Source organism: Bos mutus, chromosome 18 (genome assembly GCF_027580195.1).
Source record: "Bos mutus isolate GX-2022 chromosome 18, NWIPB_WYAK_1.1, whole genome shotgun sequence".
NCBI classification, from domain to species: domain Eukaryota; kingdom Metazoa; phylum Chordata; class Mammalia; order Artiodactyla; family Bovidae; genus Bos; species Bos mutus.
In genome coordinates, this window is record NC_091634.1 from 47,716,146 (window position 1) to 47,788,234 (window position 72,089).

The following is a 72,089-nucleotide window of genomic DNA, read 5'->3' on the forward strand; positions in this document are numbered from 1 at the left end:
TTTACCAGTTCCTCAACTGGTTAAACATAGTCACAATAAGATTGAGCAATTCCACTCTTAAGTATGTACTCAAGAGAAATGAAAATATGCTACTACTAAGTCACCTCAGTCGTGTCCGACTCTGCGCAACCCCAGAAACGGCAGCCTACCAGGCTCCCCCGTCCCTGGGATTCTCCAGGCAAGAACACTGGAGTGGGTTGCCATTTCCTTCTCCAATGCAGGAAAGTGAAAAGTGAAAGTGAAGTCGCTCAGTCGTGTCCGACTCTTCGAGACCCCATGGACTGCAGCCTACCAGGCTCCTCCATCCATGGGATTTTCTAGGCAAAAGTACTGGAGGGGGTGCCATAAAGCTTGTAGTACATGAATATTCATAGCAGCATTATTCATAATAGCAAAAAATGTAAAAAATCAGAAGTTTATCAATTGATGAACAGATAAACAAAATGTGATATATTATTATAAGAGAGTATTACTCAGCCATAAAAAGCACTGAAGTACTGTTATATACTACAGCATGAATGAGCCTTGAAAACATGCTAAGTGAAAAAAGCCAGTCACAAACGAGCACAGACAGTATGATTAATTTTATATGAAATGCCCAGAATAGGCAAACCTATAGAGGCAGAAGGTAGATTAGTGGTTTCTTATGACTGTGGAAGATGGGTTGGGGTTTAGGGAGTAATGGTCAGCAGATGCAGAGCTCCTTTTTGAAGTAGTGATTTTTTTCTAAACTTGACTGGGGTGATGATGAATAACACTGTTCATATACTAGAAGTCACTAGACTGTACACTTTAAATGGGTGAATTGTGTGACATGTGAGTGATATCTCAATAAAGTTGCTAAAAATACCAAAGACTGGGGACTTTCCTGGGTAGGACTGTGCACTTCCACTGCAGGGGGCATGGGTTCAATCCCTGGTCAGGGAACTAAGATCCTGCAAGCTGCACAGTGCAGCCAAAAAAAAAAAAAAAATTGACAAAAGACAGCAAGTAGCTCACAAAAGAAGATATACAAATAGTAAAGTACAAGATATCATGTTCAACATAATTAATTATCAAGGGATACAAATTTAAGGCATGATGAGATAGCACTATATACTTACTAAAGTGTCCAAAATTTAACTAAATGAAAACAAGTGTTAGTGAGGATGTGGAACAACTGAAACTCTTGTTTAGAAGTAATGGAAAATGGCATAGCTACTTGTAATAGAGTTCTGTAGAAAAACTGAAATACAAACAGATCCTAAGATCTGCAGGATGAGTCAGCAAGCTGCTGACCAAGAGCTTATGGTAGTTTCACAGTCTGACTCTAGAGGCCTGCATACCAGGAGAGCCGATGGTATAGTTTCAGCCCAAAGGCCAGCAGGCTTGAAACTCAGGAAGAGCCAATGTTTCAGTTCCAGTATAAAGGTAGGAGAATAAAGTTCAAGTATAAAAGGCTTCCCAGGTGGATCTAGTGGTAAAGAACCTACCTGCCAATGCAGGAGATGTAAAAGATGCTGGTTCAATCCCTAAGTCAGGAAGATCCCCTGGAAGAGGGCATGGCAATCCACCCCAGTATTCTTGCCTGGAGAATACCAAGGACAGAGGAGCCTGGTGGGTTATGGTTCATAGGGTCACAAAGAGTTGGACACAACTGAAGTGACTTAGCATGAACACATACAGGTAGGAAAAAGCTGTTATCCCAATTTGAAGGTGGTCAGGTAGAAGGAATTTTTCTCTTACTGGGAGTAGAGTCAGTCTTTTTGTTCTCCAGCCTTCAACTGATCAGATGAGGCTCTCCCACATTAAAGAGGACAATCTGCTTTACTTTACTTCAGTTCAGTTCAGTTCAGTTGCTCAGTTATGTCGACTCTTTGCTACCCCATGAACCGCAGCATGCCAGGCCTCCCTGTCCACCACCAACTCCTGGAGTTCACCCAAACTCTTGTCCATTGAGTCAATGATGCCATCCAACCATCTCATCCTCTGTCGTCCCCTTCTCCTCCTGCCCTCAATCTTTCCCAGCATCAGGGTCTTTTCAAATGAGTCATCTCTTCGCATCAGGTAGCCAAAGTATTAGAGTTTCAGCTTCAGCATCAGTCCTTCCAATGAATATTCAGGACTGATTTCCTTTAGGATGGACTGGTTGGATCTCCTTGCAGTCCAAGGGACTCTCAAGAGTCTTCTCCAACACCACAGTTCAAAAGCATCAATTCTTCTGCACTCAGCTTTCTTTATAGTCCAACTCTCACATCCAAAAAAAAAACGTAGCCTTGACTAAGATGGACCTTTGTTGACAAAGTAATGTCTCTGCTTTTTAATTTGCTGTCTAGGTTGGTCATAACTTTCCTTCCAAGGAGTAAGCATCTTTTAATCTCATGGCTGCAGTCACCATCTACAGTGGTTTTGGAGCCCCCAAAAATAGTCAGCCACTGTTTCCACTGTTTCCCCATCTATTTGCCATGAAGTGATGGGACCAGATGCCATGATCTTAGTTTTCTGAATGTTGAGCTTTAAGCCAACTTTTTCACTCTCCTCTTTCACTTTCATCAAGACTAACTTTACTTAGTCCACCAATTTAAATGTTAATCTCAACCTAAATATCAACTACCTCAGATATGCAGATGATACCACTCTAAAGGCAAAAAGTAAAGAGGAATGAATAAGCCTCTTGATGAGGGTGAAAGAGGAAAGTGACAAAGCTTACTTGAAACTCAACATTCAAAAAACTAAGATCATGGCATCTGGTCCCATAACTTCATGGCAAATAGAAGGAGGAAAATTGAAAGCAGATTTTATTTTCTTAGGCTCCAAAATCACTGTGGATGGTGACTGCAGCCATGAAATTAAAAGATGCTTGCTCCTTGAAAAGAAAACTATGACAAATCTAGGCAGTGTATTAAAAAGCAGAGACATCATTTTGCCAACAAAGATATGTACAGTCAAACCAATGGTTTTTCTAGTAGTCATATATGGATGGGAGAGTTGGACCATAAAGAGGGCTGAGTGCTGAAGAACTGATGCTTTCCAAGTGTGGTTCTGGAGAAGACTTTAGAAAGTCCCTTGGACTACAAGGAGATCCAACCAGTCCATCCTAAAGGAAATTAACCCTGAATATTCACTGGAAGGACTGATGCTGAAGCTGAATCTCCAATACTTTGGCCACTGGATGCTGACTCTTTGAAAAAGACCCTGATGCTGGGAAAGATTGAAAGCCAAAGGAGAAGAGGGTGGCTGAGGATGAGAGGGTTAGGTAGCATCACCAACATGATGAACATGAATTGGAGCAAACTCTGAGAAATAGTGGAGAAGAGAGGAGCCTAACATGCTACAGTCCATGGGGTCACAAAGAACTGGACACAACTTAGCGACTAAACAACAACAACAAAAAACACTCTCAAAGAAACACTGAGAATAATGTTTGACCAAACGTCTGGATGCTCCATGGCCCAGTAAAATTGACACAAAATCAACCATCATACTACTTACGGAAACAATTTTGCCATTTCTTCAAAAGTTAAGTATATACTTATATGACTCAGAAATTCTGTTCCCAGGCATTTACTTTGGAAAGATGAAAACATATGATCACAAAATAATTTGTACTCAAATACTCATAAAAATCTAATTCATAAGGGTCAAAAATTGAACCAACATAAATATCCACCAATAGTGAATGATTAAATAAATTGTGTGGGAAAACTACATACTGGGAGTAAAAATAATGAACTACTATTACATGCAATAATATGAGTGAATTAAAAAAAAACATTATTCTAAGTGAAAGAAGTCAAACACAAAAAAAGTACACACTGTATAATTCTATTTATATGAAACCTAGAAAAGACAAAGCTATACTGACAGCAGATCAGTCGTTACCAGGGGCTGGAAGCAGCAGTTTTGGGGGTAGTTGACTGGGAAGAAGCATAAGAAAACCTTTTGGGGCAATGAAGAACTTCTATATCTTTGCTGTGGAGGTGATTATACAACTATGCTGCTGCTGCTGCTAAGTCCCTTAAGTCGTGTCCGACTCTATGCGACCCCATGGACTGCAGCCACCAGGCTTCTCCGTCCATGGGATTCTCCAGGCAAGAACACTGGAGTGGGTTGCCATTTCCTTCTCCAATGCATGAAAGTGAAAAATGAAAGTGAAGTCGCTCAGTTGTGTCCAACTCTTGCGACCCCATGGACTGCAGCCTACCAGGCTCCTCTGTCCGTGGGATTTTCCAGGCAAGAGTACTGGAGTGGGAACTTCTAGAAGTGTATACTTTATTTATTTATTTATTTATTTTTGCAAGTCTCTATGTGTTTTTATTATTTAAAAAAATTTTAAGTAGTTCGTAAAATAGCAAATGGGAAATTAAAAAAAACACAAGTCATTCAATTTGCCACCACTCAAAAATACCCAACAAGAAAAAGACAGGCTGCTGCTGCTGCTGCTGCTAAGTCGCTTCAGTTGTGTCTGACTCTGTTCGACCCCATTAGAAGTGTATACTTTAAAAGGGTATATTTTTATTTATGTAATTTATTCTTAACAATAATATTGGTGTGAACAAAGAAATGAATACTCTGGTTTCTCCTCAGGTTGAATAAATACATTGCCCTGTTTTCTCCACTGGGGCTTCCCTGGTGGCTCAGAGGTTAAAGCGTCTGCCCGCAACGTGGGAGACCAGGGTTTTCTCCAATAGTAACATTTCCAGGAGTTGGTGATGGACATGGAGGCCTGGCGTGCTGCAGTTCATGGGGTCGCATAAAGTGTCCACATGACTGAGCGACTGAACTGAACTGAACTGAACAGTTTCAAAGCTATAATATAATATAGAATATAGAATACCAGGGACACTGATACAATTCACTGACCTTAATCAGATTTCCATAGTTTTACTTGGGCTCATCATGTGTGTATGTGTGTGTGTATTAAATTCTATACAATTTTATCACCTGTGTAGGTTGATATATCCAACATCACAGTTAAGATGCTTTTTCTGTTTCTGGAACATGCCAAACTTTCTTCTGTCTCAAGGCTTCTAGAACTGGGGGTCTTGTCTTCCTGAGTCACCCCACTTTCCTTCCTGAATTTGCACTTCTTCCTGAGTCCCCCTCCACCTCCCACCAATGGCTGCTTCTGTCTTATCCTGAAGTACCCAGTACCCCTCAAAGAGGGCCCTGCCTAAGATTCTGTCTCCTTCGTGCCGTTTATCCCAGGTCTGACTATATTCACCAGGTATTCTTTTGCTTAATATGTCTCTCCCCTAAACAGACTGTGGGTTCTGTGAGGTAAGAAGTTAATTGGTTCCCTTCTAATCGCTGCAGCTTTCCACAAGGCCCAGAGGCTCCAGAAGAAACGCTGAAAGGACTTCTCAATGCTCTGCTGCTGCTGCTGCTAACTCGCATCAGTCATGTCCGACTCTGTGCGACCCCATAGACGGCAGCCCACCAGGCTCCTCCGTCCCTGCTCTACCAAGTTGCTAAAGATTTCTTTTGAAAGTTTAAGCTGCCCTCTAGTGGAAAATACAAGCCAAAATTGGGGCCTGGTTTTGTTCTTCGTTTTTGTTTTTGTCAATGAGAGCCCCAGACTCTCAGATCAGAATAGCAGAGGCCTAGCACCTCTCCTCTCTCTGGATATCATGGGCTACCTGCCCACCCCAGGCCCACGTGGAGCTCCCCACAACTCCAGGTGGAGGGACCGGCCTCCCCCTGTAGCACCCCTCCCAGAATCTGGGCGCTTTCCCCACCCCTCTCTGATGATGTTCAGGATTGGCACCATGGGGCCTTCCTGGTGGCTTAGTGGTAAAGAATCCACTTGCCAATGTAGGAGACACCGGTTCCACCCTGATCTAGGAAGATCCCCCACGTCACTGAGCAACTAAGCCCAAGCACCACAACTACTGAGCCTCTGCTCTAGAGCCTGGGAGCAGCAACTGCTGAGCCCACGTGTCTAGAGCCTATGCTCTACAAGTGAAGCCACCACAGTGAGAAGCCCACGAACCACAACTAGAGAGTTGTCCCCATTCTCCACAGCTAGAGAAAAGCCCACACAGCAACGAAGACCCAGCACAGCCAAAAAAAATTTTTTTTCATTATGTGTCTTGGTCCTTGTCTGCACTCGGAAACCCATTCATATGGATGCGCGGACACATTCTAAAGTGGGGCAGTGGGGGGCTCTGCTGGGCTTCTGTCCCCCAGGAATCAAAGCCCTGAGCTGCACACTTCAGAGTGTTTCTGTCCTGGGGGAGCTGTTTGGGGACAGACGGCCCCTGATACAAGCAGCATTCGCTGACCCTGACTTAGGTAATGGTAGTAACGTTGAATCTGTGGTTCTGGGTAGGAAGTCTCTGGGCAGAAGCAGCAGAATTGGCCCAGAAATGGCTCTAAATCTGAGCCTTTGGCTAATGCCATAGTAATATTACACTATGCATGAAATATATATAAAAGGAGGAGTGTTAATTTAGTTTGTCCCTTTACTAAGTGAAGTTTAGTTGTAGGCACCAGCAATACAACAATGAATATGACATGGTACTTGCCTTCAAAGAATCACAGCCTCTGACGAAATGTCACAAGTAGACGAAGCCTCAGAAGTTGCAAACTGGTGGTCTGCAGATATGTTTTATTTGGCTGGCACAGTGTTTTAAGTTTTCAAAAATTAGTTGCCAACTTTTTAATATGGGAAATTTCTTATAAAAATCTAGACTTCTGGCTTCAATTGGATGACAAGCAACATGGGGTCCATACCCATCACATCCTATGGGACTGGCACCGGTGCCCCGTTCTCTCCTTTCTGTCACCTGTCTGGCCAGCCTGGCACTGTGTTGAGACATCTGCAGGGTCCTAGGGGCCCCCTGCTTCCCTAGGAGCAGTGAGAGGTGAGCAATTAACTCTGAAGCAGGTGAGAGGGTGAATGAGTCTTCTCAGATGTGATGGCTTCCCAAGTGCCATCTCGACAGCCTTCATGGGAGATGGTGATGGTCACAGGAGGCCGTGGCAGGGAGAGTGTGATGGGATTAGAGCCTAATACACTGGGATGGGCTGCTCTTGGCTTTGGAGCATAATGAACATGACTGTGAACAAGAATTCCAAGTCAAATTTTTCAGCAGGAAATGAAAACTGAAATAGCCACAGTAGAGAACTCAGGTTCGAAGATCTTTGTAGCAAATATGAATGGTGTTGCTCAAGGACTGGGGATCTTGCTGAAACACAGATTTCAATCTAGCAGATCTGGGGATAGGGGAGAAACTCTGCATTTCTAACAAGCTGCTGGTCCCTGGACTATACTTTGAGAACTTGGGGCTTAGAAGACAGATTGCAATCTAATGGGCTGTGGGCCAAATTTTGTCTAGGAAATAAGGTTTTTCAGGGTTGCATAGTGTCTACATTTTAAAAAGTTGTGGGACTTCCCTGGCGGTCCAGTGATTAAGACTTCACCTTCCAAAGCAGGGGGTGCAGGTTCAATCCCTGGTCGGGGAGCTAAGATTGAACATGCCTCACAGCCGAAAAACCAAAAATCATAAAATGGAAACAATATTGTAACAAATTCAAAAAAGACTTTAAAAATGGTCCACATTAAAAAAAAAAAACCTTAATTTTTTTTTTTTTTTAAGTTGCTAACCCACTCCAGTGTTCTTGCCTGGAGAATCCCAGGGACGGGGGAGCCTGGTGGGCTGCCGTCTATGGGGTCCCACAGAGTCAGACACGACTGAAGTGACTTAGTAGCAGCAGCAGCAGCAACAGCTTAAAATCAGGCATTTTCACATAAAATTCTGAATCTGTCTTCTCCATTCATCATTCTCTATCACATCACTGAATTTTATTAGTAGTATCTCTCATAATTGAATTTTTTTATTTGTTCATTGTGTATCTCCACCAGGCTGTGAACTCCACGCAGGCAGGACCTTGTCTGTCTGGTTTGCCCCTGCTCCCCTTGAGCCTAGATCAGTGTCTGGCACACAATCTATACTCTCTATATTTATTATTTGTCAAGTGAATTAGCACATGCGCTTTCCTATGAGCTTGAAGTGAGTGCTAGAGTCCACACATGGCCTTCTTCACTCACTTGAGTTACCCCCTGAGGAAGACAGACTCAGGATAGTGCCCTTGGGAGCCCCCTGTGTTCAGGGAATCTGAGGCGGAGGAAGAGGAATGAGGCAGAAAGGAGGACCAGAAGAGCGAGGGCCCCGAGGCCACCGGAGGAAGGACTATGGAGCGGGGGTGGTGGACGGTGAGTGCTGCTGCGGGCGGAGGCTGATGGGAGCGAGGGACCATGGGCCTCTGGGGGAAGCTACTGGCCATTAAGAAAGCAGGAGAGAAAATGCTCTACCCGGGGTGTTGCCAAAATCTTGGTTCCCTGTCTACTGATGCCAAATAGAAATATGGAGACAAGAGTTTGGAGGAAATAGGAAGGAGTAGCTTTATTATTTTTGCCAGGCAAAAGGGAAACACAGCAGGCTAGCGCCTCAAGAACTGTGCCCCTCTTCTCAGGAATAAGGAGAGGTTTATATCCTCCTGAAGTCTGTGATTTCTTTTTTTTCTTTCTTTCTTTTGTAAGGTTTCAAAATGGCCACAGTTGGCATCAGGCAACTCAACAACCAGGTCTGGTGACCCTGAAGTTATCCGCTTATGTCCTTCTTTTTGAAATGCAGAATGCTACAAGAGAGTGTAGGGGGACACGAATGCCAGATGCAAATATAATCTATATGGAGTCCGAGAGTAGTTTTCTTTGTGAAGGACAAGTCCAGCTACAAGCGTTTGTTGGTAGTAACAGCTAAAGACTAACCAAGATTGTTTAACTCTTGTAGGCCTGTTTGGCTGGTATGTGCCAAAGGCTGTTCACTCATTTCTATTTTGCTGCAACAGGAATGATTTAGTGCTATCCAGAAAGAAAGTATAGAGGTAGTATCTCAAGACTTCAGTTGGGCTTTGGAAGTTTCTAGGAGAAAGCAGTAAGTTTTGAGCCCCTGTGTAGACAGAGTCTAAGGACCTAGTGCCAAGAAAGAGACTGAAGATATAAAAAAGACTGGGAATAATGGGTTCCACCCCACCTAAGGCAGATGGAAGGCTGAGATGGGCTGCAGATAGAGACTGGAAAAAAAGAATTAAAAAACCCTTTCGTCTGGATAAGGGGGAGGGGGCAGGGAAAGCAAACCCCCAAGACATGTGTGCTCCTGAAAGGTCTCCATTTAGGGGAAAACTCTAAAAACCTTCCATATAATCCATGCAAGCATAGGTTGCACAGGAAATGTATCCAGTTTAATAAATTATTTGTCCTTTATGGAGTCTGCAGCAACACAGGTGTTTCATCTGACCCTGTGGCCACATGTTCATTTCCAAGATTTTTTCCAGAAGCAATATCTTGAGGGCTGGTGAAATATTCTATAATTGGACAAGGAGAGAACTATGTTGTCTCCAGCAGAGACAGGGGTGGGTGAGTAGAAATCCCTCCACTTGTGGGGTTTGTGGCAGTAGGTTAAAAGGAGACTTATGAGAAAGATAACTTAGTCTTCAAGGCCTGATGCTAGTCTTGATTTTATTGTTTTATGTGTTTTCCCCTTGTGGTGCTCAATAAATATCTGTTCAGTGAACAAATAAATGGAAGGTCAGACTCTGTACATGAGAGTCAAAGAAATCTTGTTTTCTGGAAAAGCTAGCTGAATTAAGTGCAGGTTTTTACAGTCACCTCTTCTGGTTCCATTTCATTTCAGCTGTGAGGAATCTGAGAGACTTTAGCCCAAGGTTTTCCTTAAAGGCAGTGAGTGGAAATGTCTTCACTGTAATAACACTGTCATGACCAGGCCCTTGTCCTTCTGTGGGTCTCACCCTTCCTGGTGTTCTAGTAACCCCTGCTCTTGCTGGCCATCTCAACTCTGACTAGTAATGATCTGGCAGAGCCATTAAAGGGTGGATTCAGGAATTTGACTGGTTGCTATACTGGCTTTGCTGGGTTAACTTGGGCACTGCTTATTTTCTTGATGACTCCACTTCCTCATCTGTGAAATGGGAATAGTAAAATTTCTTTTCTCATAGGATAGTTTTGAAGATTGAATAAGACACTGTAAAATATGCAGAAAGGTGTCTTGCACACAGTACTCAATAAATGTTAGCTCTTATCCTTGGAGGTTATATCTGTTGTTGATTAATAAATGTAGGTAAAACATACTTTTACATACTAAATATAATTTTATATTTTTTGAAAATATCCTCTATGTGTAGATAGTCAAAGAAAGAGAAGGGGAAAGAGAAAGCCAGAGAGCAACAGACTTTTGGTGGTGAAAGGTTTGGAACCATCTAGGTCAATATATAATTAGAATTGAAGATGCTTTTCTGAGAGGTGAAGTGGTAATAATGGAAAAAACAAGTCTAAATACTGTTTTTTGACTCTCAAGCCAGTGCCTTTTCCACTCTACCCCATTCCATGTATGGCTTGTTAGTTTTTCGGAAATTATCCCAAATTATGTTCTAATTTAACTTCATACAAGTTCACCCCAGTAAACAAAAAGAGCAAGATCTTGGACGAGAAGAGCAGTCCACCGGGCCAGTAGATAGAGCCCAGACACTCCCCTCCAGGGCGGGTGGAGGCTGAAGGGGGCGGGGCTCGTGCGGCTACCCGGGCCACGCCAGCCTTCCTTTAATTGGTCCGAGGGCCTCGGCCCACTATCCAATTAGAAGCGGCTGCGTCATCACATTACTGGGCAGGGAGGCCGCCCGCGGAAATTTGAAATGGCTGAGGGATTGCTGGCTGGTGGTGGCCTGGGGTCGGAAGCGATGGCGCCGGAGCCCGAGCTTCCTGGCTGGGCCACCGAGGAGGAGCTGGAGCGCCTGGAGAAAGGTGAGCACCCGCCGTGCGGGAGGAGCCGCCGTCTGCGACAGACCGTGTCGGCAGCGCTGGGGGCGTGGGGACTCTCCGAGGGCGCCTGGGCCGCAGGCGGTTGGCCTGGGTGGCGGCTGTGACTGGGCGAGGCCCCGACCCACTCTCCGGACGTCGAATCGGGAGGCACCCAGAACACCTCTCCTTCTCGCCCAATCTGGCCTCAGCTTCCCTGAGACTGGAGGGACTTGGGCTGGGTGGAGATCCCTACTCTTGCTGTCTGGGTGTCTCCCCACCCCGCGCCGCTCCGCCCTCACCCCCACCGCCCCGGTTTTGTGCGCGAGTTTGTGTGTTTAGAGTGGACGCATATTTTTTATTTGCGTCTCAAAGGAGACCACGTACCACTATCCCCTTTCCCGGAAGAAAAGAAGCTTGGACGCTTGGCCTAGATAGCAGTACTGAGCATTGAGAGCAGGTGACGTGCCCAAAGGTAGGGGAGCCAATTTGTGACACAGTGTAAAAAAATAGAAAGTGAAAGTGAAGTCGCTCAGTCATGTCCGACTTTTTGTGACCCCCATGGGCAGTAGCCTGCACCAGGCTTCTCCATCCATGGGATTTTCTAGGCAAGAGTACTGGAGTGGGTTGCCATTTCCTTCAGGGAATCTTCCTGACCCAGGGATCGAACCCAGGTCTCCTGCATTGTAGACAGACGCTTTTCCATCTGTCTACAATGAACCCAGGTCTAATTTATAGTTCTTTCTGTCTCTTCATGGAGACTCCGTTTTTCCCCCCTGATATTTTAAGGTGGTTCAGTCTTTAACATTTTCAGTTGTATTGTGTAGTGGAAAGAGTCCTGGAGAAGTGAGAAAACCTTAAGTGGGACTTAATTCCACTACTCACCCCTCTTTGTGATCTGGCAACAGTCAGGTGACTTCAGTTTTCTCATCTGCAAAACAGGTAGTAGTGCTGCTAAGTGTGAAGATTAAGTGAAATAATGTGTGAAAAGTATTTCAAATTGGCTCTGAACACACATAACATAAAACTTACCATCTTAACCATTTTAGATGTGGGTTCAATCCCTGGGTTGGGAAGATAACCTGGAATAAGAAATGGCAACCCACTCTTGTATTCTTGTCTGAAAAATCACATAGATAGAGCAACCTGGCAAGCTACAGACCATGGGGTGGCAGAGTTGGTTAACCACTGAGTACCTAACCAGTTTTAAGTGTACAGTTAAGTGGTATTAAACATATTCACATTGTTGTGTAGCCATCACCACCATCTGTTACTATGATTCTTTTCATCTTGTAAACTGAAACTCTATACCTATTGAATAACAACTCCCCATTCACCCCTCTCCCCAGCCCTTGGCAACTACCATTAAACTTTCTGCCTTTATGGTTTTGACTACTTTAAGTAACCTCATATCAGTGGAATTACACAGTATTTGTCTTTCTGTGACTGACTGGCTTATTTCACTCAGCCTAATGTTTATCCAGCATAATCATAAATTTCTTCCTTTTTTAAAGCTAAATAGTTTTAGCTGTGAACATGCATGTACAAATATCTCTTGGAGACCCTGCTTTAAATTGCTGGGTCATATGGTAATTCTATTTTTATTTTTGAAGAATCACCATAAGTTTTCCTTAGTGGCTATACCATTTTACATGCCTACCAACAGTCCACAAGGGTTCCTATTTCTCCACATCTTTGACAACACTTGTTTTCTTGGTAGCTTCTCATTGTTTTTTGAATAATAGTCACCTAATGGGTGTGAAATGATGTATTATTTCTTTAAAAAACATATCTATGTTATGTATGTGATGGACGGTGTGAAATAGTTTATTCTCGTAATTGAAGCTGGCATTCTAGTTTCATCTTCCCGAGGTTCAGAGAGATTTTCACGCATTTGATAAGGTATCTATGTCCTCTGAAGCTCAGGTGCATTGGTGTCTATGAGCAGGAAACCCTAGAGTACATCTTGGTTGTCTTGTTGCCAAGTCCAAACTCACTCCCTGCTCTCTGCACCACAGGCCCATAAATTGAGAGAGGAGTTGTTGGCACAAGGAATAGTGACTTTATTTGGAAAGCCAGCAGACCGAGAGGATGTGGACTAGTGTCCCAAAGAACCATCTTGCCAAAGTTAGAATTCAGCTTTCCTTTATACTGAAAGGGGAGAGGGTGTGGCTGGTTGTTGCACACTTCTTTGTTTCAGAAGCCTTTATTCTTGCAGCTGTTAAGGTAGGTCAAGTCATGATGTTTCTTTAAACCTTCAACAAAGCAAATGTTATTCTTTGTTCTGCAACATTTTATCTGTATATGAATGGGGGAAAGTTGTTTTACCTTTAAAGGTCAGAGCCTTGAGAATGGGCTATCCTGTCTATTACAGGCTATAGGCAACATTCTTAACTTGTATCAAAAGTAATAGAATACAAAGATTAAAGTACAAGAAACAGATCCAATATAGAGTCAGATTTGTTCTTCCCTATTACAGTCTGTGGGGTCGCATAATTCTGGTGCCCTAAACTGGGCAAAGAAGTGGAAGGGAGAAATATAAGGGATGGGGGAAGAGAAAGAGACTCCTGCTAAAAGTCTCAGATAACCTTCCTGAAACCACTGGAAAGGACTTAGCTGATCTAAATGCTATCCTCAGCATGTTTATTTATTATAGTGGTAATTTTGTCTATTAAAAACATCATATTACACAGAATTAGATATGCCACTGGCTCAATCATGCCTTGTGAAACATAATTACATACAGCCCAAACCTAATTCGATTAGCATTTTCTAATCCTTTCGTTAGACATAGGCACTGAAATTAATGAGGAAGAACTAGTAGCTTTGGTGAAGTAAGTGAAAGTGAAGTCAGTCACGTCTGACTCTTTGCGATGGACCCCATGGACTTTAGCCATGGACTGTAGCCTACCAGGCTCCTCCATCCATGGGATTTTGCAGGCAAGAATACTGGAGTGGGTTGCGATTTCCTTCTCCAGGAGATCTCCCTGACCAGGGATTGAACCTGGGTCTCCTGCATTGTAGGCAGACGCTTTACCATCTGAGCTACCAGGGGAGTCCATTGGCAAGTCGGTGTAAACCCCCTGCCATAAGCCCTATGAGGTCACCGGGGAACCGCAGAACAGGGCTCCTCACTTGATTCGTGCAGGGCGTGTCATTCATTCACACAAGCACACTGTAGAGTTAGTAAAGTATAGCAGAAAACATGGTCGCTAGGAGAACAAAGAACTAGAGCTCCAAGCATCCTTACCCTGTCCTAAAGAATCCCCGACGGGCCCCCAAGATGAAAGGTGTCTGCTGAACCACAAAAGACACCTGGATTCTTGGCCTCCAGAGGAGGAGAATTCAATCCAGGGCCAGTGACAAGGCTTGATTGCTCAGAGTCTTTGTGTAATAAAGTTTTATTAAAGTATAAAAGAGATAGATATGCATTATTAAGAATGCATATCCATGTTTATTGAATGGTATTGACAGGTGATATTGTAGAAATTAAAGGGAAGTTTCAACTTGTTTTGAGATGACATATTGGAAACCACCTCTACATTTAATACAGCTTTATGGAATTTTTTTTTTTTTAAATGACTGTAAGATATTTGACCATTATGAGTTGCTTTGCTGTTGTTGTTCAGTCGCTTAGTTGTGTCTGACTCTTTGCGACCTCATGGACTGCAGCACACCAGGCTTTCCTATCCTTCACCATCTCCCAGAGTTTGCTCAAACTCATGTCCATTGAGCCAGTGATGCCATCCAACCATCTCATCCTCCATCATCCCCTTCTCCTGCCTTCAATCTTCCCCAGCATCAGGGTGTTTTCCAGTGAGTCGGCTCTTCCCATCACGTGGCCAAAGTATTGGAGCTTCACCTTCAGCATCAGTCCTTCAATGAATATTCAGGGTTGATTTCCTTTAGAATCGGCTAGTTTGGTCTCCTTGCTGTCCAAGGGACTCTCAAGAGTCTTCTCAAGCGCCACAGTTCAGAGACATCAATTCTTCTGCACTCAGCCTTTTTTCTTGTCCAGCTCTCACATCCATACATGACTACTGAAAAAACCATTTGACTATATGGACCTGTGTAGGCAAGTAATGTATCCGCTTTTTAATCCACTGCCTAGGTTTGTCATTGTTTTTCTTCCTCTCTAGCTCTAGTAATAATCATAGCTATATCTTCTGAAGGAGAACCTGGGTAATTTCCACTGAATTAAAAAACAACCCTCTTTCTTTGCCTCACAGAACAGCAACAAAAACCTAACCCATGGAAGATTTTAAGTTCTTAACTGTTTTGAAGTAAAACTTGAGTTTTGAGATATTTTTAAATTTAGAAAAAAAATTTTTTGATAGTGATAGAGGTAAGTAAAGCATTATATCCAAATCTTTGTTTATATTTTATTTGAAATTTCTAAGCAAATATATGAAAATAGCAGTTGATAAGCATTTGAGGTATCTGGGATAGTTGCCTGACTGTTTTTGTTGCTCTCTTAGGTTTGTTTGAAAATGAAGATTCATGCAGCGATTGTAGTGATCGTGCTAAACCAGGTAGTAGCTTACAAAGCTTTGTGCCAGAAGGAAAAACTCATTTCCCAGAAATGTTCCAGACAAGTCAACTTTTGTTCTATGAGCGATTCAGAGCTTATCAAGATTACATTTTAGGTGAGTAGGTCCTTTTTTTTTTTGCTTCTTTTATCTTTTAATCTACAGGTAGATTGTCTCAGTTCCTCAGACTGCCATTGCTGGTTCTGAGAAAGTAGACTTACAAGGATTTATTTAACTTCTCTCTGCTTTATGCTGTCTCAATTCTTACTGTGTTTAATTTGTTTGTAGCTGACTGCAAGGCCTCTGAGGTAAAAGAATTCACAGCTGAGTTCTTAGAGAAGGTCCTTGAACCATCTGGATGGCGGGCAGTCTGGCAGACTAATGTGTTTGAGGTACTAGTTGAGGTAAATTTAATTCTGTTGTTAAGACATTTATCTCTACCTAAAAACACTTTCCCTCAGACTGTTATAACCAAAGTGCTTATTTTTAATTAAGATTTATGAGCTGATTGAAAAATGGCGTGTTTTTTCACATCTAATTGCTGTGGTGTAAGAAGTGTTCTGCAAATTTTAAAGGCAACTGAAGAGGGAATTGGGGTGGTTTAAGTTTCACCGTCCTTTAAAAGAGGAAAACGGACTAGAAACCTATGTAGTGGGGGAGGTACTTGAGACCATTTAAAAAATAAGATGCCTAATTATAAAATCAGTGGGGTTTGAATTAATTTTTTTTCTTCTTAGTTATAGCCCATTAAAGTAGCTCAAAACAAGTAGGCATTTTAAAACTAGCCTATTTTTTGCCTAACAGATTTGTAAGTATGTAGTTAACCTATTGATATTATCTTCCACTGCAGAAAGTGAAAACAGTCTTATTTTTCAACTGGCTGGGCCTTTTACATTAAATTTGCACTCTACTTACAGCTGTGAATTTTTCTCAGTGTTTGTTAACTGAACCACCAAAAAAAACCTATTAAACTAAAATGGTAAAGCAGGGGGTGTGAGTACAGCTTGAACCTGCAGCCCCTTTAGAAAATGACATCACATCCTACAGTGGCTCTATATGAGGCAGTGGTTTGCCTGCAGCTGCTGCTCATGGATGTTTAAATTTTGGATTATGGTAATACCTTTGGTTGCAGTTCAGGCCATTAAGTTGATCATGATAGTAACGCCCTGCCCTCGACATACCTCAGTTCTCTAAAAGCAGCCAAAATCATTATGTTAAAAGAGAAATGTGCCATTCCCCTGCATTCCTCTCATGCATCGCATATACTAGAGGTCTGGTTTTGGCTTTCTGGCCTCTCATTGTTAGATAACACGTAAAAGCCAAGTTCCTTCAGTGCCCTTCCTGTCCTCATCTTGCCTCTCCTGTCCCTTCCTGCTGCCCCTACCTCATTTCCTTCCTTTTGTTCCAGCAAGAAAAACTGCTTCTCTGCTCTTCCATCTGCCAACCTCATCTCTGCCTCAGGGCCTTTTCATCTTTCCTGCTCTTGAAACAGCTGCTTCCTTTTCATCCCAGCTCAAAAGTGACTTCCCCAACCCTCCCAGTAAAACCAGACCACCACCCCTGCTACTTATTCTTTGTCTCATACTTGTTGCCACCTTATTTGTTTGTCACTTCAATTACAATGTCAGCTCCATGTGGGTACAAGCCAGGTCTGTTCTGTTTGTCCTTATGGAAGAAGGCTCGCCACTCCCATTTCATGCTTTAAAAAAGAAATCAAGCTGAAGTAGTGTTTTAGATGCACCTTAATTCTGATTTGCGTATGTTAAGTCACATTTTAAATTTCAGGTCACAGACGTAGACTTCGCAGCTTTGAAGGCAGTGGTGCGGCTTGCCGATCCGTACCTCTGTGAATCGCAAGTGAGCGCTTTTACTTTGGAGTGTATGAAAGAGCTCCTTGATCTGAAGGAATACCGGTTGCCCCTGCAGGAGCTGTGGGTGGTGTTTGATGATTCTGGATTATTTGACCAGACAGCACTTGCAATTGAGCATGTCAGGTAGGAATAGAGGTTGATAAAAGTAACCTTGTGGCCAAAAACTTTGGATGAAATGCTGTAATTCTGGTCTGTATTATACCTAGATTTAAAGCTCAAACTGTAAACCTGGTCACTGCAATATTTTAAAATATTCAAAGATAGAGGGATCTTTTTTAAATTAAAGAATGATTTCAGTGTTTAAAATTTTCATTTTGAGCTAATTTCAGACTTACAGAAAAGTTGAGAAAAATAGTACTAGGGATTCCTGTATAGCCTTTTCTCAGTGTCCCCAAATATTAACAAAAGACAGGGGATTCTTAATTTGGTTTGTATATGTTTAGAAACTGCCTTAAAAATTCTGGATGCTAAGGCTATAGTTGATACACTTAAATATAAGGAAAGGAAAGAAGATGATATACCATCACCTGTGCACTGAGAAGACTAGCATACAGTGTTTTCAAGGATGTGTCTGGCCAAAGAAGATGTTTTCTCAGGCCACTTCTGGGATCCTTAGGGGCGATGTGCGTGCCTTTCAACCTTTTTTGGCTGAGTTGGTTTCCCCTTGTACAGGTGCATGCCTTGTCCCTTAAATGAGAAGGAAAACTCATACCTCATGTTTTCTTTAGTTTCAGATGACTTTTTTGTCAGATAGTTCCTGATACAGATAGTCTTTTTGAATCATCTTTTTATAAGTGTATTTACTAAGGAAGGCTTATTTTTGGCTATTTGAAAGTAGACTTATATTCCTCCATAAACTGGAAGACTGGATAATATAAAGGTCATGTTAATAATGTTGCTTGGTGTTTTGTAGTTCAAAAAGTAATTTCCAGTTTCTATACCATTCGTGAGTTAACCTGGTTTTGTTGAACTTAATTTGATACTCTACAAAGAAGCAGAGTGTCTTGCACCCTATCTCTGACACTTCATGGAAGATTTCTAATTGTATTCAAGGGCATTTAACCATAGGTATTCAATATTAGGCCAAACAAGATAAATCTAAAGAACTGGCTTATATCCAGAGCCAAAATAACTCCTTATGTTTCTCTCACTTAAAAAAGCTGTCAACGAGGCATTTGAAAGTAAAGGGATAATTGATGCATTTAGGAAATTAGAAATCAGGGAGTTAATCTCTTACGGGTATAGAAGTTGGTAGAAAGACAAGTATCTGGAATTAGTATTATTTGAAGGAGAACCTGGCTAAATTATTTTTCATTTTGAGGGCTCAGATTCTGATCACAGTCAAGAAAAAGTCAGATTATGAGAGTCTTCATTTGCTCATTTTATTCAGTAAGTATTTCAGTGCTGCATCTTAAGTTGAGGATGAGATTTGAGTGGTGCACAAAACAGACACAATCACCATCACCAGGGAGTTGGCAGTCTAATGTGGGAGATGAACCTTGATGAAATAATCACATAAAGATACGCATGTGATTGGAAGCTGCAGTGAGTGCTGTGAGGGATTAGAGTGTTCTAAGACTAGCTCAGGTTTCTGTAATATGGTTACTTCCTGAGGAAATGGTATTGGAACTTGGGTCTGAAGGGTTGGCTAGGTGAAAGTTGTTGCAGCAGGGTGGAGGAAGAAACATGTTGGGCAGCTCTGAATTTAAGGAGCCAAAAGGCCAGATTGGTTGGAACGTAGACAGTGATAGATGAGACTTAGGAAACCAGCTTAGAGGTTATCAGGGGTCAGAAGACGCAGGGATTTGTTAGCCAATGAATCATTTTTGTCTTCAAGTGCAGTGGGAAACCCGTGAAGGGTTTTCAATCAAGGGAGAATGTGATCAGCTTTTTATTTAAAAGTTTCGTTCTGGCTGCTGTGTAGAAAGTAAATGGAGGGGGAACAGGTAGAGAGACCAGTTAAGAGACAGAGTGGACTAGAGTGGAGATACAGCAAATACAGATTAGGCTTATTGAGAAAGTAGGATGGCTAAGACTTGATGGTGGAATGGATATGGGAGAAGGCAAGGATGACCAAGTTTCTGTCTCGAGAGGATAAACACTGGTGGAAGTGCAGATGTGAATGAAAGGTGATTGCCCAGTTCTGAGCTGGTGAGGATGATATTTGAGCTGGGTCATGAAGGGTAAATATAAGCTTGTGTGTTAGTCGCTCAGTCGTGTCTGACTCTCTGCAGCCCCATGGACTGTAGCTTGCCAGGCTCCTCTGCCCATAGAATTCTCCAGGCAAGAATACTGGAGTGGGTTGCCATTCCGTTCTCCAGGGAATCTTCCTGACCCAGGGGTTGAAACCAGGTCCCTTGCCTTGAAGGCAGATTCTTTTACCGTCTGAGCCACCAGGGAAGCCCAAATATAAGCTCACCAGGTGGAAAAAGTGGAAGGCAGCCTGACCAGCATGTCACAGCGGGTTTGAAAGAGCTTGGTGCTCTAGAAGTGGATTATAAGTCCATCTAATATCTCAGGAATTTGGACTTTGTTTTGAGGACAACAAGGAGCCAGCAGAGTTTTTTGGTTGAGTAAAGGCATGCTCAGGTTTCCCAGCTGGTGCTTGTGGTAAAGAACCCGCCAGCCAGTGCAGGAGACATAATAGATGTGGATTTGATTCCTGGGTCGGGAAGATCTCCTGGAGGAGAGCATGGCAACCCACTCCAGTATTCTCGCCTGGAGAATCCCATGGACAGAGGAACCTGGAAGGCTACAGTCCATAGCGTCACAAAGAGTCGGACACAACTGAAGCGACTTAGCGTGCACACACACAAAGGCACGCTCAGGTTTGTTTTATTTTTTTTGTTTGTTTTTAAGAGATGGACTCCAGAGGGTGAAGAGACTAGCAGTCCAATCTATAAGAATTCAAAGAATGGCTTCATTTAAAAAAAAATTATCTATTTTCTAATTGAAAGATAATTGCTTTATAGAACTTTGTTGTTTTCTGTCAAACATCAACATGAATCCAAAGATAGCTTCATTTTCACTGCTCCCTCCTTTTCAACTTTTTGACAGTTATATAGTCTGTACTTACTGGCTTTCCACTCACGCCTCTACTTCTACAGTATTGAAATTGTGCTTAAGGTCACCTATATTCTCATGTCTAGTCATCACTCCTCTGATCTCATCTTGCCTTGACCTCTTGGTCACATTCTAATTATTTGATCATTCTCATCTTCTTAATATCCTCTCCTCCCAGCTTCTGGGACACCACCTTATGATGGTATGTCACAGGCTTTTTTTTTTTTAGTAATCTTGGCCTGGCCGGTCCTTCCTCTCATACTCATTCCTGTCTACTCTTATCTCTCTCTAATCAGCTTTGGAAACACATTAGAATCTCCTGGGACTTTTCTTTATAGGAGTATTCCATCTGGCACATGAAGAAAGAATGATGAGAGTATCAGTGTTTGCAACCCATAATAAAATAGAGATGGCCAGGTATCATGTGCTTTGTGATGAAAGTACATTATATCCCTTGAAGCATTCTTGCCAAAAACTCTTTCCTAAAGATGATCAAGTCTCTAGTTCTTACTATCAGTTTACTAGAAATAAAGGAAACAGAACATGTTAAATGACCCCATGGGGGTGCAATCAGTAAAATTCAGAGTGTGGGAAACTATTAAATAAATTGCAAGGTGAAAAAGAAGGATGGATAGTCTATAGAGTAAAAGTGACTTAATTAAATTTAATGGCTGACCTTTGTTCGGATCTTGATTTGAATTAGCCAAATAAAACAACAGCAGCAACAATGAAAGAAAGAGATAATTAAGGAAAAGGAAACACTGGGGATACTTGGTTATTAAGTAATTAAAACTTTTTTGTATAAAGATTTATCTCAGAGGCACAAAGTAAACACTTATGAGTGATATGTCAGAATTTTGCTTTAAAATAATCCAGTGTCAGTATGGTGGGGGCAGGAGAGCAGAGAAGTAAGTGGGTAGAGCAGAGGCAAAATGAGATTGCCAGGAGTTGGCATTGTCAGAGCTGGATCATGGATACATACTTTAAAAAAAATGTGGATCCTGCACACTCTCTCTTCTGTCTCCCACCCAAGAGATTCTGATTTATTGGTCTGGGATAGGGCTGCAAATCAATTTTTAAAGGCTTCCCAGGGGACTCCAACGTGCAGCCAGAGTTGAGAGCTCCTGCTTTATTCTCTGGATGATCTCATCTATTGCTTTAATGCCATCTATATGCTGACAACTTCCAGATTTATGTCTCTAGCCTTGACCTTTTTCTTGAGCTCAGGTCCTGTATATTCATCTGCACTCTTGATGTCATCCACTTGGAGTTCAAATAGGCATCTCAACCTGAACATAGTGAAAACAGAACTCTTTATTTTTAGCCCCAAACTTGTTTCTCTCCCAGTCTTTTCTAAACAAATGGCACTGTTGCTGCTGCTAAGTCGATTCAGTCGTGTCCGACTCCCAGCAACCCCATGGACTGCAGCCTACCAGGCTCCTCTGTCCATGGGATTTTCCAGGCAAGAGTACTGGAGTGGGGTGCCATTGCCTTCTCCGACAAATGGCACTACTTTCCACCAAGTTTCAGATGGTCAACAAATAGTTCTTCTGATAAAAAGAAGGTCGTAACAGAACCAATATTGTAGAAAAACTTCTTTAGCCAATCCAAAGAAGTTCTTGTGGGACTCACAATTGTCAAATTAGCAAATATGCATTCTTCTCTACCATACTTGGTAAACTTGTTTGATTTACTCTTACGCCTCTAACATTTTGAGCCAGTGATTGAGTGATACTGATTTACTTTTCAGGTTTTTCTATCAGAACATTTGGAGGAGTTGGGATGAAGAAGAGGAGGATGAATATGATTATTTTGTCAGATGTGTTGAACCTCGATTGAGATTGTAAGTATTTATTAGTGGCCTTGAACATGTTGGAAAAAATAGCTATTTATAGTTTAATTTAACCCGTGTTTTGTGTATACTGTATATATACTCCAGGGGCCTACAGACAGAGACAAATAGTATAACCCATTGTTGCTCCTGCTGCTAAGTCGCTTCAGTCGTGTCCGACTCTATGCGACCCCATAGACGGCAGCCCACGAGGCGCCCCCCCATCCCTGGGATTCCCAGGCAAGAACACTGGAGTGGGTTGCCATTTCCTTCTCCAATGCATGAAAGTGAAAAGTGAAAGTGAAGTTGCTCAGTCGTGTCTGACTCTTAGCGACCCCATGGACTTCAGCCCACCAGGCTCCTCCGTCCATGGGATTTTCCAGGCAAGAGTACTGGAGTGGGGTGCCATTGCCTTCTCTAATAACCCATTGACAAGTTATTAAATGAAATTTGTGTAAGTGCAGAGAAACCTACTTTGTGTTTATAAACCTACTTGTAGTGTTTTTAGAATCTAAAAGCAGAGAATTCAAGAACATGTAAGTTAACAGCTTACTCGTTTTTGAATTTAAGTAAAATTCAGTTGAGCATATATTAAAAAGAACCAAATTCAAAGATAATTGTTTGAAAAACAGTGAAATTAAAGACAGGGGTTTACTCTAAGTAAAACATACTAAGCTAAACAGATTTACCTCAGGATATTTTATCAAGTTCTTTTCCTTAAATCTTATTTTACAGATAAAAATACTGCATAGTTAATATTGATGGTGAATAAAAATTTCCAAAATAGCTAAACAAACATAACACATACTGAAGTAAACAAAATACCTAAACACATTCTTCTGATATATCATGTTTTGGTAGGGAAAAACCCTTCCATTATAAAAATACCCCGAATTAACCATGCGACCGGAGTAATTGTCCTGCACGGACTTTGTTAAATGTTGTTTCCACTAGATGGTGCTATAAGACCAGATAATTTTTTAATATTTGTGCACTGTAATTTAATAGGCAGTGCTGCAATAAGAATAAAATTAGACCTTGCATGACAAATATAAATTGCAGAAGGTAATTTTTTTCTCTGTGTAAAAGATGATGTGGTTACATAAGATAAGGCAGTACTCTTTACATTTCTGCAGAACTGATTTGATTTAGTAAGTTTCCCTTGGTTTAAATAGTAAGTCATAAGTAAAAAATACCTGAGAAGTTTGGTTAAGGTTAGTTCTACTTGGTTTAGAATTATGAATGTCTAATTTCAGATTTTCATAAATTGGCTATGATTTTTGTTTAGCCTTTCCAATTTTTCCATTGTTCATTTCCCAGTTTTCCATAATGTAGTCAATAAAATCCAGACTTTCAATAATCTTGCATACTTTCTAGTTTTGATACACTTGCTCTTAAAGAGCAGTGATTGGTTTTGATTGAAGGGAAATATAATGGTGGATGAATATCGTGTATCTGGCAAATTTGATCTTTATTTGGAAAATACTATATTCTGATTTGACAGCTTTACATGTTCAAACAATAAGCAATTATTTACATACATATCTTATACTTCACTGGCAGATGGAAAAGCATAAGGGAGGAATTGTTTTCAGTTACAGAGAAGAAACTATGGGACTTGATGGGGAAACCAGAATGTTATCAAATATAGACAGACTCTAAAAAGTCCCTGGGCTAAGACAGGAGTAGAGCTATTCACAGGCAAGAGCTAAAGGGAACCAAACTATATTGTCTTGATTTTGCATTGTGAAGTAAATATTTTTCCTTTCTAATTCAAAACACTCTGCTTCAAAGGTTATGGGTCTGAGACACAGGTATTGGTTCATTACTTTCAGACTATGAAGCATCATTATAATGAGAAGAAATAAGCTGAATGGCATGGATATTGGAAGTGCTAAGAAATTTATTTTAAAATTTGAGTCTTAATCTCCATAACTTAATAGACCTGATCAAGCAGTCAGTGGTTGGGTTCCCCAGTTTCTTGTTTGCAAAATGGATTTCTAGAATATTTTTAAATGAGTATGGATTAACCAAAGCAGACAAAATCCTTGCTTTTCAGGCTTCACCTAATTCATTTACTTGAAAAGTGGAAAAAGTATTTTTTATTCATCTTAAATACTATTTAAATGCTCGCTGTAATTTGATGTAAATTTGTTTAGGATGTGGTTTTCTTTTTTTGTCCTCCTATCTTATTTAGAGCATGACAAAGTTAAGACATTAAGGCAATAGTGCACAACCTTGGCTGCACATTAGAATCTCCAGGGAATTAAAAAAAAAATACTCCTCTGCTTCTAGAGACTAATTTAATTGGTCTGGATGGGGACCTGAGTATCTGTATTTTTAAAAGTTCCCCAGTGATTCTAATAAGCAGCCAAGGTTAAAAAGCTCTGGCCTACACAACCCAGCAAACCAACTGCTGGGCATACACACCAAGGAAACCAGAATTGAAAGAGACACGTGTACCCCAATGTTCATCACAGCACTGTTTACAATAGCTAGGATGTGTAAGCAACCTAGATGTCTATCGGCAGACGAATGGATAAGAAAGTTCTGGTACTTATACACAATGGAATATTACTCAGCTATAAAAAAGAACACATTTGAGTCAGTTCTTCAGAGGTGGATAAAACTGGAGCCTATTATACAGAGTGAAGTAAGACAGAAAGAAAAACACCAGTACAGTGTATTAACACATATATATGGAATTTAGAAAGATGGTGACGACGACCCTATATGTAAGACAGCAAAAGAGACACAGATGTAAAGAACAGACTTTTGGACTCTGGGAGAAGGTGAGGGTGGGATGATTTGAGAGAATAGCATTGAAACATGTATATTACCACATGTGAAACAGATGACCAGTCCAAGTTTGATGCATGAAGCAGGGCACTCAAAGCCTGTGGTGCATTGGGACAACCCAGAGGGATGGGATAGGGAGGGAGGTAGAAGGGGGTTCGGGATGGGGTGAGGGGGATACGTGTACACCCGTGGCTGATTCATGTCAATGTGGCAAAAACCACCACAATATTATAAAGAAATTACCCTCCAATTTAAATAAATAAATTAATTTTTAAAAAAAATAAGCTCTGGCCTGAGTCAATATACTTGAGAAATAAAGCAATTATTTTAAAACTATAGGTAATGAAATAATATTATAATTTATTTTCAAATCCATTTCATATCCATTAACTTAATTGCACATTTATAAATTATTGCATCTAGAAGAACTTTTTGTTGTGTTTATATATTTGAGAAGGTATATAAATTAATAATAAATTTTAAGTGCCAACAGTGTTGTCCAATACAAAATACAAGGTTATTTTGTTTTAATCACTCTCTAGTTTAGTAATACAGAGAAGGCAATGGCACCCCACTCCAGTACTCTTGCCTGGAAAATCCCATGGACGGAGGAGCCTGGTGGGCTTCAGTCCATGGGGTCGCTAAGAGTCGGACACGACTGAGCGACTTCCCTTTCACTTTTCACTTTCATGCATTGGAGAAGGAAATGGCAACCCACTCCAATGTTCTTGCCTGGAGAGTCCCAGGGACGGGGGAGCCTGGTGGGCTGCCGTCTCTGGGGTCGCACAGAGTCGGACACGACTGAAGCGACTTAGCAGTAGCAGCAGCAGTTTAGTAATAACAGCTTTATTTTTTTTCTCAGAATCTCAAAGGCTTGTATTTTTTAAATACTCTAGTAATCTTCCTGAAGAAATATTCGGCATATTCTGCTCCATAGTGCTTAAAATGCAGGACAGGACTAGATGATTTGAATTATTTAAAATTTTTAATCCTATAAATGTGGTAATCTTAAACATTGTTATGAACTATTTGGGATGCTTTTCTCCCCACCCCATCTCCAGATTGTCCACTGCCACCCACTTATTAAGATTTTGAATTTAATATATGAGAAAATAATTTCTTATTAAATAATAATTACAAATTGTGCAACATAAGCTTTCAGTGCTTCAAGAACACAAATGCTTGGATCTAAGGGGGAAAAAAATAGCAACTCCTCAAAAGAAAAATTAGTGGCCTTAATGAAGTGGCCCTTAAAACTTTCAATAACATCCACCTATTTAGTGAGACTTAACTAGATAGCATATTGAAAAGCAGAGACATTACTTTGTCAACAAAGGTCCGTCTAGTCAAGGCTGTGGTTTTTCCAGTGGTCATGTATGGATGTGAGAGTTGGACTGTGAAGAAAGCTGAGCGCCAAAGAATTGATGCTTTTGAACTGTGGGGTTGGAAAAGACTCTTGAGAGTCCCTTGGACTTCACGGAGATCAGTCCTGGGTGTTCTTTGGAGGGAATGATGCTAAAGCTGAAGCTCCAGTACTTTGGCCACCTCATGCGAAGAGTTGACTCATTGGAAAAGACTCTGATGCTGGGAGGGATTGGGGGCAGGAGGAGAAGGGGACGACAGAGGATGAGATGGCTGGATGGCATCACTGACTTGATGGACGTGAGTCTGAGTGAACTCCGGGAGTTGGTGATGGACAGGGAGGCCTGGCGTGCTGCGATTAATGGGGTCGCAAAGAGTCGGACATGACTGAGCAACTGAACTGAACATGTTGCTGCTGAGTTGCATACTCTGAGACACTTTTCTAACGGGGTCTTTGAGGACTAAATGGTTGTCTCAGTGATGGGGAAATGTGTCTGAAAGGCAATGGGTTTCAATTTGTTTTTAAACTTTCAGGCATTATGACATTCTTGAAGACCGAGTTCCTTCAGGACTTATTGTTGACTACCAAAATCTGTTGATTCAATGTGAGGAGAGTTACAGGAAATTTTTAAATTTGAGAAGCAGTTTGTCAAATTGTAACTCTGATTCTGAGCAGGAAAACATCTCCATGGTGGAAGGGTTAAAGTTGTATTCAGAGATTGAACAGTTGAAACAAAAGCTAAAACTCATTGAGAATCCTTTGTTGAGGTATGTGTATTTTTGTTATTCTCAACTAGTCAGCATCTTTTCTAACCAGCTGTCTTACTGAGAACTGACAGGTCTGTTTGGTTTCTTTAAGATATGTATTTGGTTATCAGAAGAATTCTAATATACAAGCAAAAGGCATCCGTCCAAATGGCCGGAAGATCACCCATGTGGTCTCCTCCACCATGATGACTGGTCTGCTGCAGTCCCTGCTCAGGGATAGGCTTTGCCCAGAGCCTTGTAAGGAAGAAATAGAAATTCAGGTAAAAGGAGAGTTTCTTCTTCCAGTTGCTTTTTTCCATCTGATTCACCCTAGGCTTTCCTGAATTCTACAGAAAGTTTATAGGTGTTTCCCTGAGCTGATTTTCTGTGGAGTGGGAAGTAGTGAGAGTACTGCCTTTCCACAGCATTAGTCATCAGTCACGTACTGGGCTCGGTAGATAAATATACAGTTTTGGCTCCCTTTTCAAAATGAAACATGAAGGCACCTGGAGTAATACTCAGGTTGCATTTGAGGTGTGTGTATTTGCAATATGCTGTTGTTTTCTAGTTCCATAGTGACCCGTTGTCTGCTATAAATGCCTGCTATGAGGGTGACACTGTGATTGTCTGTCCTGGCCATTATGTGGTACATGGTGCCTTCTCCATTGCTGACTCCATTGAGTTGGAAGGTGAGTATGGAAGATGATACAACCAAACTCTCCTGCATGAGACACTTAAGAAACAGGAAATCACTGATCTTGTTGAAGCTCTAAGAATTTTATTTCAACCCAATTAATTTCAAATGAGTTGTCTGGAAACATTAAGGGTTTTTGAAGTGTATAGGTTATTGACTCAGTGTTTGAACAACATGAAGTATGAGTCTTTACGACATTATAAATGTTGGGAAGACAAAAATATAGAGGAACAACCACTAGGGAGAAACATAATTCCAGACTATAGGTGCTTGATGAAAATGAATTAATTTCTAGAATAAAAAAAATTCCCAGCAATATTTTTTTTAAAGTTTACTATTTTTTAATTTGTTGTTTCCTCTTACTTCATGTATGTTGTAGATATATTGGTGCACGGTTTTTGTTTTAAATTTAGCTTATTTTTGTAAGAGATATAGGTCCAACTTGAAAGTAGACTGAAAATCTTTATCTTAATTATTTTAAGAACTTCTGAATATCACAACTTCTACAGTGTACTTTTGAGAATATTAGTGTTGAAAGAGTCTATTAAAAATAGCTTTTAGCTGTTATAATCTTACTGTACATTTAGAGTGATTCCTAAATTTAGGTTGCTTTACAGTAGTTCACCTTGGTCTTTTGTATTTCCATAGCTTGTCAAATTTAAAGGCACCTGTTCAACTATTTATCAAAACAACTTCAAGTCAGCAATAAAACTTGTAATGCAAAAAATCATATATCATTTTGGGATTGGTGCAGCTGTTCACAAACTGCTTAAGCTTTGTTCTTTATCTTGTCAAAACTTCTTAATAGAAGCTAGGCTGGGAGTTTAATATCCTGCTGTTCACCAATACATCACCTCACCCCCGTTTTTATTTTATGTATGTAATTTTTGTTCTGTTTCCTCTCCAACACTTGGTATATAACAGATGTGTGTTTTATAAATAACACATCTGCAGAATAAATCATAGCAATAAAAGCACTTAATTTTTTGGCATAGTGCAAACAGCATTGATATTATAGATTATATGGTGGATAAGCATTCTTCCTAGATTGGTGACGAAATTATAATGTAATTGTGCCAATGTGCCACAAATAAACAAGGCTTCCCTGATAGGTCAGTTGGTAAAGAATCCACCTGCAATGCAAGAGACCCCGGATCGATTTCTGGGTCAGAAAGATCCCCTGGAGAAGGATAGGCTACCCACTCCAGTATTCTTGGACTTCCCTTGTGGCTCAGCTGGTAAAGAATCTGCCTGCAATGCGGGAAACCTGGGTTTGGATCCCTGGGTTGGGAAGATCCCCTGGAGAAGGGAAAGGCTACCCACTCCAGTATTCTGGCCTGGAGAATTCCGTGGACTGTATAGTCCATGGGGTCGCAAAGAGTTGGAGACGACTGAGCGACTTTCACTTTCCCAGGTGGTGCTCGTGGTAAAGAATCCACCTGCCATTGCAGGAGATGCAAGAGATGAGAGTTCAATCCTTGGGTCAGAAAGATCCTCTGGTGTAGGAAATGGCACCCCACTCCAGTACGCTTGCCTGGAAAAGTCCACGGGCAGAGGAGCCTGGCAGGCAACAGTCCATGGGGTCACAAAGAGTCGGACACAACTGAGCAACTAAGCACATGAATAACCATATAGAATTCTGATAGTTAAGTGTAAGAATGGCTATAAATCTGTGAACATAGGGCATTTCTGAGAATCTGGGGAATCAGCTGGTATCTCTGGTGTGACTATATGGAGTAATTGTTCATGAGGTAGATTAAAGCTTATATGATAGCTTATCTGATCTATAGCTAACACTTATAACAAGTGATATATATTGAGTACCCACTATTTGCATGATATTAATAGTACTTGTAATAAGATTTTTCTTGTTTAGAAAATCTTCACTTAGGTGAAGGCTTTGTGTTTTAAACTGCTAGGATTATGTAACTTGTTTATATAATGTAACATGGCCATTCTTTTTATATTTTTAATTTTCTGATGATAAAAAGTTATTATTTTTAAAAATGTGCAAAGTACACATAGACACATAAATAGAATCAGGGGAAAAAATCTACAATCTAGTCATCCAGAATACAGCATTAGTAGCATTCCCATGGGTGGAGCCCTCTTGCATTCTCTAGTGCCCCCACCCTCTTCAAATGTAGAAAACTTCAGAGATTTTGCCTGTTTAATGTTTTACTACTTTCATTTCCTCAAGCAAAGACTCAACGAGTCTTTGACATTAGGAAATGAGAGTTAATTCTTAAAGCTTTGTCTGTATAATTCTGGTTTATGATAGTCAGGCAAAGTTTTCTAGTTTTTGATACCCCGGTTTTTCATAAGCCCACTCAGAGGTCTACCTGCATTATTAGTTTGATTAAGATTTGTAGAGAACAATGTTTTTTATTGGTTAACAAGGTAGACCTATTTTTCCAATAGTTAAAACTGTTCTAAGCCAGTTTGTCAGATTTTAGGTCTATCTGGTTAAGAGAATATAAAAATGAGAAAATCTTGAGAAATGCTTATGCTTTTTCAAACCTAATTGCATTAGAATAATAGAATCTTTGGGTTGGGAAGTAAAAACTTATAAAGGCTAAATGCATGAAAGCCTGCTGACCCAGCTGTGAGTACTTAAGATTATTGTTATTTTTTAGTAGCAGTTTTATAAGTGAGTTTACTGCCGAAACTGGTATGAGATGACTGATAGGGGGTAGTCTTCCTGATATGCAGGCAGTTGTTAACAAATTGTATACCTTGGTAAAACTCAAGCTAGATACGTGGAGAAATAGATTTTATTAATTTTTTTAAAAGATTTTTCTTTTTTTGATGTGGACCTTTTTAAAAAAAAAAGTCTTTATTGAATTGGTTGGAATATTGCTTGTTTTATGTTTTGGTTTGACCATGAGGCACGTGGGATCTTAGCTGTCCAACCAGGGATCTGACTTGCACCCCCTGCTTTGGAGTTCAGTTCAGTTCAGTCGCTCAGTTAAGGCAAAGTCTTAACCATGGAACCCCCAGGAAAGTCCCACAATTTTAGTTACAGGTAACTGGGTTGACTGGTCTCAAATATCATTTGGAGTCATTTGAAATGAAGAAATGTGTCATAGAAATTTTGTGTTTAGACATTTCCCCTCCCCCATCCTAAATGTTCTTGCTCTCTTCCTTAGGATATGGTCTACCAGATGATATTGTGATAGAAAAGAAAGGCAAAGGAGACACTTTTGTGGATTGTACGGGTGCGGATATTAAAATCTCAAGCATGAAATTTGTTCAGCATGATGCCGTAGAAGGAATATTGAGTAAATATCTGAATATTTCATTTATTATTTGTTCCTGGCTTTGAAGAAAAGCTTTATTTCACCTGGAAGATATAATTTAATGAAATACTACTTTTGAGTAGTATGAAAAGCTGGTTAATTATGTAGCTAGACAATTTAGGAAGCTTATTCTAAAGTGAAAAATAGTTCAATGTATTCTTGAAAATTTGTTAGTTTAATATTTGTTTCTGAGTGGTCATTTTTTTCTACTAGAACATTCCAATATGTGGTCTGTGTTCCTTGTATTTGATTTAGTCCTGGACTCAAACCAGCTATCTTCACATTGTGACAGTATTTGTTTCCTGGGACTTGTATCCCCTATTTTGAATTGGGCCTCCTTTTCTTCTCTCTTGTAAGACAGTTATGAAAGTTACTTTCATAATTTTTTTTTGTAATGAGAAGTGATTTTTGACATGATTTTGCATTTCTGAGGTCAAGTTATTCTTTTTTAAAAATAGCGCTTTTAGATTTTAGAAAATAGCTCAAAATAATCATTGTTTTTATAAAATAAGAATTCATAAATTCAGTAACAAAGTTTAAATGAGAATTATTTAGACTGTATCTAATATCAACTCTAGGCCATTTCTACTACTGTAAAAGATACATTACTTCTTAAAGCATTTGATCGCATGTTTTCATCACAGTCATTCACCGTGGCAAGACGACATTGGAAAACTGTGTACTGCAGTGTGAAACCACAGGAGTCACAGTACGAACTTCAGCAGAGTTTTTAATGAAGAACTCAGATTTATATGGTGCTAAGGTATGATCATCTCTTAGCCTTTTGGGGAGTAGCTTAGGTTTAAGTTCTAAATAGATAAATAAAATGTAGGACAAGATGTATATGCATACTTCTGTTCTCTTTCTTCAGAGAACTTTAGATACTTACATGCATTAAGTTGGCCAGACTCAACTATATAATGTTGTTCTTATTTAGCATTTTCAAAACAGATTATTAGGAAGACAGTAATGCATCTCACAGTTTCTCTGTCATACCTTTAAAAAAGAGGTTAGACTTTTTAAGTTGTAACTTTATAAGTGATGTAGTAATTGAGCCTTGTTTGCTATTTTTAAATCAAATTTTTATTTTGAGATAATTGTAGATTCACATTCTGTAGTAAGAAATACTACAGAAATAGCCTATACGTGTACCTTTTACCAGTTTCCTCTAATTGTAACGTCTTCCAAAACTATAGTACAGCATCACAACCGGGATAAAATTCAGTTAAGTTGAATATTTCCATCACTACAGGGATCCTTCATGTTGCTCTTTAAAGCTGTCTATGTGCCTCTCCTTCTGACCTTCTCCTTAATCACAGGCAAATGCTAATATGTTCTCCATTTCTGGTATTTCATCATTTCAAATATGTTATATAAATAGAATCATACAGTATATACCCTTTTGGAATTGGCTTTTTTCACTCAGCACAGTTCTCTGGATCTGTATAAGGTTGTTGCATTTACCAATAGGTTCTTTTTTTATTGCTAAGTGGTATTCCGTGTATGATTGTTCCACACTTTTAACTGTTCACTTGTTGAAGAACATCTGTTGTCTCTAGTTTGGGGATTTTGTAAGTAAAGCTACTGTACACATTGGTGTACAGGTTTTTGTGTGAACATCATTCTCATTTCTCTGGGGTAGATGCCTAGGAGTATAGTTGCAGGACGTGTGGTTAGTTGTGTGCTTACTTTTTTTAAGAAACTGCCAAACTGTTTTCCAGATTAGTTGTACCATTTTATATTCCCACTAACAAAATCTGAATGATCCAATTTGGTATTTTTGATCCAATTTTTTGTATTGGATCCAATTTTTGGTTTGGTATTATGGATCCAATGATCCATATTTGGTATTTTCACTACTTCTTAATTTTAGCTATTTTGATAGGTGTGTTTTAATTTGTATTTCCCTAGTGGTTGATGATGATGAACATTTTTTCATATGCTTTTTTGCCATCCTTACCTTCAGTGAAAAATTCATGACTTTTGTTTTTTTTTTTTTTTTTTTACTATAGAGCTTTGAGAGTTCTTTATAAATTCTAGATATGAATCCTCAGTTGGGTACATCATTTACAGATGTGCTAGTGTGTAGCTTGTTTTTTCATTGTTTTCATGAGGGTTTTACAGACAGAGCAAAGTTTTAAAATTTGATGAAGCCCAGTTTATCACTTTTTCCTTTTAGGTGTTAAGAACTCTTTGTCTAGCCCTAGGGTGCGAAGATTTCTCCTGTTTTTGTGCCAGTACCATACTGTTTTGATTATTGTACCTTTGTAGTATAGCTTGAGAAGAGGGAACCTGGGACCTCTTGTTTTGTTGTTCTTTCTCAAGATTGTTTTGGCTATTTGGGGTCTTTTGTGTTTCCATACAAATTTTAGAATTATTCTAGTTCTGTGGAAAATGCCATTGGTGTTTTGATAGGAATTGCTTTGAATATGTAGATTGTGTGGAGTGGTATGGTCATTTTAACAGTATTCTTCCAATCCACTAGCACAGTATATCTTTCCATCTATTTGTGTCATCTTTGATTTCTTTCATCAGTTTCTTACGTTTTCTGAGTGCAGCTTTGTTTTTTTTCTTGGCCATGCCACACATCATATGGGATCTTAGTTCCCTGTCCAGGGATTGACCCCACACACCCTACAGTGAGTGCAGAGTCTTCACCACTGGACTACCAGGGAAGTCTTGTTAAATATACAGGCTTTTTACCTCCTTAATTAGATTTAGTCCTAGGTATTCTTTTTGATGTGATTGTAAATTGGATAGTTTTTTAAATTCCTCTTTCTGATAATTAGTGTATGGAAAGGTAACAGATTTCTGTATGTTAATTTTGTATTCTGCAATTTTACCAAATTCATGATGAGTTCTAATAGGATTTTGGTGATGTCTTTAGGATTTTTGATGGATAGTTTCATGTCATCTGAAAACAGTGATGGTTTTACTTCTTTCCTATTTGAATTTCTTTTATCTTTTGTCTGATTGCTGTGGTTAGACTTTCAGTACCACATTCAATAATAATGACAAGAATGGGCATCCTTGTCATGTTTTCCTGATGTTAGAGAAAATACTTTCAGCTTCTCACCATTGAGTATGGTATTAGCTGTAAATCATTCATTATATTGATATATATTCCATTAATGGACACTTTGTTGAGAATCCATAAATGGATATTGAATTCTGTCCAAAATTTTCTTTGCAGGAACTGAGATGATCAAATGGTTTTTTTTATTCTTTCATTTGTTAATATGTTGTGTCATGTTGATTGATTTGCAGATATTGAACTATCTCTGTATCTCTAGGTTAATCCCACTTGATCATAGCATATGATCCTTTTAATGTATTGTTAGATTCTATCTGCTAATATTTTGTTGAGGATTTTTTCAAGAATATTGGCCTGTGGTTTGTGTGTGTGTGTTGTCTATTTCTGGTTTTGATATCAGGGTGATGGTGGCCTCATGGATGAGTTTGGGAATGTACCTCTTCAATTTTGGAGGATAATTTAAGAAGGATAGATGTAAACTCTTCTTTGTATGTTTGGTAGAATTCGCCTGTGAAGATGTCTGGTCCTGGACATTTGTTTGCTGAGAGCTTTTTAAATTACTGATTCAATTTCATTACTGGTAATTGATCTGTTCATATTTTCTATTTATTCCTGATTTGGTCTTTAAAGATTGTACATTTCTAGAGATTTATCTATTACTTCTTGGTTGTCCGTTTTATTGGCATATAATTGTTCCTTGTAGTCTTAAATGGTCCTTTGTATTTCTGTGGTATCAGTTGTAACTTGTCCTCTTTCATTTCTGGTTTTATTTGGGCCCTCTCTCTTTTTTCTTTGTGAGTCTGGCTCAAGGTTCATCAATTTTGTTTATATTTTCAAAGAACCAGCTCTTGAGTTCATTGAACTTTTCTATTATTTTTCAGTCTCTACTTCATTTATTTATACTCTGATCTTTGTTATTTATCTCCTTATCCTGACTTTGGAGTTTCTTTGTTCTTTTTCTAGTTCCTTTAACATTATGTTGTTTATTTGAGATCTTTCTTGTTTTCTGAGGTAGGCTTGTTTCACTGTAAACTTGTCCCTTAGAACTGCTTTTGCTGCATTGCATAGATTTTGGATCATTGTGTTTTTATTTTCATCATTGTGTTTTGGATCATTTCTGTTTTCTTCTGTCTCCAGGTATATTTTTATTTCTTCAGTGACCCATTGTTTGTTTAGTATCATGCTGTTTAGCTTGTACATGTTTGTGTTTTTTGCAGTCTTTTTTCTTGTAGTTGATTTCTAGTCTTATACCGTTGTGATCAGAAAAGGTGCTTGATAGGATTTCAGTTTTCTAGAATTTTGAGATTTGTTTTCTGGCTGTAGAATTGCCATATGCACTTGTAAAGGATGTCATCTTCTTTGGATGGAATGGTATTTATTAAGTCCATCTGGCCAGTGTTTCCTTATTGATTTTCTCTCTAGATGTTGTATCCATTGAGGAGGTGTTAAGTAGTCTACTATTATTGTATTACTGTCAGTTTCTTTATATTCTCCTGTGTCAGTGCATACATATTTACAATTGATATATCTTCTTGTTGGGTCTACTCCTTTATATTTATGTCATTTCCTTTGTTATCTCTTGTTACAGTTTCTGTGTTCAAGTCTATTTTGTTTGGTATAAGTATTGCTATCCCAGTTTTCTTTTCATTTGCATGGAGTACCATTTTTCAGTCGTTCATTTTCAGTTTGTGTGTCTTTAGATCTGAAGTAGTTTCTTGTAGACAATATGTATACATGGGTCTTATTTTATATCCATTCAGCTACTCTGTGTCTTAATTGGAGTATTTAGTTCGTTGGAAAGACTGATGCTGAAGCTGAAGCTCCAGTACTTTGGCCACCTCATGCGAAGGGTTGACTCATTGGAAAAGACTCTGATGCTGGGAGGGATTGGGGGCAGGAGGAGAAGGGGACGACAGAGGATGAGATGGCTGGATGGCATCACTGACTCGATGGACGTGAGTCTGGGTGAACTCTGGGAGTTGGTGATGGACAGGAAGGCCTGGCATGCTGCGATTCACGGGGTCGCAAAGAGTCGGACACGACTGAGTGACTGAACTGAACTGAATCTCAATTTCAAATATATTTTTTAACAACCCTGCAATTTTACTCCCCTGCCCCTACAGTTACTGTTTTTTGACATTTTATTTTACATCCTTTTGTATATCCCTTAACTACTTATTGTACATATAGATGATTTTACTATATCTTTTAATCTTCCTGTGAGCTTTGTACATGGTTGATTTACTACTTTTACTGTATAGCTGCTTTTATCAATCAATGAGCTTTTCCTTTCATAATTTTCATGTTTCTAGTTGTGACCTTTTCTTGTTTGCTTAGAGAATTCCATTTGAGATTTCTTGCAAAGCTGGTTCTGTGGTACTGAATGCTTTTAGTTTTTGCTTTACTTTTGATCTCTCCATCAAATCTGAATGAAAGCCTTGCTGGATAAAGTATTCTCTCTTTTTTCAACATAGTATATAATTCATTCTATGTGAAATGTCCAGGATAGCCACATCTATATGCATTAAAAGTAAAGTAGTGGTTGCCTAGGGCTGGGCTTAGAGTGGGGAAGAGGGGATTAGAGTAATAGCTGAAGGGTACAGGGTCTTGTACTAAGATGATGAAAGTGTTTTAACGTTGATTCTGGTAATGGTTGAACAACTCTGTGAATATACTAAAAACTATTGAATGGTACATTAAACTTAACTGGGTGAATTGCATGGTATGTGAGTTGTATCTCAGTAAAAAGGGAGTGATGCAGCCAGGATGGTGGGATGCCTCCTTTGGGCTCCAGTTTTCTCCTTAACCCCCTCTTAACTTCACTGTCCCTGCAGGGTATCTTCCTTCCCACCACATTTCAGGCCAGGAGTGTCTTGATCTGTCCCTGGCCATCCCTGTTGCCTTTCTCTTTTGGGCGGACCATGAAGTATGCTGGCCTTTTTATCAGCTGGTGTCCAATATGGGGATTTCTTTTTTGTTTGTTTATTCAAGCATAGTTGATATATTACAATATTGGGTTAGTCTCAGGTATACAGCAAAATGATTCTGTTACAACATATATATGTATATATATATTTTTCAGATTATTTTCACAGTATTCTTGATTTTAGTGTTTTCCCTTTTATCACTTTAAATATATTGTGCCCTCTGGCTTTCAGCGTTTCTGCTGGAAAGTCAGCTGATAGCCTATGGGAGTTCTGTTGTATATAACTTGATGCTTTTCCCTTGCTGCTTTTTTCTGTTTTAAAATTGTATTTATTTTTTGGTTGTGCTGGATCTTTGTTGCTGCTGACAGACTTTCTCTAGTTATGGCGAGTGAGGGCTGCTCTTCGTTGTGGTCTGCGGGCTTCTCATTGCAGCGCCTTCTCTGTTGCAGAGCACAGGCCTTAAGCACTTGGACGTCAGTGGTCGCAGCAGACAGGCTCAGTAGTTGTGGTGCGTGGGCTTAGTTGCTCCACAGCACGTGGGATCTTCCTGGACCAGGGATCAAACCTGTGTCTCCTTCATTGGCGGGCGGATTCCTAACCACTGAACCACCAGAGAGTCCTCCCTTGCTACTCTTAATATTCTTTCTTTAATTTTGCCATTTTAATTATAATATGTGTTGATATAGTCCTCTTTGGTTTGATCCTATTTGGGACTCTCTCTGTTTCCTGGACCTAGATTTTTGTTTCTTTGATTAGGGCAGTTTTCAGCTTTTATGTCCTTAAGTGTGTTCTCTGCCCCTTTCTCTTGGTGTTCTCCTGGATCCTTACAATGTGAATGTTCTCCCACAAGCCACTTAAGCTGTCTTCATTTCTTTTCATTCTTTTTTTCTGTTCAGCTTCAGCAATTTCTATCTCTTTTCCATATTGTGATTTGTTTCTCTGCATCATTTAATCTACTATTGATTTCTTCTAGTGTATTTTTCATTTCAGTTATTGCATTTAATCTCTGTTTGGTTCTTTTTTATAAGTTCTAAGTCCTTGTTAAATTCATTGTATTCATCCAGTTTTCTCCAGAGTTCTTCGATCATATTTTGATCATTACCTTGAACTCTTTATCAGGTAGATTGCCTGTGGGATTTTTGTCTTGTTTCTTTTTTTGGAACATGTTCCTCTGCACCTCATTTTGCCTAATTCCTGTTTGTGGGTTGTCTACCTTGGTGGAACTTGACTGTACTGGGTCTCCACCCTTTCTATTTGTCTCTTTGCGGTTCCTTCTTTGTAACTTTAATAGTGGGAAATATTTTCTGCTAGTTACCAAGTTGTTCTCATTGGTAGTCCCTTTGATAAATAGTTTATTTTTGGTGTGCCTCTTGGGGGAGGCGCTCAGGGTCTTCCCACTTCACCATCTTTGCCACCAGTCTAACTATAGGGCTTTTTTGTAAATATTCTTTATCAAATTAAAGAAGTTGTCCTCTATTTCTGTTTTCTGAGAATTTTCATAGTGAATTTGTGTTCAGTCAGTTCAGTTGCTCAGTCATGTCCAACTCTGCAACCCCATGAACGCCAGGCCTCCCTGTCCATCACCAACTCTCGGAGTCCACCCAAACCCATGTCCATTGAGTTGGTGATGCCATCCAACCATCTCGTCCTCTGTTGTCCCCTTCTCCTCCTGCCCTCAATCTTTCCCAGCATCAGGGTCTTTTCCAATGAGTCAGCTCTTCACATGAGGTGGCCAAAGTATTGGAGTTTCAGCTTCTCATCAGTCCTTCGAATGAATACCCAGGGCTGATCTCCTTTAGGATGGGCTGATTGGATCTCCTTGCTGTCCAAGGGACTCTCAAGAGTCTTCTCCAACACCACAGTTCAAAAGCATCAATTCTCTGGTGCTCAGCTTTCTTTATAGTCCAACTCTCACATCCATACATGACCACTGGAAAAACCATAGCAAAGAGATGGGAATACCAGATCACCTGACCTGCCTCTTGAGAAATCTGTATGCAGGTCAGGAAGCAGCAGTTAGAACTGGACATGGAACAACAGACTGGTTCCAAATAGGAAAAGGAGTATGTCAAGGCTGTATATTGTCACTCTGCTTATTTAACTTATATGCAGGGTACATCATGAGAAACACTGGGCTGGAGGAAGCACAAGCTGGAATCAAGATTGCTGGGAGAAATATCAATAACCTTAGATATGCAGATGACACCACCCTTATGGCAGAAAGTGAAGAACTAAAGAGCCTCTTGATGAAAGTGAAAAAGGAGAGTGAAAAAGTTGGCCTAAAGCTCAATATTCAGAAAACTAAGATCATGGCATCTGGTCCCATCACTTCATGGCAAATAGATGGGGAAACAGTGGAAACAGTGGCTGACTTTATTTTTCTGGACTCCAAAATCACTGCAGATGGTGACTGCAGCCATGAAATTAAAAGACGCTTACTCCTTGGAAGGAAAGTTATGACCAACCTAGACAGCATATTAAAAAGCAGAGACATCACTTTGCCAACAAAGGTCCGTCTAGTGAAGGCTATGGTTTTTCCAGTGGTCATGAATGGATGTGAGAGTTGGACTATAAAGAAAGCTGAGCACCAAAGAATTGATGCTTTTGAATTGTGGTGTTGGAGAAGACTCTTGAGAGTCCCTTGGACTGCAAGGAGCTCCAACCAGGCCATCCTAAAGGAGATCAGTCCTGGGTGTTCATTGGAAGGACTGATGTTGAAGTGTTGGCTTTTGTCAAATGCTATTCACTTTCTTTCATCTTAGAATGTCTTAATTTCTCTTTATTCCTAATGAATATTTTCACTGGGTATAGGATTCTCAATTGACAACTCTTTTCTGCTAGCTCTTTTGAACAATACTGTGCCACTCTCTTCTGGCCTCCATGGTTCCTGATGAGAAATCCTCTTTACTTGAATTTTTTCTCTAATTGATAAGACATTATTTTTCTTTGACTGCTTTCAGGATAACTTTTCCTTTCTTCCCTTTCCTTTTGGCCTTAAGCTATTATGTTTAATTATGATGTACCTTGAAATGGATTTCTTTGAGTTTATCCTGTTTTCTCAGATTTTCAAATCTGTAAATTTAATGTCTCTTGCCAAATTTGGGACGTTTTAGCTATTTTATTCTTTGATTTTTCTTTTTTTAGCTTCACCCTCCTTCTCTTCTATGACTGATAACAAAAATTTTAGATCCTTTGTTATTGTCCTATAGGTCCCTAAGGTTCCATTCTTTTTTCCTTTTTCAGATTGTTTCCTCTCTATCAGACTAGATGATTTCTATTGTTCTGTCTTCCATTTCACTGATTCTTTCCTCTATTCTTTTCCTTTATGCTGCTGTGCCCATCCACTGAGCTTTTTATTTCAGTTATAGTATTTCTCAGTTCTGAAATTTCCATTTGGTTCTTTATATCTTCTATTTCTTTGACGAGACTTTCTATTTTCTTATTCAGTCTTCTGTTTTTCATTTAAGTATTTAATAATTGCTCACTGAAATAATTGGCTGCTTTAAAACCCTTATCAGCTAATTCCATCATCTCTGACATCTTGGTTTTAGTTTGTATTGATTACCTTTTATTAAGTTGACATCTTCTTGGCACTTGATATGACAAGTGATTTTCAACTGAAACCTGGATGTTTTGTATTATATTATTAGAATCTACATCTTCTGTCTTAGGGAGGCTTCTCTTACACTACTACAGGAGGGAATGGGGTAAAGGCTACTGCGTTATTACTACCAGGTCTCTAAGTTCCCCATTTGGCCTCCATTGGTATCCAAGTTAAGTGAGAAAGCTCCTTGTTACTGGTGGGCGGCTGTAAGAATTCTAGTTTCTTACATGTCTCCACTGACACTCTGGCACATGGCAGTGGGCTTATTACCACTGGCAATGATGAAAATCTAGACCCCCCCACTGGGCCTGCTCTGACCCCACTCCAGTAGGGAATGGGTGCAACATCTTGTTATCAGTTGACGGCATGAGTCCAGGCCCTATATGGAGTCTCCACGAGGGTGAGGGACTTGTTACCAGCTAGTGGGGATGAAAATCTTTGGCTTTAAGTGATACTACCTCTGTGTGAGTATCGGGGTACCTAGTCACAGCCTTGAGAGGGTAGAAGTCTAGGCTCTCCCTTGGCACTTGCCAGCATGGATGAAGTTTTCTGTCCTTTGAGGCTGGCCTAGTCCTTTGGGTAGAGAGAGTGGGATTTGAGGGAGGCTTTTCTGGTCTGTGTCTGATGTTTATGGATTGCCAGCTTCTTTAGTTTCATGTCTGGAAATGTGAGGCAAAAAGAAAACCCAGTCTAACTAGGTTGGTGTCATTTCTCAGGGGTTGAAGTGTCTAGGTGGTCTGGCTCCTTTATTCCACTTTTCAATCGTATTATGTTTGTTTTATATATAATGTCCATGATTTTTACTTGTACCATCATCTTAGAAGAGGCAGCCTTTTCAGTTTCTTTATAGTTATTAAATATCTGTTCAGTTTCATAATATATTTTGAAAATGATTGTCCCAGTTACTAGGTAACTGCTGGCTTAAGTTGTTCTTTTCAGGTTTTATATGATTCCTGATAATTTGATATTTAAACTGTTTTATTGTGTATGTATTTTTAATGTTATTGCCCATAAATCTATTTCTGTATATAGCTACAAACTGAAAGTCTTAGCTGAAGGCCCATTTCACAGATCTTACGATTTCTACAGAGAGTTAGATTGGTGTGTAGTGACCATGGCCCTACATATCCGTAATCTCTAAAGGGGAAGTAATAATAACTATTTTCTCATGGTACACTACCATTCCTAGGGAAACAGCTCAACATACACTCAATAGATGTGCCATAAATGGTTAATTGCAACTCTTCTTCTAGGATATTGTGTATGAAATTATTCTAAAAGTGAATTTTTAAATAATCATAGAGGTTTGAGTGAACATTTTTACTTACTAGAATACCTAGCATAGTGTCAGGAAATAAATTATTCCATTACTGTTACTTTTTTTTGTTGGTACCATTTGGTGCCAAGGGACAACATGAGAGAACTGGGCTGTGCATGGATTATTCTGGTTACTGTTAGGGTATAAATAGGACATTTGAATTAGCTACTAATTTAACATGTGTAGTAGTGGGGAGCATTAGTTATTTTAATTCACAGAAATGATTTTCAAGTTATGTTGGGATATTCTTGAACTGGTGTGCTTTTCAAAATATAGAGCCTTATTTCTATCTACAGTTTAACAATATTTTACTAGATTTGAACACTGTTCTCCAACTAATTGATTATATATAAAAGAATGGTTATTTGTAATATGTGCTTCTTTCAGTGTAATTGTTAACTGACATTTTTTGGGCAGAATCAGAAAACTGATTTGTCCAGAAGGAAAGAGTGAAATAGTAATCAAGTGTTGAAACTCTTAGCCATTGTCTTGTGTGTGTGTGTGTGTGTGTGTGTGTGTGTGTCTGTATGGTATCTGAATATGATAAATGATAGACAACTTGCTGGAAATTAAGCAAATGGAAATGTTGATTAGAAATACTTAATAAAACTTTCTATAATACACTTTATATTTGTGCTACATTAAAAGTCTAAGAAGTGATAAGCCTTCTTTTATAGTCCTGCCTATTTAAAACTGACTGTGATTAAAATGTAATTTGTAGGGTGCTGGTATAGAAATATATCCTGGGAGTAAGTGCACTCTGAGTGATAACGGGATCCATCACTGCAAGGAAGGGATCCTCATTAAGGTGAGCCCCTGCTGAGACACCCTCTTTCCAAAGGGTAGAATTTAGGTTTTAGAATTTTAAATTTAGAATTTAGGTTTTACCTAAGAAACAGTTATATTTTATGAAATTCCCATGTTATTTCTGTTTTCTGTTTTAAAAAGCATAAACAGTGTATAAATTTTAATGATATCAATAGTTGGTGGTTGAAAGTCTCTTATGAATACTTTGCTGCCCCATAGCTCTGCAAAAAGAACAGAGGAATGCTGTGTCATTCACAGCTCAGATTGTGCTACCACATATTAATAAGCATAGCTTTCTATTTTACTTTTAGAATAGCCTGAAAAAAGTGAGATTTTTAAAGCAGGCAGTGTTGAATGTGACGGTTCCTTGAAACATTTTTTTCAATGTCACAGGACTTCTTAGATGAACATTATGACATTCCCAAAATATCCATGGTGAATAATGTCATACATAATAATGAAGGTTATGGTGTTGTCTTGGTGAAACCTACAATTTTCTCTGATCTGCAAGAAGATGCCCAAGATGAAACTGAAGGTATGGTATATTTAGTAATTTTCTAAATAAAATCTCGACCTAGTTTATTTCAGCATTAAGCTCTGATTAAAGATAGAAATCTTCTACTTAAAAAAAGATAACTAGCATACACTTAGGCACAGAGATAGAGAACTTGGTAAAGCTATAATATGGAGTCTAGGTGTGAAAGAAACTTTCAAAGTCAGCTGGTCAAAGCCTTGATGTGTGGTTTCTGTAGTCCTGCAGTTCCCTTCTCATGTTCGGTTTTCTCTAAATTTATAAAATAAGGATGGGCATACACTAGCAATGGAGGCTATTGCTAACAAATCCTGTTAGCATTTAAGGATGGAGGCAGGAAAATGAATATTCCAGGTTGAAAACTGCATTTGACTGGAGGGGATCATAGAGTTTGCCTCTATTTTTATTTGTAAAAGTAAATGTCTCCCTGACAGCTGTCTTTCTTGGCAGCAAAGCTGAGCTAACTCAGTTGGAAATTCTTGAATTTTTTTTTCATTTATTTATTTATTTTAATTGGAGGCTAATTACTTTACATTATTGTGGTGGTTTTTGCCATACATTCACATGAATCAGCCATGGGTGTACATGTGTTCCCCATCCTGAACCCCCCTCCCACCTCCCTCCCCATCCCATCCCTCAGGGTCATCCCAGTGCACCAGCCCTGAGCACCCTGTCTCATGCATCAAACCTGGACTGGCGATCTATTTCACATATAATATACATGTTTCAATGCTATTCTCTCAAATCATCCCACCCTCGCCTTCTCCCAGAGTCCAAAAGACTGTTCTTTACATCTGTATCTCTTTTGCTGTCTCATATATAGGGTCATCGTTACCATCTTTCTAAATTCCATATGTATGCATTAATATACTATATTGGTGTTTTTCTTTCTGACTTACTTCACTCTGTATAATAGGTCCCAGTTTCATCCACCTCATTAGAACTGATTCAAATGCATTCTTTTTAATAGCTGAGTAATATTCCATTGTGTATATGTACCACAGCTTTCTTATCCATTCCTCTGCTGATAGACATCTAGGTTGCTTCCATGTCCTGGCTATTGTAAACAGTGCTGTGATGAACATTGGGGTACACATGTCTGTTTCAATTCTGGTTTCCTCGGTCTGTATGCCCAGCAGTGGGTCTGCTGGGTCGTGTGGCAGTTCTGTTTCCAGTTTTTTAAGGAATCTCCACACTGTTCTCCATAGTGGCTGTACTAGTTTGCACTCCCATCAACAGTGTAAGAGGGTTCCCTTTTCTCTGCACCCTCTCCAGCATTTATTGTTTGTAGACTTTTTGATAGCAGCCATTCTGACCAGCGTGAGATGGTACCTCATTGTGGTTCTGATTTGCAGGAAATTCTTGAATTCCAAGCCATGACCCAGATCACTATGAAATCTCAGCCATGCAGGATTATGCCTTGGCATGGGTGAGGAACATTTAAAGGATGATGAGTAGTCCTTCTCATCCTTCAAGGTCCACTCCAGCTATCTGTTCTTTTTCTCCTCATAGTTCTATAGGTCAGAAGTTAAGGTGAGCTTGGCTGGGTTATCTGCTTAGGGTCTCACAAGGGTGAAAGTGAAGTATCAGCTGGACAGGGTCCTTATCTGAAATCTCTGGGAGAGAATCTGCTTCCAAATTCCTTATGTGTTGGCAGAATCAATTTCCTTGAGGTTGTAGGACAGAGATCTCTTTTTTTTAATTGTTGTTGCCAGCTGTTGGCTAGGGGTTGCTCTTAGGGATCACTCTTGGGTTATTGCCCCATGACCCCCTCCATTTCAGCAACAGAGGACCTCCCTCAGAGCAAATCTCTCACGCTTCAAATCTTTCTCACGCTTTAAATCTCTTTATGCTTTCTTCTTCATCATCCAGCCAGGGAAAGCCTTGCTGTTAAAGGATTCATATGATTAGGTTAGGAATACCTGAGTTATATCCTTTTCTTAAGGTCTGATAAGTAACCTTATCTGCAAGGTCCTTTTACCATTTAACAGTCGTAAAAGTAACAAGGGGCAGGCATCACAGGGCCATCTAGAATTCTGCCTATCATAGGCAATCACTTATAAAGCTGCTAAATTGGGAGTTCCTTTAGGGAAACTAAAGTACTAGTACTGTCCTGTTTATCTTTGTATCTAGCTTCTAATACAGTGCTTGTAAATATCCAGGAGAGGTCTGTTGAATGAATGAGATCTAGGATAAAAAGAGAAAATTCGAAGTTGGTAATCATACAACTGTATGAGAGTCAGGAAAGCTTGACAATTAATACAACTGCTTGTTGAGACACTATGGCAGAGAGTTTGGAAAGTCCAGTCAAATGACACAGGACCCCTTGACAGAAAAAACTTGAAAGCTGTGATAGACTGTAGAAATACATGTTTTAGTTGGGGTGGTTTGTATATTTAACTCAATTTTTATAATTTTTTTTTTCCAGAAAATAAAGCACTTAAAGTTCAGACAAGTGGAGAGGCAGATGTAGCTGAAAGAGTGGATCTGGAAGAGCTGATTCAATGTGCAACTGGTAAAATGGAGCTTTATGCGAGAGCTGAGCTTTCTGAGCAAGTTGAAGGCAATTGTGAAATTGTAAATGAACTAGTTGCTGCCTCCACACAAAAAGGCCAGATGAAGAAGAAAAGGTTGAGTGAACTGGGGATCACACAAGCTGATGACAACTTAATGTCACAGGAGATGTTTGTTTCAATTGTGGGGAACCAGTTCAAGTGGAATGGGAAAGGGAGTTTTGGCACATTTCTTTTCTGACCACTGTGATGTAAATAGATAGCAAAATATTGAATTTTGCACGTTGCCCCCAAGAATCACTGCTGCTATCATACTTTGCTTCATGTCTATATTTTGTATCTGATATATTCAGTTGGATTTGAGTGAAATGTAGCTTTATTTCTCTCGGCAAGTGTTGCACGTAAAACACTCTCTCTCTGTTTAATAAAGTCATAAAACAAAATAGAAAACATTTGGAGATTCGTATCCAGAAAGTCTTGCTTTCTCAAATACATAGTTCCCACATTAAGTCTATTAATAACTTTCTAGTATAAATATACTTTAGCACTTCAAAGATGAGGAAGAAAGGCAGAGAATGCCAGGTGCGTGCACAAAAACGTAGTGTATCAAAATGCAGTATTCTTATAGTTGTCTTTTTAATCCCAGTTACAGTGAGTCTGATAGCCATGCTTTATTTGCATAATACTTGTAATATTTGCATAAAGCTTGTAATATTTGCATTAAAGCTTTTATGATTGGGACGTGACCTGCCTTATCAGACATATTGAGAATCTTGAGAAGAAATGCCTTTTTATGCTGAACTATGTAATCATCAAAGCAATAATGGCATAGCAGGTTTGAAACAGGAATGAAACGTGTTCTTCAGAGCCAGTGTGTACATAGAGCATTTTCCCTGTTGCTGAATATGAATGATTAAAAAGAAGGTACTTTTCTTTCACCATAAAAGTACTCTGATCAGATTTCTTACATAGGCAAAATGATTACCTATAAACATATCAGCTCTATGTTCTTGATATCTTATTGTAAAGTACAGCTTTTTAAAATATTTATATTATAAGAAAGTATATGTGACATTAATGTTCCTACTGATTAAAATTACAATGATGAAAATAAGAAATTGAATCTTGTGATATTTTTTCAAATGCATTATGGGCCATAGTGCACGTGTGCACGTGTGATCCTTTGAAGTACATACAGTATTTTGACATCATTTTAGTGTTTCAGAAAGACTATTAAAATGTTTTCTCAGAGAAATTGTTTCTTAAATTTGAATAAGTTGTAATTTTATTTTTCAGATGCTAAAAAGTGTGGAAGGATTTGTGTTAGACTTTTCGTTTGACCATTGCAAGGCATTTTTCTTTTACTCTTTAAATCCTATTCCAAAAGTAATACTAATTAATTCTGTGTCACTTGAGCTAAATTCTTTTTTGAAAACCATTTATTCAACTTAAAAAGATCAAATTGGTTTTCGGATTAAATTTCTGTTTTATCTTAGAGTTTAGATTTTGTTTATTTTCTCTTGTAACTTACTAGATAGAGTGTCAGGAGAATGACCAGGTAAGTAAAGTTAATACCTTCTTTGTTCCTTATTATAGGATGATGGTTTTTCAGATTTCCTTTCTATCTCAGTTTAAATCTAACCTTACTATATATTAATTTTTGTTCAAATGATGAGTTAGTGAATAGACAAGTATATTCTTATTTAAGTTACATAGAGTCCATTTTGCTTATTGGGGAGGATTGAGCATCTCAGATAACTTAGTTCAGGGAGTATAGAGAGAGCCCTCGAGGGATTTGACAGTTGAAGTAAAAATACTGACATGGAAAAAGTTTTTACTTGAGATTAAGTATTAATATATACTCAAATCTACTCTTCTGAGTCTTGTGACTTATTTACATAGGGCTTGTCCATTACAAGCTTATAAAAGTATTTTATATTATCTTCTAGTACAAGTAGGCTTATTTAAGTTTACACTTCTAATCCACCTGTAATTTGGTTTTATGGATGTTATGATGTAGAACTGTTTTTCTCTCAGTGGTTAGCAAGTTCTCTTGATAGTGCCTGTTGACTAGTTCATTTTTCCCCACTTAACTGGAATCATGCTAAATTCCCATGTTTGCCTATAGTTGACCCTCTGGCTTAAAAACTACTGTCTGATAATCTCTAGCTAAGTGTATATTCTGTTACAAGAATCTACATCACTAGCACTCAATCAAATTTGAATAGAAGTATTTTCTAGCCATCCTGCATTGTAGCAAGTTATTTCTCCTCTTAGTCACCAGAGGAAAAGATAGCCTCACTTACTCTTTTGAAAACCTTCAAAACCTTCTTGAAAATTAACATTTATCTCTTTCTTTGATATAATAAAAAATCATCAATTTTAAATCTACAACTCCTTTTGAGTCTTGACAAATATGTAGTTATGTAACTACTACTACAATCATAATATTGAAAGTCCCCATCATCTTTAATAAAAGTTCCCTCATTTTTCTTTGCAGTCAATCCCCTCTGCCTCCTGTTGGGTCCTGGCAACCTCTTATCTGCTGTCAGTCACCATAGTTTTGCTTTTTCCTAGAATTGTGTATAATAAAGAAAGACTCAGCATATAGTCTTTGTGTCCATCTTCTTAAGCTTAGCATAATGCTCTTAAAGTACATCTATATCGTTTCATGTGTCTGTATTTCGTTTTTATGGCTGCATAGTTTTCCACTGTGTAGCTGTTGAATATCCTACCAGCAGTCTATGCGAGTTCTAGTTGCTCTACATTTTTGCTAACACTTGGTAATTGCCATTCTTTTAAATTTTAAGTATTCTAACGGATGTCCAGTGATAGCTCATTGTGTTTTTAATTTGCATTTACTTTATGATTAATGGTGTTTAGCATCTTTTCATATACTTACTTGCCATTTCTATATCTTTGGTGAAGTGTCTATTCACATCTTTTGCTTATTTTATTCCCCCCAATCAGGTTGTCTTATTGAGTTGTACGGTTTGTGTTTTTTAATTCTGGATGCAAATTTTTAATCAAATATATGTTTTGCAAATATTTCCTTTCTGCCTGTGGTGTGGGCTTTAATTTTCTTAATAGTACCAGTTTATGCCTTCTCTGGAAACCTTTTTTTCTCTTTTCCTACCTTCTTTTTGGGCTTCCCTTGTGGCTCAGTGGTAAAGAATCCACCTACAATATGAGAGACCTGGGTTCAGTCCCTGGGTTGGGAAGATCCCCTGGAGAGGGAAAGGCTACCCATTCCAGTATTCTGGCCTGGAGAATTCCATGGACTGTATAGTCCACCGGGTCACAAAGAGTCGGACATGACTGAGTGACTTTCACTTACCTTCTTTTGGGTTGTTTTTTTTTTAACTTAAAAAATGGATCCATTTTATCTCTACCATTGGCTTATTATACACACGTTAAATATATATTTTATAGTTTTGCTTCAGGGCAGTAGTTCTCAATCAGAGGCAAGTTTGGCCCCTTACCTCTACCCCAAAAGGACATGTGCCAAAGTCTGGAGACGTTTTTGGTTGTCACAACTTAGAGTGGAGTGCTCATGGTGTGTATAGGTAGAGGCCAGGGATGCCAGTAAACATCTGAACCTAACAGTGTACCTGTACCCTCACACTGTGGAATGACATTTTGGCCAAAAATGTCAGTTGTACCAAGAAAAGCTCCTGCTCCAGGCAGTCCTCAGCAACTTTTTCTGTAAAGAACCAGATAGTAAATACATGGTCTTATATCTCCTTCTACCCACCTGCTTCCAAAATGTATAAAACATTCTTAGCTTCAGAACAAAAATGAGTAGCAAGATGAATCTGTCCTATGGCCTGAATTTGCTGACCCTTGCTCTACAGTTTACAATAGACAGAAACTGTCTTCTCACCTTATATGTAAAGTCCATTTTCCCTTCTTTCCCTCGTGCTATTGTTGTCAAACACTTTACCCTTACATAGGTTTATAAGCCCCTCAATATTTTGCTGTCATTTTTGTTTTAAACTATTAGCTGTCAGGAAGATTGAAAAATGTGTCTTTTATATTTGTTAATGTATGGACTATTTCTGGCACTTTTCATTCTTCATTATATAGATCCAGTTTTCTATTTGGTATCATATTCTACCTGAATAATATTCTTTATCATTTCTTTTGGTATAGGTCTGCTGACACTGAATTCTTCTAGATTTCATTTGTCTGAAAATGCCTTTATTTTGTCATTAATTTTGAAAGATGACTTTTTGCTGCTTCAGATCAGATCAGATCAGTTGCTCAGTCGTGTCCGACTCTTTGCAACCCCATGAATCACAGCACGCCAGGACTCCCTGTCCATCACCAACTCCCAGAGTTCACCCAGACTCACGTTCATCGAGTCAGTGATGCCATCCAGCCATCTCATCCTCTCTCGTCCCCTTCTCCTCCTGCCCCCAATCCCTCCCAGCATCAGAGTCTTTTCCAATGAGTCAACTCTTCCCATGACGTGGCCAAAGTACTGGAGTTTCAGCTTTAGCATCATTCCTTCCAAAGAAATCCCAGGGCTGATCTTCAGAATGGACTGGTTGGATCTCCTTGCAGTCCAAGGGACTCTCAAGAGTCTTCTCCAACACCACAGTTCAAAAGCATCAATTCTTCGGCGCTCAGCTTTCTTCACAATCCAACTCTCACAGCCATACATGACCACTGGAAAAACCATAGCCTTGACTAGACGAACCTTTGTTGGCAAAGTAATGTCTCTGCTTTTCAATATGCTATCTAGGTTGGTCATAACTTTCCTTCCAAGGAGTAAGCGTCTTTTAATTTCATGGCTGCAGTCACCATCTGCAATGATTTTGGAGCCCCCAAAAATAAAGTCAGCCACTGTTTCCACTGTTTCCCCATCTATTTCCCATGAAGTGATGGGACCAGATGCCATGATGTTCGTTTTCTGAATGTTGAGTTTTAAGCCAACTTTTTGATTCTCCACTTTCACTTTCATCAAGAGGCTTTTTAGTTCCTCTTCAATTTCTGCCATAAGGGTGGTGTCAACTGCATATCTGAGGTTATTGATATTTCTCCCAGCAATCTTGATTCCAGCTTGTGTTTCTTGCAGTCCAGTGTTTCTCATGATGTACTCTGCATATAAGTTAAATAAACAGGGTGACAATATACAGCCTTGATGAACTCCTTTTCCTATTTGGAACCAGTCTGTTGTTCCATGTCCAGTTCTAACTGTTGCTTTCTGACCTGCATACAAATTTCTCAAGAGGCAGATCAGGTGGTCTGGTATTCCCATCTCTTTCAGAATTTTCCACAGTTTATTGTGATCCACACAGTCAAAGGCTTTGGCATAGTCAATAAAGAAGAAATAGATGTTTTTCTGGAACTCTCTTGCTTTTTCTGTGATCTAGTGGGTGTTGGCAATTTGATCTCTGGTTCCTCTGCCTTTTCTAAAACCAGCTTGAACATCAGGAAGTTCACGGTTCACATATTGCTGAAGCCTGGCTTGGAGAATTTTGAGCATTACTTTACTAGCGTGTGAGATGAGTGCAATTGTGCGGTCGTTTGAGCATTCTTTGGCATTGCCTTTCTTTGAGATTGGAATGAAAACTGACCTTTTCCAGTCCTGTGGCCACTGCTGAGTTTTCCGAATTTGCTGGCATATTGAGTGCAGCACTTTCACCGCATCATCTTTCAGGTTTTGGAATAGCTCAACGGAATTCCATCACCTCCACTAGCTTTGTTCGTAGTGATGCTTTCTAAGGCCCACTTGACTTCACATTCCAGGATGTCTGGCTCTAGGTGAGTGATCACACCATCGTGATTATCTGGGTCGTGAAGATCTTTTTTGTACAGTTCTTCTGTGTATTCTTGCCACCTGTTCTTAATATCTTCTGCTTCTGTTAGGTCCATACCATTTCTGTCCTTTATCAAGTCCATCTTTGCATGAAATGTTCCCTTGGTATCTCTGATTTTCTTGAAGAGATCCCTAGTCTTTCCCATTCTGTTGTTTTCCTCTATTTCTTTGCATTGATCACTGAAGAAGGCTTTCTTATCTCTTCTTGCTATTCTTTGGAACTCTGCATTCAGATGTTTATATCTTTCCTTTTCTCCTTTGCTTTTTACTTCTCTTCTTTTCACAGCTATTTGTAAGGCCTCCCCAGACAGCCATTTTGCTTTTTTGCATTTCTTTTCCATGGGGATGGTCTTGATCCCTGTCTCCTGTACAGTGTCACGAACCTCAGTCCATAGTTCATCAGGCACTCTATCTATCAGATCTAGGCCCTTAAATCTATTTCTCACTTCCACTGTATAATCATAAGGGATTTGATTTAGGTCATACCTGAATGGTCTAGTGGTTTTCCCTACTTTCTTCAATTTAAGTCTGAATTTGGCAATAAGGAGTTCATGATCTGAGCCACAGTCAGCTGCTGGTCTTGTTTTTGCTGACTGTATAGAGCTTCTCCATCTTTGGCTGAAAAGAATATAATCAATCTGATTTCTGTGTTGACCATCTGGTGGTGTCCATGTATAGAGTCTTCTCTTGTGTTGTTGGAAGAGGGTGTTTGTTATGACCAGTGCATTTTCTTGGCAAAACTCTATTAGCCTTTGCCCTGCTTCATTCAGTATTCCAAGGCCAAATTTTCCTGTTACTCCAGGTGTTTCTTGACTTCCTACTTTTGCATTCCAGTCCCCTATAATGAAAAGGACATCTTTTTTGCTGCTTAGAGAATTCTAAATTGACAGTGTATCTCAGTGTTTAAAGATGTCCTTCACTATCATTTCACTTTCATAGTTTCTGGCAAGCAGACTATTCAATCACTGGTTGTCAGTCAGCAGTTTCATTATCCTATATCTTTGTGTTGATTTTGTTTTATTTTTATTTATCCTGCATGGAGTTCATTGTACTTCTTCATTGTGTGAGTTTTTTTCAGATATTTTTTCTGTCCTGCTCTCTCTCTCATCTCTATTTCCTTAATTCTAATTACATACATGTTTCTCTGTTTTATTTTGTTCCTAAGGTCACTGATACATTATTCATTTGTGTTTCACTTTGGATAGTTTCTATTGGTATGTCTTCAAGTTTACTAAAATTTTCTTCCAAATAATTTAAACTTCTATCAATCTCACCCATTTCAGATATTATGTATTTTTTAATCCCAAGATGGTTTTTCAGGGTGACTATAACATCTTTCCTTTTGCTCTTTAACATGATTATATTTTCTAGTTTCTTGATCATATAGGACATATTTATTATAGCTATTAGTATCCTTATTTGATAGCTTTATCATCTCTTGCTTCTGGGTCTGTTTCTATTGATTGGTTTCACTCTTGGTTATGGGTCATATTTTCCTGTTTCTTTGCTGCTTGCTTATTTCTGATTGGATGCTAGGCATCATGAATTTTCTGCTAACGTATAGTTTGTTTTAGTCCTTTATAGTGTTGGCTTTGTTTTTTTTCCTGGAATGCAGTTACTTGGAATCAGTTGAATTCTTTCAATGTTTGCTTTTAAGCTCTGTTTGGGTAGGTTCAGAGCAGCTTATAGTCTGGTCAATTTACACCTTTCTTTGCTTTTCCAGAACTCTATCTGGTGCCCCATATATTATGAGATCTTTTCACTTTGGCTGGTAGGAGTGAAGTCTTTTCTGCTCATTCTTTTCTGGTGACCCTTTCCCCAGCCTTGGGTACCTTTCTTCACACACATGCGGTTGGTACTCAACCCATACTCAAGGGGACCCACTGCAGGTTTCTGAAGCTCTCCTGTACATTTCCTTTCTCTAATAGTTTGCCTTGCAAATTCTGGGTGCCTTGGCCTCTAAACTCTTGATTTCTGTTTCCTAGCCTTAGTGAATCAGCTGTGCTCTGCTCCCTGTCCCTGTGTTGAGGCCTGGAAACTGCCTCCAGGCAGAAGGCTGGTATAATTTTATTTCCCGTCTCAGGTATCACAGTCCTGTGTTATCTGTTGTCTGATGTATGGAAAACCATTGTCTCATATGTTTTGTCCAGTTGTATAGTTATTTAAGGCAGGAGGGTAAATCTGAAACTTGTTACTCAGTCTTCACTGAAAGTGGAAGTCTTCTTTAATCCTCCAGGTTGGAACTGAGGTAAAAGACAGTGGGCCTCTGGGCTGCCCACCTAGTGTTTGTTGAGTGGAGTGAGATTCAAGCTTTGTTCTCACCCAGACACTCCAAGGGCAAAGCTAGTGGCAAAAGTTGAGCTCTGCCAAAGTAAAGCAATAAGGTGCCCGTTCTTGAGGTCAAGGAAGACTTTCCTGTGTGCAAATGTGCAGGAAGCCTTCTTGGGGGTTAAAAAGGGAGAGGGCTCCACTCCATAACAAGTGAGGACATGCACCCATAGGCCTGTGGTAGAATCCATCTTAGGAAAAAGCCGCACGTGCATCTTGGGGAAGGTCCGAGATGTGAAGAAAGAAACAAGATAATTGGTCAAATGTAAGCAAAGACCTGAAAGGACTGTCCTATATAAGTGATTGAAATCACCTTACTGGGCCCCTCATCAAAGAGGATGCCCATACCCTTTCTCTCTGGGGTGTATTTCTGCCTAGCTTCTGATTTTAGACTGTTTTCCTGTGTGCTCTCCCACACATTGTACTGTCTCTAATAATAAACTTTGTGCCTGTTCTTACGGTTTTTGCCTCCTTGAAACATTTTTGTTTTCAAACGGAAAGAGCCAGGGCCACTTCGCTTCTAGCCTCTAGCCTCTGATGGTCTAGTGGCTAGGATTCCTGGTTTTCAAACAGGTTACCCAGATTCCATTCCTGGGCAGGGAACTGAGAGCTCTCTTCAGGACCACTCTCCTTCTGAGATCAGAACCATTTCCAAAAGAAATGGGTGACTCTATGTTAGTAGAGAGAGAAGTTAGGAGACTATGTTATGGAGTCTCTCTATGTTAGGATACTCTGTGATAGCCAATTAGTAACTAGGTCAAGTTCCTGAGTTTCTCTGTAGCTTATTTCTGTTGAAATATTTACTAGAATGGTTGGTATTTGACTATAAAAACATTTTTGGAGTATTTAAATAAAAGCAAGTATTGGTGGGGTGGTGTCACAGGGCATTAACTCTGAATTGAGCACATCACATTCTAGAATCTTAACCAACTCTAATTTGGTTTGCTCGCATCCAAAAGTAGGAGTTTACCATGCATGCATGCTTCTGAGTTCAGCTTTTATTGCCTGAAGGCCAGGTTGGCTGACAACTTTCTCACTGAAATAATCTTGGTGTATAGCCCTTTAAAGGCCGTTTTGAGTAAAATTGGACCAATTTAGCAAGCAACTAAAAACTAATTCAAATCTTTGCATTATTTTCATGGGAAGCATAATGCATTGCAGTTAACTTGTGAATATTCTTGCAAAATCAAGTATCCCTAACTTATAGTTGGTCCTTGCGCTAAAGGCAGCTCTCCTAGGTGATAACTAGTGATGTTTTTCCATCAAGACTTTTAGGAATCCACATACTGTTTTATTTTAGATCTCAAAAACTTTCTGAAGGTGTTAGCATATTAACATTGATGTGGCTTTTGGTGCATTAATAAAGTGCTCCTGCACTTAGCTTTTCTTCAATGCTTGCTGCTGCTGCTGCTAAGTCGCTTCAGTCATGTCCAACTCTGTGCGACCCCATAGATGGCAGCCCACCAGGCTCCCCGTCCCTGGGATTCTCCAGGCAAGAACACTGGAGTGGGTTGCCATTTCCTTCTCCAATGCATGAAAATGAAAAGTGAAAGTGAAGTCGCTTAGTCGTGTCCGACTTCAATGCTTACAAGGCACCAAATGAGTTGCAAGGAAGATGAGAAAGAGAGTTCAACACTTTCTAAAGTAATATTAAGCTTTATAGCACTGGAAATCTATTTAATTCCCTTTCATTGCTTCTAAAATGCATTTCAAATCTGTTGTCATTGGTAACATGCTCAGAGTCATTGGAGAATTATTTTTGACTTGGTATTTATATCTAAAATTTGCTAGTGAGACAAATCCTCTCCAGTGCTTGAGGAAATTAACATTTTGACTTTTCAACATAGTATTGATATTAGGTTAGTTTACAGTTCCCTGGGGTCTTTCAATTTTCTGGATTTAGAAAGGTTAACAGATTTCAAACTTCTTGTTTTAAGAAAGTCATATTGTCTTGGTCACAGAGTTTCCCTCTAAATTCAGTTTTCTGTTCTTTTAAGTAATCATTTCGTTAAGCCAAGTCTCTAATTCTGTATTACATAGATGTTGTCCCTTAATTTGAAAAACAGAAACGACTGTAATTCTTTTTTTAATCAGTGTGAAACCGCTTCTGTCCAGACTGTAACTGACTATTCAGCAATTGACAAGGGAGGGTTCTGCTAGGCTCTGGAATGTAATGACTAATTTGCTGATGGCATTATGATGGAGGGGAGGGAGGAAATCTACTCTGTAGAACACTATCACCTGAAAGCTTTTCTGGAGGGAGGTCTGATAGGCACTGGTAATATAAGAGAAGTGCTTACACTATGAAATTAACTGTGTAATATCATATGGAAAGATCTGAGACTATTAAAGCAAATACTGACAATAGAAAGCCAATCATTTTTCCCAAGACAAAAATGTTGGACTACAGGTATTTTTCTATAGCATATGTTAGGGCATCTGGGTACTTGAGGGAAGAGATTTGGTCTTTTCTGCATCCAAATTTTGAAGATGTTAAGGATGTAGATAATGGCAGGAGTATAGGAGGCTCTCAGAAAATACTATCTTAGATAGACATCATGGAAATGTATGAGTATCCCATTTTTATCCAGCACTTTTGCTTCTCTAGAAAAAGAGCCTAAGGATAACTTCCATAGAACATGAAGACAGAATTATTTCAGGTTCATCACTCATGGTATTGATTATGAATGCATGTGAGTCTGTGTCTTCCTGCAATTTCTAGAGACCAAGCATGTAGGGTCATTATTTCAGCCCACACCCCCCCTTTTTTTTCCATGCCAGTGCTATAAGATGACAAGGCTGGAAAATTAGCTGATGACTCTCAGCACTTAGCTGCGCTTGAAACATTATGCATAGGCACCACCACCCTCTCAAGATCCTGAAATAACTGATCTAAAGTCAGTTCAGGCATAGATAATTTAAAATAAAACATCTGTTACATTGTTGTTTGCAAGAAAGCCCAGAACTCTAAATGTCTAGAGTTGTGTGAAAATTCCTCTTTCTTAAATCTGCCACGAACTATTCATGTCACCTTGAACATGTGAATAACCCACCCGAACATTTTCTGACTTGAGAAATGGAATACAGCTTTGCTGACCTGCTTTGAGTTAATTTCATGAGGTTTCTTTAATGTCCAAGTCTCTTGACTAAGTATTAATATCATAATGTCTGAGTATTGACCCAGGGACTTAAATGGAGAGTGCTCTATGTATGGCATCCTGCTGGATATTGTGGGAGAGTAAAGGATGTATAAGATCCAACCTCCAACTATGTAGAACCACAAGAAATGGGTTCATAGCAGTGTTACCAACCAGGGTTTGTGGGTTCCTTAATCAACAGAAATTGGTAAGAGGCCAGACAATGGAGACCTTGCTGCAGCAGGGGGTAGTGAAAAGTACCATGTTCCCTTGCTTCCTCCCTGAGGAGGGCAAGGGTGTTCCTTACATCAGGTGAGGGTAGGGGTAGGATCAGGAGTTGGGCCAAAGGGTGGCATAAATGGTTTGCCCACCCTTTCAGTGGTGTGTGCATGGGTCATGTGGCTTTATTCCAGATACCCTGCTCCCAGCTCTTCAGAAGTGGCAGCTGGGATTTTTGGTCTTTTTGTATTTTGTCTGTAATTTGCCCCAACTGGATGTGCAGGCAGTTATTTTTAATCCCTTATAGTTTCTTTGTATTTTGTTACTCAAGGAGATCTCAGGTGCAAGCACCACAGCAGAGGGTCCCAGGTCCCAAGCTGTCTCCCAGCCTGGCTCATACTAGCCCCAAATTACAGACAACCCAAACGTCTCAAAGGAGAATGGATATGTAATTGTATTTTCACAGACTAGACTAGTATATACAACGTGTGTGTTGTAATGCTGGAGGAAAGAAGCCATACATATAAAACAGCAGAATCTATATGATTCTATTTATAGGAAGTTAAAAAAAAGGAGAACATATTTTATATGATAGAAGAAAGAATAATTGATTACCTTTGGTGAGGGCCTATTTAGAAGGGATCTTGAGGGCAAACTCTGGTGTGCTGGAAAGATTCTTTCTCTTGACTTGTGTAGTGCTTATATATGTGTGTGTGTGTGTGTGTGTGTATGTATATATCCATCAAACTGTTCACTTAGGGTTTGCACACTTTATTGAGCATATTATTTCTCAAAAATTTAATTTATTTTTTTATTGAAGAATAATTGCTTTACAGAATTTTGTTGTTTTCTGTCAAACCTCAACATGAATCAGATATAGGTATACATATGTCCCCTCCCTTGTGAACCTCCCTCCCATCCCATGCTTCCAGGTTGATACAGAGCCCCTGTTTGAGTTTCCTGAGCCATACAGCAAATTCCCATTGTCTGTCTATTTTACATATGGTAATGTGAGTTTCCATGTTACTCTTTTCATACATCTCACCCTCTCCTCCCCTCTCCCCATGTCCATGAGTGTATTCTCTGTCTGTTTCTCCACTGCTGCCCTGTAAATAAATTCTTTAGTACCATTTTTCTAAATTCTGTATATGTGAGTTAGAATACGATATTTATCTTTCTCTTTCTGACTCACTTCATTCTGTATAATGCTATGATATGCTAAGTTGCTTCAGTCGTGTCCCACTCTGTGCTACCCCATAGACAGCACCAGGCTCCCCCGTCCCTGGGATTCTCCAGGCAAGAACACTGGAGTGGGTTGCCATTTCCTTCTCCAATGCATGAAAGTGAAAAGTGAAAGGGAAGTCGCTCAGTTGTGTCCGACTTTTAGCGACCCCATGGACTGCAGCCTACCAGGCTCCTCCATCCATGGGATGTTCCAGGCAAGAGTACTGGAGTGGGGTGCCATTGCCTTCTCCGCTCTGTATAATAGGTTCTTGGTTCATCCACCTCATCAGAACTGACTCAAATGTGTTCCTTTTTATGGCTGACTAATATTCCATTGTGTATATGTACCACAACTTCATTATCCATTCGTCTGTCAATGGACATCTAGGTTGCTTCCATGTTCTAGCTATTGTAAAGAGTGCTGTAATGAACAATGGGATACATGTGTCTTTTTCAATTTTGGTTTCCTCAGGATATATGCCTAGGAGTGGGATTGTTGGGTTATGGTGGTTTTATTCCTAGTTTTTTAAGCAATCTCCATACCATCTTCCATAGTGGCTGTATCAATTTACATTCCCACCAACAGTGCAAGAGTGTTCCCTTTTCTCCACACCCTCTCCAGTGTTTATTGTTTATAGACTTTGATAATAGCCATTATGACTGGTGTGAGGTGACATCTCACTGTGGTTTTGATTTGCATTCTCTAATAATGAGCAATGTTGAGCATCTTTTCATGTGTTTGTTAGCCATCTACATGTCTTCTTTGGAGAAATGTCTGTTTAGGTCTTCTTCCCACTTTTGGATTGGGTTGTTTTTCTGGCATTGAGTTGTATGAGCTGCTTGTATATTTTGAAAATTAATCTTTTGTCAGTTATTTCACTTGCTATTATTTTTTTCCATTGTGAGGGTTGTCTTTTCAGCTTGCTTATAGTTTCCTTTGCTGTGCAAAAGCTTTTAAGTTTAATTGGGTCCCACTTGTTTGCTTTTGTTTTTATTTCCGTTACTCTAGGAGGTGGGTCATAGAGGAACTTGCTTTGGTTTATGTCATCGAGTGTTCTGCCTATGTTTTCCTCTAAGAGTTTCATAGTTTCTGGTCTTACATTTAGGTCTTTAATCCATTTTGAGTTTATATTTGTGTATGGTGTTAGGAAGTGTTCTAATTTCATTCTTTTACACATAACTGTCCAGTTTTCCCAACACCATTTATTGAAGAGGCTGTCTATTCCCTACCGGGAGCCGGTGAGGCATTCCACTCGTGACAAAGGTCATGAGGAAGGAGGCTCGGCATACGCAAAGGCGGGATCGAGCCTCAGGAGTCCCCCTAGATATTCTCGAGCATCTACCCCCCAAAAAACCAGAGTCTGCCTACTTTATTGCTTTGTGCTCTCACCTCTGACTTTACTGGGGGCTGTCCCCTACCACCATCTCGCTCTCTCTGTCAAAGAGTTAACTTACAGCTCCAATTAATAAAGTTCCTGGGCAATTAGGAGTGTTTAAATCCAAACCCCTCAGATGGCTCTCTAACTCGCCTGACAAGTTTACCCGGACTCCTACAGCTATGCATACGTTTGTTTACAGTCTCCCAGCCTCGAGAGGCAAGGGAAGCTTAAGATATTCAAATAGCTTAGAGCCTCTCAGAGGGTTAGAAACTGTCAGAATAAACTAGTAAAGGATTTCATTGATGAGCCAATGCTTGTTGCCAAGTTTTCACATCCCCTGTATTGTATCCTTGAATGTGTATTAATTAATAGTTGGTATGTAGAAAAAATAAGTAGTGGCCTTGGTGTTAGTAACTTTAGACCCTTAAGGTAATAAATTCTTTTCTTTGTTGTAAACCCATTACACATCCGCCCTATAGGAATGCAATTTTATTTTCGGAAGATGGTGCCAAACCTTAAAATAATTACTCTTAAAGAAAATAAGTCTTTGTTGATAAGTCCTTGTCAGGAGTCATAAAATGTTAATAGGCCTTCTGGCCAGAAGATGATGTAAATCACCTAAACCATTTGTATACAATAAATTTGCAGGAAAGAAACCCTGGTTTTTGATAAGGATCAAAAACTGCTGACTTGCATCCCCTATTATCCTTTATGTGTAACTTAGGGTATATAAGCCCCTGTTAAAAATAAAGCTACGGGCCTTGCTCACCAACGCTTGGTCTCCCCATGTCATTCTTTTCACATTCTGGCTGAAGTCTCCATCTGGAGCGTGGATATCCTCTGCGACCATTTATTTGCCTGGGCTTCTAAGACCCACTCGAGAAGGTGCCTAAGGTGGGGCACCTTCCGCTATTCGAGAGGGCGCCTGCGGCCTCCGTGGTCAGAGCTAACCTGGTGTCACGGGTTATATTGATTTTCCGCCTAAACCAAGCTACTCAGCCTCTTTTCTCCACTGAATTTTCCTACTGAGCTATCCTCATTCTATTACTCTTTATATCTCTAATTAACATTTGAATAGGTCACCTAAGCCATCTCTCCTTGAATACCCTGGATCAGCCGGGGCTGGACCCCGGCAATTCCCCATTGTATATTCTTGCCTCCTTTGTCAAAAATAAGGTATCCATAGGAGCATGGGTTTATTTCTGGGCTTTCTATCTTATTCCATTGGTCTATATTTCTGTTTTTGTGCCAGTACCATACTGTCTTGAAGACTGTAGCTTTGTAATATAATCTGAAGTCAGGAAGGTTGATTCCTCCAGCTCCATTCTTCTTTCTCAAGACTGCTTTGGCTATTCAGCATCCTTTGTGTTTTCATATGAATTGTGAATTTTTTTGTTTCACTTCTGTGAAAAATGCTGTTGGTAATTTTATAGGGATAACATTGAATCTGTAGATTGTATTTGGTAGTATAGTCATTTTCACAATATTGATTCTTCCTACCCAGGAACATGGAATATCTCTCCATCTGTTTATGTCATCTTTGATTTCTTTTTTTAGTGTCTTATCATTTTCTATGTACAGTTCTTTTGTCTCCTTAGGTAAGTTTATTCCTAAATATTCTTTTTGTTGCAATGGCAAATGGGATTGATTCCTTAATTTCTCTTTCTGATTTTTCATTGTTAGTATACAGAGATGCAAGTGATTTCTGTGTATTGATTTTGTATCCTGCAACTTTGCTAAATTCACTGATTAGCTCTAGTAATTTTCTGATACTATCTTTAGGGTTTTCTATGTACAGTATCATGTCATCTGCAAACAGTGAGAACTTTACTTCTTCTTTTCCAATCTGAATTCCTTTTATTTCTTTTTCTTCTCTGATTGCTATAGCTAGGACTTTCAGAACTATGTTAAACAATAGTAGTGAAAGTGGACACCCTTGTCTTGTTCCTGATCTTAGGGGGGATGGTTTCAGTTTTTCACCATTGAGAATAATGTTTGCTGTATGCTTATCATATATGGTCTTACTATGTTGAGGTAAGTTCCTTCTATGCCCATTTTTTTTAAGAGTTTTAATCATAAGTGATCCACTGGAGAAGGGATAGGCTACCCACTCCAGTATTCTTGGGCTTCCCTTGTGGCTTAGCTCGTAAAGAGTCTGCCTGCAATACGGGAGAACTGGGTTCAATTCCGGGGTTGGGAAGATCCCCTGGAGAAGGGAAAGGCTACCCACTCCAGGATTCTGGCCTAGAGAATTCTATGGATTGTTTAGTCCATGGGGTGGAAAGAGTCAGACATGACTGAGCAACTTTCACTTTCACTTCAATCATAAATGGGTCCTGAATTTTATCAAAGGCTTTTTCTGCATCTATTGAGACAGAGGATGAGATGGTTGGATGGCATTCCTGACTTGATGGACATGAGTCTCGGTGAACTCTGGGAGTTGGTGATGGACAGGGAGGCCTGGCGTGCTGCGATTCATGGGGTCGCAAAGAGTCGGACACGACTGAGCGACCGATCTGATCTGATCTGATCTGATTGAGATCATCATATGGTTTTTATCTTTCAATTTGTTAATATGGTGTTTCACACTGATTGATTTGCATATATCAAAGAATCCTTGCATTCCTGGAATAAACCCAACTTGATCATGGTGTATGAACTGTTTGATGTGTTTCTGAACTCTGCTAAAATTTTGTTGAGAATTTTTGCATCTATGTTCTTCAGTGATATTGGCCTATAGTTTTCTTTTTTGTTGTTGTCTTTGTCTGGTTTTAGTATCAGGGAGTGGTAGCCTCATAGAATGAGTTTGAAAATGTTCCTTCCTCTGAAATTTTTTGAAAGAGTTTTAGTAGGATATGCATTCAATTCATTTCAGTTCAGTCGCTCAGTCGTGTCCAACGCTTTGCGACCCCATGAATCGTAGCACGCCAGGCCTCCCTGTCCATCACCATCTCCTGGAGTTCACTCAAACTCAGGTCCATCGAGTCAGTGATGCCATCCAGCCATCTCATCCTCTGTCGTCCCCTTCTCCTCCTGCCCCCAATCCCTCCCAGCATCAGACTCTTTTCCAATGAGTCAACTCTTCGCATGAGGTGGCCAAAGTACTGGAATTACAGCTTTAGCATCATTCCCTCCAAAGAACACCCAGGGCTGATCTTTAGAATGGACTGGTTGGATCTCCTTGCAGTCCAAGGGACTCTCAAGAGTCTTCTCCAACACCACAGTTCAAAAGCATCAATTCTTCAGCGCTCAGCTTTCTTCACAGTCCAATTCTTGCATCCTTACATGACCACTGGAAAACCATAGCCTTGACTAAATGGACTTTTGTTGGCAAAGTAATGTCTCTGCTTTTCAATATGCTATCTAGGTTGGTCATAACTTTTCTTCCAAGGAGCAAACGTCTTTTAATTTCATGGCTGCAATCACCATCTGCAGTGATTTTCGAGCCCAAAAATATAAAGTCTGACACTGTTTCCACATCTATTTCCCATAAAGTGATGGGACCAGATGCCATGATGTTCGTTTTCTGAATGTTGAGCTTTAAGCCAACTTTTTCACTCTCCTCTTTCAGTTTCATCAAGAGGCTTTTGAGTTCCTCTTCACTTTCTGCCATAAGGGTGGTGTCATCTGCATATCTGAGGTTATTGATATTTCTCCCAGAAATCTTGATTCCAGCTTGTGCTTCTTCCAGCCCAGCGTTTCTCATGATGCAGGGTGACAATATACAGCATTGACATACTCCTTTTCCTATTTGGAACCAGTCTGTTGTTCCATGTCCAGTTCTAACTGTTGCTTCCTGACCTGCATACAGGTTTCTCAAGAGGCAGGTCAGGTGGTCTGGTATTCCCATCTCTTTCAGAATTTTCCACAGTTTATTGTGATCCACATGGTCAAAGGCTTTGGCATAGTCAATAAAGAAGAAATAGATGTTTTTCTGGAACTCTCTTGCTTTTTCCATGATCCATCGGATGTTGGCAATCTGATCTCTGGTTCCTCTGCCTTTTCTAAAATCAGCTTGAACATCAGGAAGTTCACAGTTCATGTATTGCTGAAGCCTGGCTTGGAAAATTTTGAGTATCACTTTACTAGCATGTGAGATGAGTGCAATTGTGCGGTAGTTTGAGCATTCTTTGGCATTGCCTTTCTTTAGGATTGGAATGAAAACTGACCTTTTCCAGTCCTGTGGCCACTGCTGACTTTTCCAAACTTGCTGGCATATTGAGTGCAGCACTTTCACAGCATCATCTTTCAGGTTTTGGAATAGCTCAACTGGAATTCCATCACCTCCACAAGCTTTGTTCGTAGTGATGCTTTCTAAGGCCCACTTGACTTCACATTCCAGGATGTCTGGCTCTAGGTGAGTGATCACACCATCGTGAATATCTTGGTCATGAAGATCTTTTTTGTACAGTTCTTCTGTATATTCTTGCCACCTCTTCTTAATATCTTCTGCTTCTGTTAGGTCCATACCATTTCTGTTCTTTATCGAGCCCATCATTGCATGAAATGTTCCCTTCGATATGCATTAGCTCTTCTCTAAATGTTTGATAGAATTCTCCTTTGAAGCCATCTGGTCCTGGGCTTTTGTTTTTTGGGAGATTTTTAATCACAGCTTCAATTTCAGGCCTTGTAAGTGGATTGTTCATAATTTCTACTTCTTTCTGGTTCAGTCTTGAAAGATTGAATTTATCTAAGAATCTGTCCATTTCTTCCAGGTTATCCATTTTATTGCCATATAGTTGTTCATAATAGTCTCTTATAATCCTTTGTTTTTCTGCATTGTCTATTGCAACCTCTCCTTTTCATTTCCAATTTTGTTGATTTGATTCTTCTCTCTTTTGTTCTTGATGAGTCTGGCTAAAGGTTTGTCAATTTTGTTTATCTTCTCAAAGAACCAGCTTTTAGTTTTATTAATCTTTAGTATTGTTTCTTTCATTTCTTTTTCATTTATTTCTGCTTGGATCTTTATGATTTCTTTCCTTCTACTAATTTTGGGGGTTCTTTGTTCTTTTTCCAGTTGTTTTAGGTGTGAAATTAGGTTGTCTGTTCAATGTTTTTCTTGTTTCTTGAGGTAGGATTGTATTGCTATAACCTTCCCTCTTATCCCATAGGTTTTGAATTGTTGTGTTTTCATTGTCATGTGTTTCTAGAAATTTTTTGATTTCCCTTTTGATTTCCTCAGTAACCTGTTGGTTATTCAGAAACATGCTGTTTAATCTCCATGTGTTTGTGTTTCTTACAGTTTTTTTCTTGTAATTGATATCTAGTTTCATAGCGTTGTGGTCAGAGATGATTGATATGATTTCAATTTTCTTAATTTACTGAGGTTTGATTTGTGACCCAAATGTGGTCTATCCTGGATAATGTTGCATGTGCACTTGAGAAGAAGGTGTATTCTTCTGCATTTGGATGGAATGTCCTGAAGATATCAATGAGATCCATCTCATCCAATGTATCATTTAAGATGTGTGTTTCCTTATTAATTTTCTATTTTGATGATCTGTCCATTGGTGAGGGGATGTTAAAGTCTCCTACTATTGTGTTACTGACCATTTCTCCATTTATGTCTGTTAGTATTTGTCTTATGTATTGAGGTGCTCCTATGGTGGGTGCATAGATATTTACAATTGTTATATCTTCCTCTTGGATTGATCCCTTGATCATTATGTAGTGTCCTTCCTTATCTCTTGTAATCTTGTTTAAGGTCTATTTTGACTGATATAAGGATTGCTTCTCCAGCTTTCTTTTGCTTCCCATTTACATGAAATATATTTTTCCATCCTCTCACTTTCAGTCTATATGTGTCTTTAGGTCTGAAGTGGGTTTCTTGTAGACAGCATATATATAGGTCTTGTTTCTGTATCCATTCAGCTAGTCTGTGTCTTTTGGTTGGAGCAGTTAATCCATTTACATTTAAAGTAATTTTTGATATATATGTTCCTATTGCCATTTTCTTCATCTTTCAGTGTCCTATCTTTTTATCTTTTCATACTGTTCATGGGGTTCTCAAGGCAAGAATACTGAAGTGGTTTGCCATTCCCTTCTCCAGTGGACCACATTCTGTCAGACCTCTCCACCATGACCCTCCCATCTTGGGTGGCCCCACACAGCATGGCTTAGTTTCATCAAGTTAGACAAGGCTGTGGTCCGTGTGATCAGATTGTCTGGTTGTCTGTGATTGTGGTCTCACTCTGTCTGCCCTCTGATGCCCTCTCTCAGCGCCTACCATCTTACTGTCTTACTTGGGTTTCTCTTACCTTGGACGTGGGTTATCCCTTCATGGCTGCTCCAGCAAAGCGCAACCGCAGCTCCTTACCTTGGACTTGGGGTAGCTCCTCTCAGCCACACTCCTGTGCTGTCACAGCTGCTGTGTTCCCTGGAATGTGAAGTCAAGTGGGCCTTAGGAAGCATCACTATGAACAAAGCTAGTGGAGGTGATGGAATTCCAGTTGAGCTATTTCAAATCCTGAAAGATGATGCTGTAAAAGTGCTGCACTCAATATACAAGCAAATTGGGAAAACTCAGCAGTGACCACAGGACTGGAAAAGGTCAGTTTTCATTCCAATCCCAGAGAAAGACAATGCCAAAAAATGCTCAAACTACCGCACAATTGTACTCATCTCACAGGCTAGTAAAGTAATGCTCAAATTTCTCCAAGCCAGGCTTCAGCAATACATGAACTGTGAACTTCCAGATGTTCAACCTGGTTTTAGAAAAGGCAGAAGAGCCAGAGATCAAATTGCCAACATCTGATGGATCATCGAAAAAGCAAGAGAGTTCCAGAAAAACATCTATTTCTTCTTTATTGACTATGCCAAAGCCTACACCACCCTTATGGCAGAAACTGAAGAAGAACTAAAAAGCGTCTTGATGAAAGTGAAAGAGGAGAGTGGAACAGTTGGCTTAAAGCTCAACATTCAGAAAACGAAGATCATGGCATCTGGTCCCATCACTTCATGGAAATAGATGGGGAAACAGTGGCTGACTTTATTTTTCTGGGCTCCAAAATCACTGCAGATGGTGATTGCAGCCATTAAATTAAAAGATGCTTACTCCTTAGAAGGAAAGTTATGACCAACTTAGCATATTAAAAAGCTGAGACATTACTTTGTCAACAAAGTCTGTCTCAAGGCTATGGTTTTTCCAGTGGTCATGTATGGATGTGAGAGTTGGACTATAAAGAAAGCTGAGCACCAGAGAATTGATGCTTTTGAACTGTGGTGTGGGGGAAGACTCTTGAGTCCCTTGGACTGTGAGGAGATCCTACCAGTCCATCCTAAAGGAGATCAGTCCTGGGTGTTCATTGGAAGGACTGATGTTGAAGCTGAAACTCCAATACTTTGGTCACCTGATGCAAAGAGCTGACTCATTGGAAAAGACCCTGATGCTGGGAAAGATTGAGGGCAGGAGGAGAAGGGGACGACAGAGGATGAGATGGTTGGATGGCATCACCGGCTCAATGGACATGGGTTTGGGTGGACTCCGAGAGTTGGTGATGGACAGGGAGGCCTGGCGTTCATGGTGTTGCAAAGAGTCAGACATGACTGAGCAACTGAACTGAACTGAACTGAAGTCACTAAGTTGTATCTGACCCTTTGTGACCCCTTGAACTGCAGCTTGCCAGGTTCCTCTGTTCTCCACTATCTTCCAAGTTAAGTGAAAAGTAAAGTGAAGTCACTCAGTCATGTCCAAATCTTTGTGACCCCATGGAGTGTAGCCTACCGAGGAGCCTCTCAGTCCATGGAATTTTCCAGGCAAGAATACTGGAGTGGGTTGCCATTTCCTTCTCCAGGGGATCTTCCCAACCCAGGGATCGAACCCGGGTCTCCCGCACTGCAGGCAGACACTTTACCGTCTGAGTCACCAGGGAAGCCACTCTCTTCCAGAGTTTGCCTAAATTCATGTCCATTGGTGACGCCTTCTAACCATCTCATCCTCTGCCTCCTTTTTTCCATTGGCCTGCAGTCTTTCCCAGCATCAGGATCTTTTCCAATAAGTTGGCTCTTTGCATCAGGTGGCCAGAATGTTGAGCTTCAGCTTCAGCATCAGTCCTTCCAATGAATATTCAGGGTTGATTTCCTTTAGGATGGACTGATTTTTATATCCTTGCAGTCTGAGGGACTCTCAAGAGTCTTCTTCAAGCACCACAGTTTAAAAGCATCAATTCTTCAGTGCTCAGCCTTCTTTATGGTCCAACTGTCACATCCATACATGACTACTGGACAAACCATAGCTTTGAGTGTACTCTAAATTGTTATCAGTTCCCTAGTCCAACAGCTATTCTTTGTTTCTACATCTTCACATTTCCCAATCATTAACTCTTGAGTAAGCATTTTACTTTAAAGACAAGGACACAGGGCCTTGTACATGGTTTCAGGACCCTTTGCTGAAATGCTTACACCTGGACAAATGTCTCCTTAAGCAACAAAATAAATTATAAAGGACTAAAATTAACTGCATGCATGCAGAGTTGGGGCAAATTTTGGACAAGAAGATACAAAAATACCAACCCCCCCCAAAAAAAAATTCAAAACAACCTAACTGCCACTTCTCAAGAGCCAGGAGCAAATCAAGGTGTCAGGAGTAAAAACAAAGTACTGCAAAAGCCCCCTGCACACAGAACCACCAAACGGGTGGGCAAACCACCTAAGCCACCCCTCTAGCCTGACCCCTGGACACGCTCCTACACTCACCACATATAAGGAACCAGCTGTCCTCTCTTCAGGGAATGAGCAAAGAAATATGTTACTGGTTTTGGCTCCCCTCTACTATAGTAGGGCCATCAATAAAACCTTGCCTGAAATTTTTATCTGGCCTCTAATCAATGTCTAGGGTCTGTGATTGGGGAGGCCAAGAATCCTGGTCAATGTGACTCTAAATTCAACCATCTATAGTAGAAGCCCTTAAAAAGAGCCCTTTTCTGGCTTGCAGAAGGCATCCAAGATGAATAGAAGTTTGCTGGTCTAGCTATGGTGTTTCCTGAAGAGGTCATGGTTTGCAAGCCCCTCCCAAGGTCAGAGACCCACTTCAAAACGGCTGTGTTGGGTAAGCTAGAGGAAAAATAGCAACACGTTTGGAGTGCTAAAGTTGGCTCTGACTGAGCTCTGCCTGTTGATTAGAATCTATTTGCATTCATTTTGCAGCAGGTTTTCTCTGCTTCCTCAAATGGCATAGAGCATCAAAGGAGGGCTGTGTGTGTCTCTGAGGATGCTGTTTGGGCAAAATGTATGTGGGTTCATTAAGCAAAGGAAAGGATGCGACACCTTGGGGTGCTCAGGTAGCATTCTGTGAGCTAGCTTCCTGCTGTCCTCTCCTCTTGCAGGTGGGGATGGTTAGGACTAGCAGGGTGGAGTAGGCAGGAAGAGAGAGAGACTATTTGGGAAGATGAAAAGCTGCTTTGTGGTGGTGCATCTGCTCACATCAAAGTGCTCAAAAAGCTTTTGAAAACATTAACTCATTAAGTTTCCCTGTCTTGGTCTTCTTGCCTGAGAAGCTGCTCTCTCAGGCCCCATTAGGCAGCCCAGGCTCACAGAGGTGGTCATTCTTTATCACTGTGGGTGATGGCTGTGGTACACAGGGAGTGCTGACAGGGTTCTGACTCCAGACAGACTTTTTGAAATCCCTCATACCCGAAAGAGGTATTTTTAAATTCTCCAAGAATGCTTTTGAGTTCAAGGTTGGTTGTTTGCTTGTTTACTTTTTAGTCACAAATGAGTTGCTTGAACATTGCACTGAACCTTGAGCATGGCTCCAAACCCATTCCCTAAGTGTTTGCTCTACCTTTATCTCCCCATTGTCTCTGCATGGATTTCAGAAGGAGATGGGAAGGAGAAGACAGTCTGGGTTCTGTGTCATCATCTGTTGAGACTGCTTTCTTGAATGAGTGGTCACACATGAGTTCTGGGCAGTGCCCTCCCCTAGTATCAGCGCGGTTGTCTCTGCATGAGTGTTAAAACCACATGGTAAAATGCCCCAGTTTTGCTCAGGGGACCTCTCCCTCTCTCTCACATTGGATGCTGTCTTGGGGCAATGGTCATTTCTGGTTTCCTGTTCTAGACTGGTGATACAAGCTCATGTTAAGAAATACAGCCTGGACTTTTTTTCTGACAGTATTTCAAACATTGTTATTATCATGTTAAAGGTAAGCTATATTCCAAAACATGTAGCTACATTCCAAATCATGCCAAAGATGTTAATTTGGATGAGATTGTGGGCTGTGCGTGTATTCAAATTCAAAGTGTCTAAATTTCTAGGACCACATGTGGTCTGAGATTGACATATACAAGGACAATAAAAAATAAAAAAATAAATTGAAGAAAAAGAAATACAGATGCAAAGTAATAAGTGTTTAACTGTGTGAAAATGCACATATGCAGACAAAAGTCATAATGCTTCTGTATAAAACAGAGCCCTTTGTTGGCCTGTGGAAATGTCCCCAGCATCAGGCCAGAAAAGTGGCATTGCTTCTCAACCTACTTCTGAGGTAGGGGAACTGGAGTTCTCCCTGGTCCTGCCAAGCTGTCTGGGCCCAACCACTTACCTTTCTTCTGTAAAATGGGAATATTATTGGCCTCTTTCCCATGTTTTCAGGAAGGCTTTCCTAGAGATTGCTACACACACTCAGTCAAATGCCCAAGAACTTGGTTTTTGAGCAGAGTGACTGAAGAATGAAAATGGTGGGAATTTGCTCATTCCGAAGGTGGTGCTTAATCCAAATCCCTGCTCCTGGGTCTCTGGGGCTGCACTGGTTCTGTCCCTCAGACAGCTCTCCCTTAGCCAGCAAACAAAAAGGAGTCTCCTGAAAGGATATGTGGTAGGAGGTCCAAAGAGTTGGAACTTGTTTCTGCTGCATGTAGTCACTGGCGCTCCTCCTCTAGATACCCGCTTTCTTGCTGGTTACCTCTATGAAAACAACTTCAAATACAATCTTTAGGCAGGAAACTCTGAGCCGTGTCTCCAACTCTGCATTTTCACTTGGCATAACAGGAAGACTAGCTCTGCAGGGGTGTGACGTTATTAGCAAGAGAACCAAATTACTTCTATCTGTGTCTGTCCAGTGACCCACCTCCCAGGTCCCTCTGTCCTAATCCCATTCATTCTGTTTTGAACTGTCTCGTTCAGGCCTCCCATCCAGGCCCACTGCTGTTGCCTTGGTTCAGGCTTCCCTTATCTCTTGCCTATTGCATCCCTCTGCTGACTGGTTCTCACACTACTAGGTGGAGTTATACAAACTCAAAAGCTTTCAGGGGCTGGGAGGCCATGCATGTGTATGAAGTAAAAGGGCCCGGAAATGGGGGTGATGACTTAAGACAGGGTTTGTGAGCTGGTTCCAGTTTTCACATTGCTGTCTTCAGTATTCATGCTGCCATTTCCAGTTTTCACACTGCCATCTCCAATCCTCAGCCATAGGGCTGTCCAGGTCCATTCCTCATGTCTTGTGTCCTGCTGTAGTTTTTTTTTTTTTTTTAATTAGTTAATTTTAATTGGAGGCTAATTACTTTAAAATACTGTGGTGGTTTTTGCCACACATTGACTTGAATCAGCCATGGGTGTATATGTGTCCCCATCCCGAACCACCTCCCACCTCCCTTCCCATCCTATCCCTCTGGGTTGATCCAGTTCACCACTTTGAGCACCCTGTTTCATGCATCAAACTTGGACTGGTCATCTGTTTCACATGTGGTAATATACGTGTTTCAATGCTATTCTCTCAAATCATCCCACCCTTGCCTTCTCCCACAGAGTCCAAAAGTCTGTCCTTTATATCTGTGTCTCTTTTGCTGTCTCACGTCATTACCATCTTTCTAAATTCCATATATATATGTGTGTGTTAATATACTGTGTTGGTGTTTTTCTTTCTGACTTACTTCACTCTGTATAATAGGTCCCAGTTTGATCCACCTCATTAGAACTGATTCAAATGCATTCTGTTTAATAGCTGAGTAATATTCCATCATGTATATGTAACACAACTTTCTTATCCATTCGTCTGCCAATGACATCTAGGTTGCTTCCATGTCCTAACTATTGTAAACAGTGCTGCAATAAACAGGGGTACACGTGTCTCTTTCAGTTCTGATTTCCTTGGTGTGTATGCCCAGCAGAGGGATTGCTGGGTTGTATGGCAATTCTATTTCCAGTTTTTTAAGCAATCTCCACACTGTTCTCCATAGTGGCTGTACTAGTTTGCAATCCCACCAACAGTGTAAGAGGGTTCCCTTTTCTCCGCACCCTCTCCAGCATTTGTTGTTT

The 72,089-nt window shown here is 39.9% G+C and overlaps 1 protein-coding gene and 1 non-coding gene across 2 annotated transcripts; one reads left to right on the plus strand and one right to left on the minus strand.

Annotated features, from left to right (window-relative positions):
- The first annotated feature begins 10,673 nt into the window (after nt 1-10,673).
- On the plus strand, nt 10,674-47,071 carry SHCBP1 (SHC binding and spindle associated 1). The gene is made up of 13 exons (XM_005892383.3): nt 10,674-10,801; nt 15,274-15,441; nt 15,613-15,728; nt 17,110-17,318; nt 22,009-22,101; nt 26,785-27,018; nt 27,110-27,278; nt 27,566-27,686; nt 30,841-30,972; nt 31,635-31,753; nt 42,595-42,681; nt 43,074-43,215; nt 45,641-47,071. Exons 1-13 carry the CDS (start codon nt 10,693-10,695, stop codon nt 45,964-45,966), a joined length of 2,025 nt encoding a protein of 674 aa, XP_005892445.1. The 5' UTR covers nt 10,674-10,692; the 3' UTR covers nt 45,967-47,071.
- TRNAC-ACA (transfer RNA cysteine (anticodon ACA)) lies at nt 13,779-13,851 on the minus strand. The gene has a single exon. It is a non-coding gene; the product is annotated as a tRNA-Cys (tRNA).
- Nucleotides 47,072-72,089: the final 25,018 nt, after the last annotated feature.

Excerpts from the sequence above, each read along its gene's own strand:
- SHCBP1 (XM_005892383.3), top strand. The coding sequence starts at position 10,693 with ATGGCTGAGGGATTGCTGGCTGGTGGTGGCCTGGGGTCGGAAGCGATG. Across the intron at positions 17,319-22,008 it reads CTTGCAATTGAGCATGTCAG|GTTTTTCTATCAGAACATTT; the intron begins GTAGGAATAGAG and ends TTTACTTTTCAG. Across the intron at positions 27,019-27,109 it reads ATTGAGAATCCTTTGTTGAG|ATATGTATTTGGTTATCAGA; the intron begins GTATGTGTATTT and ends GGTTTCTTTAAG.